Source organism: Tachyglossus aculeatus, assembly GCF_015852505.1.
Source record: "Tachyglossus aculeatus isolate mTacAcu1 chromosome 12 unlocalized genomic scaffold, mTacAcu1.pri SUPER_6_unloc_1, whole genome shotgun sequence".
In the NCBI taxonomy this organism is placed as follows: domain Eukaryota; kingdom Metazoa; phylum Chordata; class Mammalia; order Monotremata; family Tachyglossidae; genus Tachyglossus; species Tachyglossus aculeatus.
Genome location: NW_024044828.1, coordinates 1,324,122 through 1,395,104, shown reverse-complemented (window position 1 = coordinate 1,395,104; position 70,983 = coordinate 1,324,122). Strand labels below are relative to the sequence as shown.

Genomic DNA, 70,983 nt, shown 5'->3' with positions numbered 1-70,983 from the left:
TCTCTTATTCCACATCTACTCTCACTCCCTCGGAGAACTCGGTCGCTCGCTTGGCTTCAATTTACCGTCTCTGCGTGGTTGTCCGCTGTACTTCCCACTCCGACCCTGGCCTCTCTCCTTCTCTGCAGTCTTCCATTTCCTCCTGCCTTCAGGACGCCGCCATTTGGCCGCCCTGCCGACACCTCAGACTACACGCGTGTGAAACAAGAACTCTTAACCCTCCCACCCGGCCCCCGCCCCGCCCCTAATTGTAGACATCACCGCAGTCGTCCCACAAGCCCGTAAATTTGGCATCATCCGCTACTCCTCTCTCTTGTTCAACCCACACATCCAGTCTGTCACAGAACCTTCAGTCCGTACTTCGCTTGGCTGCCTGAATCATTTTTCTGAAAAAACAAAACAAAAAAACCCAACAAAAACCCACAGTCAGTCCATATATCCCCCCCGGGCCTCAGAAACCTCCAAGGGTTGGTTGCCCCTTCATTCGCCACATCAAATTAGGACATTCAATTAGCTCTCTCCTACTTATGCTGATTTACTACAACCCAACCTGCATATTCTGCTCCTCTAACCTCTACTCTCCGTACCTCGAAGTCGTCATCTATCCCACCACCAGCCCCTTTCCCTTGTTCTCCCTTTGGCCTTTTACCCCTCCTTCGTATCCGAACGGCCCACCGCTCTCCCCCACCTTCAAACCCTTTCTAAAATCACACCTCTTCCAAGATCCCTTCATTTAGCTGTGAACGAGTCCGTCCTGAGCGACATTCAAGAACACTTGTTCCTCAAGGGCCTGGCACACTTTTTGAACTCCTTGGGAAAAGCTACTAGACGACCTGAGTATATAAGGCCTTCATTCAAATTTATTTTGCTTTGGATTACTTTCAGCAACTCACTGGGTGGGGAAAAAAAAATCTGACCTGTTTTTGGGTACAGAATCTATCAAGCCATTGGCTCATCAAGATGCATTATTTCAGGGAAAAATGGTCGATTTTTCTGGTATGTTTGCTGTAACGTACTTACGTTTCTGTCCACAGATACCGTGCAAACATGTCTTCTGCTATGACTGTGCTATTTTGCATGAAAAAAAAGGCGACAAGATGTGTCCAGGGTAAGGTTTTGAAATTCTCGGCTCGAAGAGCTTGTGATTGCTATTTTTAACCAGTTAAAGTCGGTAGTGTGGCTGAAAGAACGGTTTTTCTTTTTCTACTATCCTGGAGTCCTTGGGGGAAGACAGTGTGGCGAGAGGAAGGGCCTAGGTCCTGATCCTAGCTCTGCCACCTGCCTGTATGTGACCTAGGGCAAGACGCTGAACTTCTCCAGGCCTCAGTTTCCCCATCTGTAAAATGGGATTCAATGCCTGTTCCCCTCCTATTTCGATAGCGAGCCCCGTGTGGGCCAGGGACTACGTCCTGTCTGCGTATCCTTTATCCCATCACTTAAAGTAGCGCTTGTCACAGAGTAAACGCTGAACGGATACCACAGTTAATGGAATTGTTCTTGGCTTTTCCGGCGGTCATTCTGATTGCAATCTCCGTGACGTGGTGAAGGATGCCTAGAAGCCATCTAGCTTCTCTTAGAATTTAGATTCAATCAATGGTATTCTACCCCAGCGCTCTTGGCACATAGTAAGCGCTTAATAAGTACCATCATCATTATTATTATTATTATTATTAATATTATTATTATTATTATTATTGAGTGTTTACTCTGGGCAAAGTACTGTACTAAGCACCTTGGAGAGTGTTAAGTGGCATGGTTCCTGTTGTAAGAGCTTACAGTCGATCAGGGGAGAGAGACATCAAAATAAATTATAAGTCGTGGATGTAACCCAGTGTCAAGATAGAGAAGCAGCGGGCCTCCGTGGAAAGAGCCCGGGCTCGGGGGTCAGAGGTCAATTGGTTCTAATCCCGGCTCCTCAATTGAGCTGTGTGACTTTGGGCAAGTCACTTGACCTCTCTGGGCCTCAGTTCCCTCATCTGTAAAATGGGGATTAAAACTGTGAGCCCCACGCGGGCCAACCCGATTACCTTGTATCCCCCCCAGCGCTTGGCACATAGTAAGCGCTTAACAAATGCCATCATTATTACTATATGTTCCAGTGCTCCAGGGGAAAGGCAGCATATCCAAGTGCCTAGGGGCGAGGGCTTGTGTCCGTAACTGACACCGAAGTGATGAAGTGGCAGGGTTTGGGGGAACAGTTTGGAAATTAAAAGTTCACTCTTCACAGGTACTTATATTTTTAAGAGGTTTTTCGTTCCCAACTCGGAGCTCCTAAACTTCACCCTTAAATGGTCTGGCCAGATTTGAGTGGGTCGGGAAGATTCCATTTTGCACGTGGGAAAACTTTTATGAGGAGAGGGAAGGGAGGGAGGAATTGTTTTAAAAAGGAGCTTTAGACTTTCTAAAGTGATTGTTCAGATTTGAACCATTCAAGACAGATAAGGAGTCCCCGCCCACAGTGGCGATTCCCAACACTCGGACTCGCCAGGTAGCTGGCTACAAAAAGATGTACGCGCTAGGAGGACGGCTCTGTCAGATTTGCAGGGGATGAGGGCGGGAGGAAGAGAGAAAGAGAGTGAGTGTTGGCTGTCTACACAGCAGTGTTAAGTGTTTTGGACCTCCACTCCTGGAGGTGGGCAGGTCTGGGCCCTGCCGCTTAGAGAAGCAGCGTGGCTCAGTGGAAAGAGCCCGGGCTTTGGAGTCAGGGGTCATGAGTTCAAATCGCAGCTCCTCCGATTGTCAGCTCTGTGACTTTGGGCAAGTCACTTAACTTCTCTGGGCCTCAGTTACCTCATCTGTAAACTGGGGATTAAAACTGTGAGCCCAGCCTGACAACCTGATCACCCTGTATCCCCCCAATGCTTAGAACCGTGCTTTGCACATAGTAAGCGCTTAACAAATACCATTATTATACTTTTAGACTGTGAGCCCACTGTTGGGTAGGGACCGTCTCTATATGTTGCCAACTTGTACTTCCCAAGCGCTTAGTACAGTGCTCTGCACATAGTAAGCGCTCAATAAATACGATTGATGATGATGATGGGCCCCCAGACTCTCCCACCCCCCGTATTCCAGTGGGGACCGTCCACAAAGACACGAAGACTGCAAAAATCTAGATTTTCAGTTTCAAGTGAAAGTCTGGAAACCGTCTGGCTGGAAACATCAGGGATTCAGTGAAAGAACGAAGTCTCCTTGGTTAAATCAACCAGTCAATCAATCAATCGTATTTATTGAGCGCTTACTGTGTGCAAAGCACTGTACTAAGCGCTTGGGAAGTACAAGTTGGCAACATATAGAGACAGTCCCTACCCAAGGGAATCAAGACTTAGCCGCCAGTCGTAATTTTAAGAGTCTCAACTACCAACCCAATGGATAATAATGATGGTATTTAAGCGCTTACTATGTGCAAAGCACTGTTCTAAGTGCTGGGGAGGTTACAAGGTGATCAGGTTATCCCACGGGGGGCTCACAGTCTTAATCCCCATTTTACAGATGAGGGCACTGAGGCCCGGAGAAGTTAAGTGACTTGCCCAAAGTCACACAGCTGACAGTTGGCAGGGCCGGGATTTGAACCCATGACCTCTGACCGCAAAGCCCGTGCTCTTTCCAGTGAGCCACGCTGCTTGTCCACGCTGCAGGATCAAGGGCGCCTGCCTTGGTCAGATCGCTGTACTCATTCATTCATTCATCAATCGTATTTATTGAGCGCTTACTGTGTGCAGAGCGCTGTACTGAGCGCTTGGGAAGTCTCGGCGCTCACCAGAGCGCAAAGGTTAGAATCCGTGATCCCCACCCTCGAAGCGTTTACAGTCAATCAGGGGAGACGGGCACATGAATCAATTCCAGGTAGGGGAAGTAACAGAGAATACGGGATATGTATGTGAGTGTCCCGGGAATTGTGGTCACCGCCCTAGTCCGCATTTATTCATTCACGGCTCTGTGGAGGAGCGGGGTTGGACCTGCCTCTAACGTGCCTGGACTCGGAAAGCCGGTACTTTGCAGGTGAAATTGAAAATGATAATTCGGTGACCTAGAGCGGGGCTCTGGCTCCCCTCAGCCACGTTCGAGGCACGAGAGCGCTGAGCCGGAGGGCCGGCAGACGACGACTCGGGTTCGGAGCGGCAGAGTGGCCGGGGAGGAGGGCGCGGGAACGAGGCCGAGACGGATGGAGTGGGGCGGAGACCCGGGATCCCGGGAGCGCTGCGTCTCCCTCCCCGCGGCGATCCTCCGGTCGGTCGGCGGGCGCTCCTCCCCCGTGACGGTTGAGCCCGTAGGGTCCCGTGCGGCCGGCCGGATGACCCGCCCGCCCGCTTCCTTCCGCTCCAGCTGCAGCGACCCGGTCCAGCGAATCGAGCAGTGCGCGCGAGGGTCCCTGTTCATGTGCAGCATCGTCCAGGGGTGCAAGAGGACGTACCTGTCTCAGAGAGACTTGCAGGCGCACATCAACCACCGCCACCTGAGGGCCGGGAAGCCGGCGGCCCGCCCCCCGGCCGAGCCCGTCCACGCGCCCGCGGCCCCGCCGCCGCCGGCGGAGATCCCCGACCGCTTCGTCGTGCCGCCGGAGAAGCACCACCTGAGCCACCTGCCGCCGAAGCAGCAGCACATCCTGATGCCGCCGCCGCCGCCGCCCCCCTTGCAGCACGTGCCCCACGAGCACTACAACCCGCCCCACGAGGACCTCCGGCCGCCCCCGGCCGAGATGGCCATGGCCCCGCCCCCGCCGCGCCCGGTCGGCCAGGAGACCTTTCGCATCTCCACGAGGAAACACAGCAATCTGATCACGGTCCCCATCCAGGACGACTCCGGGCCCGGGGCCCGGGAGCCGCCGCCCCCGGCCCCGGCGCCCCCGCACCATCACCCCGAGTACCCGGGCCAGCCCGTGGTGGCCCACCCTCACCACCTGATGCCCCCCCAGCAGCGCTACGCCCCGCCCCCGCCGCCCCCGCCCCCGCCGCCGCCCCCGCCGCCCCTCAGCCACCCGATGCAGCCCCCTCCCCAGGCCGCGGGGACCCCCCACCTGGTCTACGGCCAAGCGCCGCCGCCTCCCCCGATGACCTCCGCCCCGCCGCCCATCACCCCGCCCCCCGGACACATGATGGCCCAGATGCCCCCCTACCTGAACCACCCTCCCCCGGGACCGCCCCCTCCCCAGCACGGCGGGCCGCCGGTCAGCGCTCCCCCGCCGCACCATTACAACCCCGGCTCGCTGCCTCAGTTCCCCGAAGACCAAGGGACGCTCAGCCCCCCGTTCGCCCAGCCCGGGGGGATGAGCCCCGGGATCTGGCCGGCGCCCAGGGGCCCGCCTCCTCCCCCCCGGATGCAGGGGCCGCCCACCCCGGCCCCGCTCCCCGGGCCGCACCACCCGGATCAGACGCGCTACAGGCCCTATTACCAGTGATGGCGGGAGGCCGGCCCGGGGGGGAACCGAGGACCCGGCCGGAGCTGCCCCGGGGTCGAGCCCCGACCCTCCGGAGAGGGGAGGCGGATGAGGGACGCCTAAGAGTGTGGTTATGTTTGAACAAACTCCGGGCCCCCCGTGGGGTGATCGTCTGTAACGTCACTTCCCGAAGAACCCAACCCGTATGGTACCGCTCTAGCCGAAATCTCGTTTTCGTTCCAGGTCGAGTTCCTCCCGCCTAGACCTTTTTGGTCACCTCCGGTTGTAAAGTTCCCGTTCTCTTACGTGAACCCGGACACGGCCGCACGGTCTCCCCCAAAAAACCACGTTGGGCCGCTGACGTCCGCCCGCGGGTCACGATGAAAGGCCAAAGGTGGTTTTCGCCGGTTTGCTTGGTTTTTTTTTCTTTTCGTTTCCGTCTAAATCCTCCAACAGAAAAATCCAGCCCCTTTTAGGACTCAGCGACGCATCCAGCCTGGAAGGCGGCCGCGGGACCGCGGCGGGCTCCCGGACCCGGAGGTCGGAAGCGGAGTGTGTTGAGTTCGCATAGATGCCTTTGATTTCAAGGCAACCTCAGGAACGCACCTCTCTCGGCGTCACCGAACCACAGGAGCGTGAGTTGGGGTCGCGACCCGGAGAGTAGGCTGACGGAGGGGAGCTCTCACGGGCCGCCCCCCGAGTGGGGGCCACGGTGGCGGGCCTGCTAAGGGCTAGGGCTTGCTGAGGCCCACCCCGTCCCCGCCTTTCCTCTGTCTCGCTAGAGAGCCGGAGGGATCACCGCGTTTTTACCAAAAATGCCTCGCCTGGCGTTGCTCGACATCCTTCCCCAGCCGGAGCGGGTTCTCGTTCACAAGGCTCTCCACCGTAAACTTTGAAAATGCAGCCTATGGGAGCACCTGGTCCTCGAGGGTGGCTTCGGGGACCTTGGAAGGAGCTCGGGTTCTCCCCGATCCGGAGGGCGGGTGGGCTCCGACAGCCCACCAGACTGGGGAGGGGGCTCCCGGAAGGTCATCGACTAGACCCGAACCGTCGGCGGCGTTGGCCCTCTACCCCCAAGTAATCCCACGGAGCCGAATTTACAGGCCCTTAACAGCTAGAGCGAACTACGAGAGTAGAGTAGTGTTTTGTTTTCCCGATTACCGACTCTTAGGGGTTGGCAGGGCCCTCCCAGATTCACGGCTGTACGTGTGAAAGTCGGATCGGGCTAGAGAAGAAGTCCCGTATCCGCTTCCGACTCGAGGGAGGACAGGAAGCGATGGGTTGAATTGGGGAAAGTTCAGCCCCCGCTAAGGTGCCGTTGGTTTCCGTTCCCGGTACTGGGTTTCTCGTTCGCTGTTGACCATTCACCGGTTGCACATAGCCCGTATGTGCAACTTGACGTGTATGTGAATGTCCACTAAATAAACTTGACGTGAGGATTTCTTCGACGAAGTACCGTGTTGTGATAATTGCGTATTTAAGTGCTCTCCGGGTGCCGAGCCCTGGTAGGTTGGATGCAGTCTCTGCCCCAACTGGGGCTCAGAGTCTAAAGTGAGGGGAGGAAGGGTCCAAAGCCACACGGGAGGAATTCGAACCCGGGCCCTCTGGCTCCCGAGCCTGTGCCCACGTTGCTTTGTGTGGATCGGACCAGAGAGATCTCTGCCCCAAGAATTGAGTTCGGCTGAGATGTGGAGACGTTTCTGAGGTTGGGCTGGGCCCAAGTAAGCTTTTTAACATTTTGTTTTGTTTTGTTTTGGGAAATTTTTTCATGGTATTTAAGAGCTTACCGTGTACCAGGCACCGAGCTAAGTGCCGAGGTACATCGGTGGAAAGAGCCCGGGCTTTTGGAGTCAGAGGCCGTGGGTTCAAATCCCGGCTCCGCCAATTGTCAGCCGTGTGACTTTGGGCAGGTCACTTCACTTCCCTGGGCCTCAGTTACCTCATCTGTAAAATGGGGATTAAGACTGTGAGCCCCCTGTGGGCCAACCTGATCACCTTGTAACCTCCCCAGCGCTTAGAACAGTGCTTTGCACATAGTAAGCGCTTAATAGATGCCATTATTATTATTATTATCAAAACTAATGAGGTTGGACACAGTCCGTGTCCCACGTGGGACTCACGGTATTAATCCCCATTTTACGGATGGGGTAACTGAAGAGCAGAGAAGTGAAGTGACTTACCCGAGGTCACACAGCAGACAAGGCGGAGCTGGGATGAAAACCCATCCACTAAGTCATGCCGTATCTTTAAGGCTTTGCACATAGTAAGCGCTTAATAAATGCCATCATTACAAGGGATTCATTCATTCATTCGATCGTATTTATTGAGCGCTTACTGTGCAACAATCTTGAAACTGCTAGGAAAGAAGATGGGCTCCAAATTGGCAGCGTCTATCGGTTAGTTCCCCGGGAGCTGAACATCAAAGGGGTGGTGAGAAATTCTTGCCGGGGGTGAAACCTCTACATCACGAATCAATAAACCCTTTAGCCGCCCGAGGAGCCTCCCCTTCATTCATTCAATCATACTTATCGAGCGCTTACTGCGTGCAGAGCACTGTACTAAGCGCTTGGGAAGTACAAGTTGGCAACAACTTTACCTTCTCCGCCTAGGGAGAAGCCGTCCAAGTGTAAATCCCCTCAGCCCTGTCTCGGAAGGCCGGTTTTGCTCGGAGACTTCTGCTCCCGTAGGCTGGGTCTCGGTTGAATCACGGTGGATTCAGTCAGCTGCTGTTCAGCCCATTACGGAGAAGAAAACCCAGGGAATGTGACGCTTCGTCTTTATCAACGAGCCTCAACGCCCTGTTTACCGCGTAGGGTCTTGCCTGGAAGCGCTTGCGGCGTGTAGGTTCGTGAAATGGGTTTCCTCGAGGCCTCAAAGCTGCTGGCGATCCATCTGAAAGCCACGTTTTTCCCCCGGAGACGCCCATTTTCACAGTCTGGGATGGGTAGATTGAAGTTCAAGTTGTTCGAAAAGGGAAACGGAAACAAGAAAATTCCTCTTTCCCCACCCAAACGTCTTTGGAGGCACGGGGCCCGTCAGCCTGACGGGAATAATCAATCAATCAGTCGTATTTATTGAGCGCTTACTGTGTGCAGAGCACTGTACTTAGCGCTTGGGAAGTCCAAGTTGGCAACATATAGAGACGGTCCCTACCCAACAGTGGGCTCACAGTCTAAAAAGGAAAGTTTAATTTATATTGCTCCTACAACTTACCAGATAGCAACATAAGCATTTAGACTTTTTTGTTTCTGAGTGACTCCTTCCTATAAAGAGGGATCAGAGACCAGGTCAGTGTTATGGGACCAGCGCGGCTCAGTGGGAAGAGCCCGGGCTTTGGAGTCGGAGGTCATGGGTTCAAATCCCACCTCCGCCGATTGTCAGCTGTGGGACTTTGGGCGAGCCACTTCACTTTTCTGGGCCTCAGTACCTCATTTGTCAAGTGGGGATGAAGACTGTGAGCCCACCGTGGGACAACCTGAACACTCTGTAGTCTCCCCAGCACTTAAAACAGTGCTTTGCACATAGTAAGCGCTTAATAAATGCCATCATTATTATTATTATTTGAATTCAGTGGCTCTCCGGTTACGTTTCTCTAGTTAAGTGATGTGACTAGCCCAAGGTCACACAGCAGACAAGTGGTAGAACTGGGATTAGAACCCAGGTCCTCCTGACTGCCAGGGCTGGACTCTATCCAGCGTGGCTCAGTGGAAAGAGCCCGGGCTTTGGAGTCAGAGGTCATGGGTTCAAATTCCAGCTCCACTGCTTGTCAGCTGTGGGGCTTTGGGCAAGTCTCTTCTCTGGGCCTCAGTTTCCTCATCTGTAAAATGGGGATGAAGACTGTGAGCCCCCCGTGGGACAACTTGATCACCTTGTAACCTCTCCAGCATTTAGAACAGTGCTTTGCACATAGCACTTAATAAGTGCCATAATCATCATCATCATCATCATTATTATTATTATTATCCAGTAGGCCACGCGGCTTCTCATGCAGAACACTGTACTAAGTGCTTGGGAAAGACCCCTCACCCCAGCAGGAACAGGACCAACAGGGAGGAGAGCCTGTGAGTAACCCTCCGCAATCCACTTGCCAGAGAATAAATTCCTCCAAGCAGGTTCTCGTCCCTGGATTTTTGGTACCTTGCTCCAGGCTCTTGGTTATTTACGATGGGAGACTTCCTCGTCCCTGGATTTTTGGTACCTTGCTCCAGGCTCTTGGTTATCTACGATGGGAGACTTCCTCGTCCCTGGATTTTTGGTACCTTGCTCCAGGCTCTTGGTTATCTATGATGGGAGACTTCCTCGTCCCTGGATTTTTGGTACCTTGCCCCAGGCTCTTGGTTATTTACGATGGGAGACGTCCTCGTCCCTGGATTTTTGGTACCTTGCTCCAGGCTCTTGGTTATCTATGATGGGAGACTTCCTCGTCTCTGGATTTTTGGTACCTTGCTCCAGGCTCTTGGTTATCTACGATGGGAGACTTCCTCGTCCCTGGATTTTTGGTACCTTGCTCCAGGCTCTTGGTTATTTACGATGGGAGATGTCCTTGTCCCTGGATTTTTGATACCTTGCTCCAGGCTCTTGGTTATTTATGATGGGAGACTTCCTCATCTCTGGATTTTTGGTACCTTGCTCCAGGCTCTTGGTTATCTACAATGGGAGACTTCCTCGTCCCTGGATTTTTGGTACCTTGCTCCAGGCTCTTGGTTATTTACGATGGGAGACGTCCTTGTCCCTGGATTTTTGATACCTTGCTCCAGGCTCTTGGTTATTTACGATGGGAGACGTCCTCGTCCCTGGGTTTTTGGTAACTGGCTCCAGGCTCTTGGTTATGTACGATGGGAGACTTCCTCGTCCCTGGATTTTTGGTACCTTGTCCCAGGCTCTTGGTTATTTACGATGGGAGACGTCCTCGTCCCTGGATTTTTGGTACCTTGCTCCAGGCTCTTGGTTATCTACGATGGGAGACTTCCTCGTCCCTGGATTTTTGGTACCTTGCTCCAGGCTCTTGGTTATCTACGATGGGAGACTTCCTCGTCCCTGGATTTTTGGTACCTTGCTCCAGGCTCTTGGTTATCTACGATGGGAGACTTCCTCGTCTCTGGATTTTTGGTATCTTGCTCCAGGCTCTTGGTTATCTACGATGGGAGACTTCCTCGTCTCTGGATTTTTGGTATCTTGCTCCAGGCTCTTGGTTATCTACGATGGGAGACTTCCTCGTCTCTGAATTTTTGGTATCTTGCTCCAGGCTCTTGGTTATCTACGATGGGAGACTTCCTCATCCCTGGATTTTTGGTACCTTGCTCCAGGCTCTTGGTTATCTACGATGGGAGACTTCCTCGTCCCTGGATTTTTGGTACCTTGCCCCAGGCTCTTGGTTATTTACGATGGGAGACGTCCTCGTCCCTGGATTTTTGGTACCTTGCTCCAGGCTCTTGGTTATTTACGATGGGAGACATCCTCCTCACGGTTCCCATTGCCGGGCTGAACGCCTGGGACGGAATCCGATCTGCCCAGACACGCTCATCGCTGGCAAACAAAAGAATGGGCAAACACACTGGCACCGTGGATGATGCGTCACTCACTGCCCTTGGTCCAGCCGGACTGCCAATACACACCCCACCACTGGACAATGGGCAGGGAACTGTAGACAACTCAGTTCTGCTAAATCCTCCCCTCTCATCAGAAGAGCCAGACCGATTCTTCCTCCTTCCCCACTCTAAGCTCGTTGTGGGCAGGAAATGCGTCTGTTTATTGTGATATTCTACTCTCCCAAGCGCTTAGTACAGTACTTAAGTGTCCAATAAATGCGATCAGATGAATGAATTAGGACCTTCGGCCCAGGAGAGTCAGCGAGGCCCAAACCGAGACCATGGATTAGACGTTGGCGGGGTTGACCCTGACCGTTCCCGCGTGTGGAAATGGGTAGTTGGGTGGAGGGAGAGCAACAAGAGGGTAGGGTGGGTGGGTGGTTGGGGGTCCAGCGAGGAGTATCCCAGAAGGGAAGCAGCGTGGCTCAGTGGAAAGAGCCCGGGCTTTGGAGTCAGAGGCCATCGGTTCAAATCCCGGCTCCGCCACTTGTCAGCTGTGTGACCTTGGGCAAGTCACTCAACTTCTCTGGGCCTCAGTCCCCTCATCTGTAAAATGAGGATGAAGACTGTGAGCCCCCCGTGGGACAATCTGATCACCTTGTAACCTCCCCAGCGCTTAGAACAGTGCTTTGCACATAGTAAGCGCTTAATAAATGCCATTATTATTATTATCATTATCTAGATTATTATTATATAATATTATTATTATTATTATCCCCTCCTCCTCCTTCCCCTCCCCTCAGCACCTGTATATGTTTGTATGTATTTATTACTCTTTATTTTATTTGTACATATTTAGTCTATTTTATCTTGTTAATATGTTTTGTTTTGTTGTCTGTCTCCCCCTTCTAGACTGTGAGCCCACTGTTGGGTAGGGCCTGTCTCTATATGTTGCCAACTTGGACTTTCCAAGCGCTTAGTACAGTGCTCTGCACACAGTAAGCGCTCAATAAATACGATTGAATGAATGAGCCCGCTGTTGGGTAGGGACCGTCTCTATATGTTCCCAATTTGTACTTCCCAAGCGCTTAGCCCAGTGCTCTGCACACAGTAAGCGCTCAATAAATACGATTGAATGAATGAGCCCGCTGTTGGGTAGGGCCCGTCTCTATATGTTGCCAACTTGTACTTCCCAAGCGCTTAGTACAGTGCTCTGCCCACAGTAAGTGCTCAATAAATACGATTGAATGAGTGAATCTAGAACGTTTCTCCAGTCTGAAGGAAGCAGCATTGACCTATTTGGGGCAGGAGATCGTGGTAATAATAATAATAATAATAATAATAATGGCATTTATGAAGCGCTTACTATGTGCAAAGCACTGTTCTAAGCGCTGGGGAGGTTACAAGGTGATCAGTTTGTCCCACGGGGGGCTCCCAGTTTTAATCCCCATTTTCCAGACGAGGTAACTGAGGCCCAGAGAAGTTAAGTGACTCGCCCAAAGTCACACAGCTGACAATTGGCAGAGCCGGGATTTGAACCCACGACCCCTGACTCCAAAGCCCGGGCTCTTTAGAGGCGAGACCCATTTTAGGGGTTCCCCCCCAAGGATTTCCATCTCAAAGAACATGGGCTTCCGAGATAATCCAGTAAATCACCACAGCACCGGGCTGTTTCAACCATTGTTAGACTTCCGGGGTGCAGCTGGGGAAATTCTACCGGCTCTCTTATATCGTATTCTCCCAAAGTGCTTGGTACAGTGCTTTGCACGCAGGACGTGCTCAAGAAACACGATTCATTCATTCATTCAATCGTATTTATTGAGCACTTACTGTGTGCACAGCACTGTACTAAGCGCTTGGGAAGTCCAAGTTGGCAGCATATAGAGACGGTCCCTACCCGACAACGGGCTCACAGTCTGGAAGGTGGAGACAGACAATGAAACAAGACATATTAACCAAATAAAATCAATAGAATAAATATGTACAAGTAAAATAGAGTAATAAATATGTACAAACATATATATATATTGAATGAATGAATGTATATATTCCTTCATATATATTGAATGAATATATGTATTCATTCATTCAATTGTATGTTTTACTTAGGCTCTATGAAGTATTTAAAAAGCCTCCAGGCCTCTCGTGTCTAACTTGGTTTTATAACCGCTCCTTTCAAATATTGTTTCTAACTAAGGTTCACCCTTTTTCTGAGTTCCAGTTTTTACCACCAAATATCCCCCGTCAGCCACTTCAGCCTCCCACCCAGCACCAACAAGACCGTCGGCGGAAAGGGCCCGGGCTTTGGAGTCCGAGGTCATGGGTTCAAATTCCGGCTCTGCCAATCGTCAGCTGGGTGACTTTGGGCGAGTCACTTCACTTCTCTGGGCCTCAGTTCCCTCATCTGCAAAATGGGGATGAAGACTGGGAGCCCCCACCACGGGACAACCTGCTCACACGATTGTTTGGTTGATTTGGAAGAAGCAGGGTAGGACGGTCCAGTGATTCCCGCTCCAACCTCCCGCTCTCGGAGTTGTTCAGGTTTCCTTCCTCCTCCTCTCCGTTCCCCTCCAGGTTGGCTGGGGGGGATTGTGAGGGGGATGGAGGGGGGATTGTGGAGTCGACACCTGCCCAGGCGGGAGGAGTTGAGTGTGGCAGGGCCGCAGGCCTGGGGAAGGATCCTGATTTTGATTTTTCAGAAACATTCTGTCTCTTTGAGTCTCTGTGTCCCGATCTGATCCCACTATTACCTGGGAGTGGGAGGATATTTTAATAAACTTTCTGCAGATGCAAACTGGCAAGCAGCGTGGCTCAGTGGAAAGAGCCCGGGCTTTGGAGGCAGAGGTCATGGGTTCAAATCCCGGCTCCGCCCATCGTCAGCTGTGTGACTTTGGGCACTTCTCTGGGCCTCAGTTATCTCATCTGTAAAATGGGGGTTGAGGCTGTGAGCCCCCCCCCGCCCCCCCGGGACAACCTGATCACCTCGTAACCTCCCCAGTGCTTAGAATGGTGCTTTGCACATAGGAAGCGCTTCATAAATTGCCAACTTGTACTTCCCAAGCGCTTAGTACAGTGCTCTGCACACAGTAAGCACTCAATAAATACGATTGAATGACTGAATGAATGAATAAATGCCATCATTATTATTACTATTAAATCTATACCTGTCTCCCTCTCTCTCTCTGTACCCTGGTCTCTGTATCTCTCTGTGTCTCTGTCTCTGGGTCTCTCTGTCCCTGCCTCTGTGTACGTGTATCTCCCCAGCTCTCTATTTTCCTTGCTATCTGTGACTCTCTGTCTCTCTATCTCTGTGTCTCTGTCCACGTCTCTGTGTCTGAGCCTCTCCGTTTCTCTGTGTGTCTCTCTGATCTTGTCTGTGTCGCTCTCTCACTGTGTCTTATTTCTCTCTCATCAGGACTCCTGGGTTCTTCACAAGGCACAGACAAATCTGCCTGTCACTTCTTTCCCCTCCTTATTCATCTCCTACACCCCACTCCTTCCTCAAACACCAACCTACTCACTGTTTCACCATCTTTCCAGCCAGGCCCTAAACCACACTTTCCCTCCAGCCTGGAATTCCCTTTTGCTTTTTATCTGAATTCCCACCTCCCTCCGCATCTTCCAAGCCCTCCTAAAATCTCATCTCCTGCAGGAAACCTTCCCTGACTAACTTCTCATCTCCCCACCCTATTCTGTGTCCCCTAAGCACTTCGGTTCATACTCCCTCCTGGCTCTTTGATTTTTAATCCACCCGTATCCTTGGAACACTTAGGTACACATCCCTATGTTCTTCTTCCCCGACTAATCGTAAGCTCCCTCCTCTACCAATTGGATTGTCCTTTCCCAAACTCTCAGTGCAATACTCTGCACAAAGTAAGTGCTCAGTAAATACCACTGATTGATCTGATTTATTTTATTTTGTTAGTATGTTTGGTTTTGTTCTCTGTCTCCCCCTTTTAGACTGTGAGCCCACTATTGGGTAGGGACTGTCTCTATTTGTTGCCAATTTGTACTTCCCAAGCGCTTAGTACAGTGCTCTGCACATAGTAAGTGCTCAATAAATACGATTGATGATGATGATGATGATGTCATCTTACAAGTTAGAGGGGAATTTTCAGCAGGTTGGTGTTTGCAGGGGATGCCAGACCAGGGGGAAGGAGAGGGATGGCTTTTCCCCCTCCTCTTCAGCCCCTCTCCCTCCACTCCAGAAACTCACCCCCAAGTTTGCCCACCCCTTCCCACTGACTCATTCAATCAGTCGTACTTACCAAGCGCTTACTGTGTGGAGAGCACTGTACTAAGCACTTGGGAGAGTACGCTATAACAATAAACTGTCACATTCCCTGCCCACAGTCAGCTTACAGTCTAGGGACTGTAGTTTTGGGTGAGACCCTCTCTGGGACAATTGGAATGATAATAATAACAATAACAATAAATATTTAAGCCCTTGCTATGCTTTTGTATGTTATGTCTGTTGTGTTTATATTATGTATTTGTTAAGCCCTTGAGAAGCAGCATGGCTCAATGGAAAGAGCACGGGCTTGGGAGTCAGAGGTCATGGGTTCAAATCCCGCCTCTGCCAACTGTCAGCTGTGTGACTTTGGGCAAGTCACTTCACTTCTCTGGGCCTCAGTTACCTCATCTGTAAAATGGGGGTGAAGGCTGTGAGCCCCACGTGGGACAACCTGATCACTTGGTATCCCCCTCAGTGCTTAGAACAGTGCTTTGCACATAGTAAGTGCTTAACAAATGCCATTATTTTTATTATTATGTGCCAAGCACTGTTCTATGTGCTGGGGTAGAGAAAAGATCATCAGGCCTGACACAGTCCCTGTCCCCCATGGGGTTTACCGTCAAAGGGATTATATCCCTCCACTGTCATTGCTTAGATGGGAAAGACACTCAAAAAAACAATTTGTGAATTCTGATTGAGGGCAGAAGAAGTACTAAATGGAGGGAAGTAGGATAGAGGGACAGAGAAAAAAGAAGGGGACCTATTCTCTGGCAAGCTCCATCGTGACAGTCTGCCCTGCCACAAATACCCATTCCCGAGGGTCCTTATCTGCACCCCAGAAATTCTCAACCCAGCAAAACCCCCTCAAAATCGATTTTCAAAAATTACTTCTATGTTTAAGACTATCTGAGCATACTTTCAAATAGCTACCTTTCTGTCTTGCCAGGGGATAAGAGGTGATTGTTTGAGTTTCCTCATTCAGGGGAGTTTTCCTCCTGGCACGTTAAGCACGCCCATAAACACTTATATTTGACATTTATTGACAATTGATATGACTTGTTTGGAGCTCAGACTTTCGTCCACTCCAGAAAAATTTCTTTAAGGATGAAACCGGAGTCAAAGACCTTTTCCAACTCCACAGTGAGAGGGGATATGCATATATTAATCATGGAAATTGGCCGAAGGAAGAGTTCCCTAGATTTGAGACACCCAGAATGTTCTAAATCTCTACTGATCCTTACCAGATCTCTACTGATTTGCAAAGGTCCTTGGTGTTATGTATATGGTCTAGAAAAATCTGAGCATAATTTCCCACCCAGTGGGCCTTCTCATCTTCTCAGGTGACGCAAGGTGAGAGTTTGCGTTTCAGATTTTCCGCTGCGGGAGAATTTTTCTTTTGGTGCAGTGAGGTTATCCTGCATCAGGCTCAGGAGAATCTGGAGTTGGATGTCCATGGTGGAGCTGTGTTTCCAGGGCATTTAGGGTCTGGAGATGTGTTTTCGAGGCAGGGAGGGTCTGGACACAGTAAGCACACAGTACTGCACACAGTAAGCGCTCAATAAATACGATTGATGATTGATTGATTGGAGCTGTGGGGGTCAGGGCGGTGAGGGTCTGCAGATGGCCTTGGATCCCCCTCCGTCCACCTGTCTAGCCACCAAATACAGGCCTTGGAGCCCCCTCTCTCCGGGGATGGGGGGGGGGGGCCCAATCTGTGTCTGATTGAGTCAGATAATTGGCCATTGTTGCAAACCATAGAGCTTGCTCCATCAAAAATACGAAAAAAAACACACGATAAAAGCTAAAGTCTCTGCCGTTGGATAAACTCGATCGTCCACCTTCGGCTCTTTCCCACTCGGCTGCTGCCCAGAATTAGGTGGATCGACTCTGATGCTTCGGCCTTTCCCTTATTGGTAACCCTGACGAGAGAACATCTTTCTTAGCTCTAGGCTTCACCGGTGTACACAGACTCTCGCCCCGATAAGGCATTGGTTCATAGGAGAATCAGTCCGTTTTAGGAACGTTGAAAAAATATGTGAGCATATGTGTGAGTGAATGTGTATCTGGGTGGGAGAGCTTTCAAGGAACAATAAATCTGTCTCAGGGGTCTCGGAGAGCTATAACAAATGCCAAAGATTTACCTTCCAGGCAAAGAATTTGAAAATGTGCAGGAATCTCAGCAGAGCTTTATAAATTAAACACATCAAAGGGGTATTCTGGATGTAGCTGCAGCCCCCTCCCTTTGTCCTCCCCTTATCCTCCCTCGCGCCCCCAATGCTCCTAGCAAGAGACTTGGGGAGTGTCAGCCCTACATAAATACATATATACATGGCACTGTTTCCTCTCTGCCGCACGTCTGCAGAGTGTGGAATCAGAAGCGTCTGCGTCCATTTGTTCTGTGTTCGTGAAAACTCCTCCGCGCCGGGACGGTCTCGTCCCAAAGCTCGAAACGTGATTCCCCCAAAGGAAAATATTCCTTCCGGAGTCCCCCCACCCCGAGCCAGAAGCTGCCATCTCCGGGCCCGGGGAGGTCCTGGGTGTCTGCGGGAGGCCGCGGCGGCACGATCGGGCTAGAATTTGGTTTCGATCGGCACCTGGAGAAGGGAAAGGCAAGAGAATAGAGTATCCTGAGCAGGGCCTGGCTGTCAGGTGCCCCCTTCGGACCCTCTGCCTGAGGATTGGCTTTCTGGAGCAGACGTACCTGCAGGGCAGAGCCCGGCCGAGAATAGGGAAGCTCACGGGGAAAACAGCTTGGTGGAGTGGATAGAACCCCGGCCTGGGACTCAGAATAATCATGATGGCCTTTGTTAAGCGCTTACTATGTGCCAAGCACTGTTCTAACCGCTGGAGTAGATACAAGATCATCAGGTTGTCCCACGGGGGGCTCACAGTCTTCATCCCCATTTTCCAGATGAGGAACAGAGAAGTGAAGTGATTGCCCAAAGTCCCACAGCTGATATGCGGCGGAGCCGGGACTAGAACCCACGACTTCTGACTCTTTCCGCTAAGCCACGCTGCTTCTCTCAGAAGGTCATGGGTTCTAATCCCGGCTCCACCACCTGTCTGCTGGGTGACCTTGGACGAATCACTTCACTTCTTTGGGCCTCAGTTGCCTCATCTGCAAAACGGGGATTGACTGTGAGCCCCACGTGGGGCAGGGACTGCGTCCAACCCAATTTGCTCGTATCCACCCCAGCGCTTAGTACAGTGGCTGGCACATAGTAAGTGCTTAACAAATACCACAATTATTGTTATTATTATTATTATTATTATTAATGAGGTGCTCCCTCCACTCAGGAGATCCCGGGGACTCCACTTCTCCTGCCACTTCTCTGCTGTCACCTTGGTGACCTATGTCACAAAACCCCTCTGTGCCTCAGTTCCCTCATCTGTCAAATGGGAATTAGGACTGTGAGCCCCATGTGGGCTATATATGTTTGTACGTATTTATTACTCTATTTATTTATTTTGCTTGTACATATATATTCTATTTATTTTATTTTGTTAGTATGTTTGGTTTTGTTCTCTGGCTCCCCCTTTTAGACTGTGAGCCCACTGTTGGGTAGGGACTGTCTCTATATGTTGCCAATTTGTACTTCCCAAGCGCTTAGTACAGTGCTCTGCACATAGTAAGCGCTCAATAAATACGATTGATGATGATGATGATGTGGGATACGGACTGCATGCAATCTGATTACAGTGCTTGATGCATAGTAAGTGCTTAACAAATACCAGTTTTTTTAAAAAAAAGGTGGAGGGAGGTCAGAGGGGGCAGTTATATAATAATAATAATGATGGCGTTTATTAAGTGCTTACTATGTGCAAAGCACTGTTCTAAGTGCTGGGGGAATACAAGGTGATCAGGTTGTCCCACGTGGGGCTCACAGTCTTAATCCCGATTTTACAGATGAGGGAACAGACCCAAAGAAGCAGCATGGCTCAGTGGAAAGAGCACAGGCTTTAGAGTCAGAGGTCAAGGGTTCAAATCCTGGCTCCGTCAATCGTCAGCTGGGTGACTTTGGGCAAGTCACTTCACTTCTCTGTGCCTCAGTGACCTCATCTGGAAAATGGGGATGAAGACTGTGAGCCCCCCGTGGGACAACCTGATCACCTTGTAACCTCCCCACGCTTACAGCAGTGCTTTGCACATAGTAAGTGCTTAATAAATGCCATCATTATTAAGTGACTCGCTCAAAGTCACCCAGCTGACGAGTGGCGGAGCTGGGATTTGAACCCATGACCTCGGACTCCAAAGCCCGGGCTCTTTCCACTGAGCCACGCTGCTTCTCTGAATGTCTGTCATTATATGAATGTCTGTCTCCCGCTCTTTATGAGCGGGGAATGTGCCCGTTTGTTGTTATACTGAACTCTTCCACATGCTTAATACAGTGCACAGTAAGTGCTCAATAAATACGACTGACTGAATGAATGAATGAACGAATGACAGCCTCACCAGGCATTCTCGACTGCGCAAACCTCCGTTTCGGCTCACGGTAAAATCCGGGGTGCAGACTTTCTCCTGCGCAGACAGAGAAGGGCCGGTTAGCGAGGTCGCAGAGCCCGGGGCCCGCCGGGGTGGCCCTTTGGGGACGGGGGACGGGGCCTGCAGGACTCCTACCTGGATGGGGGGCAGTTTGGAAACGCCGCCGTCCCGTTTCATCAGGGCGTACAGCACGGCGTCGTGAATCGTCAGGAAAAATATCGAGGCTTTGACTTCCTCGTCGAAGAAGTCACATCGTTCAAGCTTTTCTATAAAGTCGCCTGCAGCCGATGTAAATTCAAATGAGGACGTTAAGGTTTATCCCGGCTTTCATTTTCTCTAGAAGTTGTCCCAGAATCCCAAGAATCATAGATTCGCGGAAATGGCAGAGGCTTGGAGGTCATCTCATCCAACCCCCTGCCTTTGGGCAGCTGAAGACTTACCCACTCACCGGTACAGGCGGCGTCTGTTCCTTACAATTTACAATGATAGTTGAGGCATTTATTAAACCCTTACAATTCCCTAAGTCCTAGAGTCCTAAGGGTCCTTACAATTCCCCAAGTCCCTGAAAGTCCAGAAGAAAAAACAGAGGCCTGGAGCGTTTAAGTGATTTGTCCAAGGTCACGCGGAATGCCAGTGAGGAGCTGGGACTCAAATCCAGGTTTGGGGACCCCCAAGCCTGTGCTCTTTCCGCTGCCCAGTCCCGGAGTTTATCCGGACTCTGGAAACTCTTTCTCATTACCCCACTGCTTTACGGTCAGCATGATTCATGTCTGTTCACTTGCTGGTGAAATTCCCACCAATGTCAGCCCCACCCGGGCCTGCGGGCTGAAGGAGCCTAAGGAGATCATGGGAACCAAAGTGACGTCGGTTGCCCATGAAAAGCAAGGAATTAACCTCATCTTGCCTTCTCCTTCCTTTGACCGCAGAGGATCGCTCCGGCCTTGGCTTCGAGGTTCAGAAAGGAGCAAAAAAGCGCCAAGCCGGCCACCCCTCGTTGGCCAAGGTGGCCACACTCGGGGCAACCGGTTCCCAGCCAGGGCCAGCTGAATGGGCGAAAGATTTGCCTCCTGGCCCTCCCTCATTATTTATGTATGACCCAATGGAAAGGGCCTGCGACTGGGCGTCAGAGATCCCGGGCTCTAATCCCAGCTATGCCCCTTGACTGCTGTATGACCTTGGAGAAGTCACTTACCTTCTCTGGGCCTCATTTAATTCATATGTGAAATGGAGATTCAATTCCGTTGCTGGGTAGGGACCGTCTCTATATGTTGCCAACTTGTACTTCCCAAGCGTTTAGTAATAATAATAATAATAATAATGATGGCATTTGTTAAGCACGTACTATGTGCAAAGCACTGTTCTAAGTGCTGGGGGGATGCAAGGTGATCAGGTTGTCCCACGTGGGGCTCACAGTCTTAATCCTCATTTTACAGATGAGGGAACTGAGGCTCAGAGAAGTTAAGTGACTTGCCCAAGATCACACAGAAGACATGTGGCAGAGCTGGGATTCGAACCCATGACAGTGCTCTGCACACAGTACAGTACAGTGCTCTGCACACAGTAAGCGCTCAGTAAATACGATTGAAGAGTGAATATCTGTTCTCCCTCTCCATTACACTGTAAGCTCCACAGAGGACAGAGATGGTGCTGTGATTATACTGTATTTACCACAGTATCTACAGTGCTTGGCACAGAGTAAGATTGTAAATGCCACAATGATTATTACTGTTAATACAGAGTGAAATGGAGTCCTTAATAATAATAATAATAATGGCATTTATTAAGCGCTTACTATGTGCAAAGCACTGTTCTAAGTGCCTTCCACCCGAAGTATTTCCCAGGGGGAAGGAGGCCGTGACCTCTGACCTAAGACCCCCGGCCCTGAAGCTCTGGTGTTCCCCTGCCATTCATTCAATCAATCAATCAATCAATCGTGTTTATTGAGCGCTTACTGTGTGCAGAGCACTGTATTAAGCACTTGGGAAGGACAAGTTGGCATTCATTCATTCAGTTGTATTTATTGAGCGCTTATTGTGTGCAGAGCACTGGACTAAGCGCTTGGGAAGTCCAAGTTGGCAACATATAGTTAGTACTTACAGTTAGCACTTATAGCGCTTATACTATGCATATAGTTAGCGCTTAGAACAGTGCTCTGCACACAGTAAGCGCTCAATAAGTACGATTGATTGATTGATATAGAGATGGTCCCTACCCAACAGCGGGCTCACAGTCTAGAAGACACAGTCTAGAAGAAGTTTAAGAGGACTCTGTTAGCCGGACTGCTGCTTACGACTCCGGCTGGACACCACCTGTCCCTCGAGATCGCGCTCCGGGGGGTTGGCCTTAAATATTTATTGTCCAGCCCCTGTCCGGCTCCGGCCTTGGCCTCCATCCCTTCCCAGAAATGCCCCCCCTTTAAGTCCTGGGATGCGTCGGACTCCCGGGTTGAGTTTAGTTCTGTCTTTGGCCCCCCTGGCTCTGTCTGACACACCTTCATTTCCTCAAAAGCTCTCCACTTCTGGCTCTCCTTGTCCATCCCATCCCTACTGCACCCCCTCGCATCCCACCCTGATGGAAACACGATGGCTCTGGGGTGGGACCCTCCACTGGGGGTTCATTTGAAATTCCCGGGTTCATGGTCAAAGAGCAGTTCCCTGCTCCGGGATCCTTCCTCCCACTGCTAGGCCGGACCCAAGCTCAGTCGACATGCCGTCTGGGCCCGAGGGGAGGGGGCTTGGAAGGCGTGGGGCCTAGACTATTAGCCAAACCCGCTGGCTTATAGCCAGGCACATATTATTATTTATTATGTTTATCATTATTAATAAGCATCACTTATTGTCAGTAATAGTAAGTGATATTTGTTACGTGTCGAGCACCGTATTAAATGCTATATACAAGATAATCAGGCCAGACACAGTCTCTGTCCCACATGGGGATCACCGTCCCCCTTCTAGACTGTGAGCCCACTGTTGGGTGGGGACCGTCTCTATATGTTGCCAACTTGTACTTCCCAAGCGCTTAGTACAGTGCTCTGCACACAGTAAGTGCTCAATAAATACGACTGATTGACTGATTAAATAGGAGGGAGAACAGACATTTGATCCGCATTTTACAGATGAAGAAACCGAGGCACCGAAACACCGAGTGACTCTCCCAAGGTCACACACAGCAGGCAGCGGTGGAGGCAGGATTCGAACCCAAGTCCTCGGACTCCCAGGGCCATGCTCTTCCTCTAGGCTGGGGGCAGGGAGAGCTTACCTTGGGCAAGTCACTTAACTTCTCTGAGTCTCAGGTCCCTCGGCTGTAAAATGGGGATTAAGGCTTAGAACAGTGCTTTGCACATAGTAAGCCCTTAACAAATACCATTATTATTATTATTATTATTATTATTATTATTATTATTATTATTATTATTATTATTATAATTTAAAAGGCTTTGCTGCTGAGCAGTTTTAGACTAGTCCCTCCCACGGCATTTTAAGGAAGTTGGGAAGGACCTAGAGACTCCAGAAGGCAGAGTGAATAGAGGAAGCCTGCCATTCCCTGCTGCCACTGGCCAGCTGAAATGCTTGTTCTTCCGTAATTGAATGTCTGGGACCAGAGAAGCATATGATCTAACGGAGAGACAAAAGGCCCTGGGAGTTGGGAGGATCTGGGTTCTAATCCTGACTCTGTCAATTACTTGCTGTGCGACCTTGGGCAAATCACTTAACTGCTCTGTACCTCAGTTTCTTCAACTGTAAAATGGGGATACCTGTTCTCCCTGCTACTTAGAAAGGAGCCCCATGTGGGACAGGGACTCTTTGACCTAATTTTTACCTGCCTCAGCGCTTAGAACAGTGTTTGACACACAGAAAGCACTTAACAAGTACATATTTATTACTCTATATTTTACTTGTAAGACTGAGCTCTCTGAGCCCCAGACTGAGCCCCCTCCTTCCTCTCCTCCTCCCCACCCCCCCGCCTTACCTCCTTCCCCTCCCCACACCACCTGTATATATGTATATATGTTTGTACGTGTTTATTACTTTAATTATTTATGTATTTTATTTGTACATATTTATTCTATTTATTTTATTTTGTTAATATGTTTTGTTTTGTTGTCTGTCTCCCCCTTCTAGACTGAGAGCCTGCTGTTGGGTAGGGACCGTCTCTATATGTTGCCAACTTGTACTTCCCAAGCGCTTAGTACAGTGCTCTGCACGCAGTAAGCGCTCAATAAATATGATTGAATGAATGAATGAATACTTGTATATATTTACTATTCTATTTATTTTATTTTGTTAATATGTTTTGTTTTGTTTTCTGTCTCCCCCTTCTAGACTGTGAGCCCGTTGTTGGGTAGGGACTGTCTCTATATGTTGCCAACTTGTACTTCCCAAGCGCTTAGTACAGTGCTCTGCACACAGTAAGCACTCAATAAATACGATTGAATGAATGGATGAATGAATACTTGTACATATTTACTGTTCTATTTATTTTATTTTGTTAATATGTTTTGTTTTGTTTTCTGTCTCCCCCTTCTAGACTGTGAGCCCGCTGTTGGGTAGGGACCGTCTCTATATGTTGCCAACTTGGACTTCCCAAGCGCTTAGTACAGTGCTCTGCACACAGTAAGCACTCAATAAATATGATTGAATGAATGGATGAATGAATACTTGTACATATTTACTATTCTATTTATTTTATTTTGTTAATATGTTTTGTTTTCTGTCGCCCCCTTCTAGACCGTGAGCCCGCTGTTGGGTAGGGACCGTCTCTATATGTTGCCAACTTGGACTTCCCAAGCGCTTAGTACAGTGCTCTGCACACAGTAAGCGCTCAATAAATATGACTGACTGACTGAATGAATGAATACTTGTACATATTTACTATTCCATTTATTTTATTTTGTTAATATGTTTTGTTTTGTTGTCTGTTTCCCCCTTCTAGCCTGTGAGCCTGTTGTTGGGTAGGAACCGTCTCTATATGTTGCCAAGTTGTACTTCCCAAGCGCTTACTACAGTGCTCTGCACACAGTAAGTGCTCAATCAATACGATTGAATGAATGAATGAATGAACAGGTATCATTAAAGAAAGGAGCCGGCCCCGGGAGCGACCCTTAGACGGAAATGACCAAAAGTGACACCTTACCGTCCGCGCCAGCGATGTGGACCTCCACGTTGACCCTGATGAACGCTTGTAAAATCTGTGAACATAAAGCACACCCCAAGATGATCACTGGACTCGCCGGCCTTGGCAGCCCGGGGCTCGCGGCTCTCAGGTGCCTTGGGCGCCGAGGCCGTGCCGGGGTGCCGGGCGATGGGTGAAAATCCCCGGGCTGGAAATGGTAACCGCGGCCGGGAGCCAGGACGGAGATTTGGCCCCGTTCTCTCCGTCACGGCAAGTTCCTCGCTCCTCGTGCCGGAGAGCGGAGCTTGGCCTTCTGACACAATCAGTCAATCAATCAATCGTATTTATTGAGCGCTTACTATGTGCAGAGCACTGTACTAAGCGCTTGGGAAGTACAAATTGGCAACATATAGAGACGGTCCCTACCCAACAGTGGGCTCACAGTCTAAAAGACACCCACAGAAGGTCACAGAATTGACGGCACCGTGACTTGGTCCCCCCGCCGGGCTCCGATCCGCCGTCTCTTCCCACCTGCCTCCCTCTGCCGCTCTCTCTATCCCGGCCCAGGAGTGGGAGCGTCTATCTCAGGCCGGAATCCGGGCCCAGTGGCCCACCCAAGCCCAAAGCCGGGCTGAAAACAACTGCTCCTTGCCTTCCATCTGGTTGGCAGTTAACAGTCCGAGGGTGGCACCGGGAAGCGCTAAATTCAGGCCCGGTTAATTCAGACACTTCCCGATGGCCCTGCTCCGGCCCAGGAAGGGGCTGTGGGTTCTGGCAGCCGTGCTCTTCTCCCCTCAATCCCATCCTTTCCCCCGGCATCCTGGACTAGGAATTGGGAGGAAAAGAGCCGGGTGAAGGGACACGACTGAGCTGATGACTGTACGGGCCATCCTTCTTTCCCTTGGAAAGCGCTTAGTACAGTGCTCTGCACACAGTAAGCGCTCAATCAATATGATTGATCGATTGATTGGAAGCCCAGAGCCCCTGGGGACCCTGCACAAAGGAAACAGACGAAACTACCCCCCTTCTTTCACTCCTGTAGCCACAGCGTGGCTTAGCGGAAAGAGCCCGGGCTTGGGAGTCAGAGGTCGTGGGTTCTAATCCTGACTTCCCAGACTGAGCCTCGTCCCCTCCTTCCCCTCCCCATCTCCCCGCCCTACCTCCTTCCCCTCCCCACAGCACCTGTATATATGTTTGTACGTATTTATTACTCTATTTTATTTGTACATATTTATTCTATTTATTTTATTTTGCTAATGTGTGTTGTTTTGTTGTCTGTCTCCCCCTTCTAGACTGTGAGCCCACTGTTGGGTAGGGACTGTCTCTATATGTTGCCGACTTGTACTTCCCAAGCGCTTAGTACAGTGCTCTGCACACAGTAAGTGCTCAATAAATATGATTGAATGAATGAATGAATGACTGCCGCTAGTCAGCTGTGTGACTTTGGGCAAGTCACTTTATTCTATTTATTTTATTAGGTTTATGTGTTTTGTTTTGTTGTCTGTCTCCCCCTTCTAGACTGTGAGCCCGCTGTTGGGTAGGGACCGTCCCTAGATGTTGCCAACTTGGACTTCCCAAGCGCTTAGTACAGTGTTCTGCACACAGTAAGCGCTCAATAAATACGATTGAATGAATGAACTTCACTTCTCTGGGCCTCAGTTACCTCATCTGTAAAATGGGGATGAAGACTGTGAGCTGTGGGACGACCTGATTGCTTTGTATCTACCCCAGCGCTTAGAACAGTGCTTGGCGTATAGTAAGCACTTAACAAATACCATAATAATAATAATAATGATAATTTCTTCGGGGGACAGTGGGATCGTGGAGAACAAAGCCCAGTCCAATTCCCACTGCCATCAACCAGGATCTGGTCTGGAAAGCAAGTTGGAGGCAGTCAATTATATGAGACTCGTGGCTTAGCGGAAAGAGCCCGGGCTTGGGAGTCAGAGGACGTGGGTTCTAATCCCAGCCCCACCACTCGTCTGCTGTGTGACCTTGGGCAAACCGCTTAACTTCTCTGTGCCTCAGTCACCTCATCTGTAAAATGGGGTTTAAGACAGTGATCCCCACGTGGGACAACCTGATTACCTTGTATCTATCCAGCGCTTAGAACTGGGCTTGGCACATAGTAAGCGCTTAAGAAAGACCATAATTATGATTATTATTATTATTATGGTGTCATAGTGATCACAAAACAGAGAAACTCCTGGGGATGGACGTGGCTTTCCCAGGATCCCTCCTCACCTCCCCCGTCTTGTTGAGATCGTGAGCATTTACTTACAAATGGGAGTGGGAGAAAATGGGAAGATCAGAGAACTGCTGGATAAAATAAGCGCAGGCCTGGAATTTCAGTCAATTGTATTTATCTGGAATTTCTCCCGGATGTCAAATTATAACCTAATACAGGAAATTCCTTAGAAATGTAGCCCCACCCCCGGAATAATACTGCAGCTTAGTTCAGTGCTCATGCTCCCAAGTCAGTGCTCACCTCCCAGACAAATACTCCAGCAGACTGTCCTATGCTGGGCTATCAGAGGCCTCTTTTTAGTAATATCCGTCTCTGCCCCACTGTGGGTGGGGAATGTGCGGTATTCTCCCAAGCGCTTAGTACAGTGCTCTGCACCCACGAAGCCCTGAATAAACACAATTGATTGATTGTTTAATTGATTACCTACTGGAGATTTTCCCAAGGCAACCTCCCATCTTTTCCTTGACAGACATAATCCTCTGCCGGCCTCCCTGCCTTGTTCATGATTTTTTCCAGTGGGAATCATTTCCTCGGCCTCCACCCACCCCGCGCCCTCGGTTTTCCCGACGGCTGAGTTACCGATTTGAGGCCCCTCATCGAAGAGACGTCAAGAAACGACACGGCCGCGAAGTCAAGGACGAGGCTGTGGATGTCAATTCTGGGAACCACGAGGTTGGCGGGGAGATCCGCGTTCCAGTCTATGTCAGCGGGCAAGTCGGAGGTGCTGATCGGCTGATCCAGTTCTTCCACCTCGTTGACGTCCAGTTCGTCGTCCGAATCTCTCAAGTTGTCCGAGGCACAGAGGAAGCCTTTCTGTGGGGAAGAGCAGCCGGCCAGGTGAAGTCCTCCACCCAATTGTAGGGGTGATGGGGGGACCAAGACTTTGGGGCCAGGGACGACGGGGCCAGCGGCTACAGGGCCGGGGCTACGAGGCCGGTGGCTAGCGATGGGAAGTCCGGAGTTATGGCATCAGGGCTGCTCAGGCTGGCTAGCCACCCTGGGTTGCAATAGGATGCCGCTGGTGATGGTAGCTAGAGGAGATTGCGGCTGTGTGATGAAAGGTGACCACGGAGGCTTCGAGAAAACAGCCCCAAAGCCGCCTGTCACATATGGGGAGGTCACTATAGTCCAACAGAGGCCTTTTCTGTCCCAGGGACCCCACTAATGTCTGGGGGAGCCCACTCGTGTCCCAGAGAGCTCTGGCTCCGGCTAACAAACTCACCGGGGTGAATTGCAGCTGTCCCTTCTTCAGCAGCTTTTTGATTTTCTTCAGCGCTTTATTCCGCTTCCGCAAAACTCGAACCGGATTGAATCCGACCTGCAAAATTCGCCCGGGTTGCGGTGCGGGAGAACGGCTAGTCACGCAATCGGCTCAAGCCCAGACCACCGGGGCTTAGGGGGAGGGGGGAGGGGGGGTCTGCTGTCTGGATTGTTTTTCTAAAAAAAAAACAGTCCCGTGCGTAAAGAAGCAACGTGGCTCAGTGGAAAGAGCGCGGGCTTTGGAGTCAGAGGCTATGGGTTCAAATCCCAGCTCCGCCACTTGTCAGCTGTGTGACTTTGGGCAAGTCACTTCACTTCTCTGGGCCTCAGTGACCTCATCTGTAAAATGGGGATTAAGACCGTGAGCCCCCCGTGGGACAACCTGTTCACCTTCTAACCTCCCCAGGGCTTAGAACAGTGCTTGGCACATATAAGTGCTTAATAAATGCTATTATTATTATCATTATTATCTCTCCCCTCCTCAAAAACACTGGATGGTTGCCCATCCACCTCCACAGCAAGGAGAAACTCATGATTTTCATGACTTCCAGCTTTAGGCATTCAATCAGCTCTCTCCCTGTTGTGTATCCTTGCTCCCTTCCCACTTAACCTCAGCTCAAAAGGGCAGTCTGGGGACTGACTGGAGTCTTCTGGCTTGGGAGCCCATTGCCGGGAAAATACCCGCCGGCTTGAGGGTATGGCTTGGATTCGTAATGGGTGTTCACTCTTCCTTTGTTTGGGTTCCCTGTTAGTCTGGGGTATTGATCTCCCTTCTCCCCCCCTCACACCCACATGGTTCTGCAATGGCCCTCTCACCCCTGACATGGGGGTGAAAGCCAACAACAGACACCCCACCTGACTCTAGAATGGAGTAGAGCAGGGGTGGTAGGTGTCCCTGAGATGGTAGGGGGTCTTCAGAGCTTGGGGGACTCCCTCTACCAAGAGTTGAAGGTTTTCTTGGAATGGGGGAATAATAATAATGATAATAATGATGATGATGATGATATTTGTTAAGCACTTACTACGTGCCAGTCACTGTACTAAGCACTAAGCCCAAGTTATACACAGTCCATGCGCCTTGTGGGGCTCACAGTCTTCATTTCCACTTCATGGATGAGGTAACTGAGGCACAGAGAAGTGAAGTGACTTGCCCAAGGTCACACAGCAGACAGGTGACAGAGCTGGGATTAGAACCCGCAATCAATCAGTCGTATTTATTGAGTACTTACTGTGTGCAGAGCACTGTATAGTATAGCACAACAATATAACAGACACATTCCCTGCTCACTATGAACTTATGGTCTAGAGGGGAGACAGACATTAATATAAATATATAAATTATGGATATATATATATATAAGTGCTGTGGGGCTGGGAGTGGGGATGAATTCAAGGAGAGAGTCAGGGTGATGGAGAAGTGAGTGGGAAAAGAGGAAATGAGGGCTTAGTCACTCTTGGAGGAGATGGGCCTTCAATGAGGCTTTGATGGTGGGGAGAGTAATTGTCTGTCGGATGTGAAAAGGGAGGGCATTCCAGTCCAGAGGCAGGACGTGGGTGAGAGGTTGGCAGGGAGCTACATAAGATATCTATCGTCGAGTAGGTTGGCATTAGAGGGGTGAAGTGTGCGGCCTAGGTTGTAGTGGAAGGTTAGATGAGGTGGGAGAGGGCAAGATGATCGGCTTTAACGCCGATGGTAAGGAGTTTCTGTTTGGTGCAGAGGTGGTTGGGCAACCACTGGAGGTTCTTGAAGAGTGGGGAAACACGAACTGAACATTTTTGTAGAAAAATGATCTGGTTTGGCAGAAGGAAGTATGGACTGGAGTGGGGAGAGACAGGAGGCAGGAGGTTGATACAGTAATCAAATAATAATAATAATGGTATTTGTTAAGTGTTTACTATATGCAAAGCACTATTCTAAGCTCTGGGGAGGTTACAAGGTGATCAGGTTGTCCCACGGGGGGCTCACGGTTTTAATCCCCATTTTACAGATGAGGGAACTGAGGCCCAGAGGAGTGAAGTGACTTGCCGAAAGTCACACAGCTCACAGTTGGCAGAGCTGGAATTTGAACCCATGACCTCCGACTCCAAAGACTGTGCTATTTCCACTGAGCCACGCTGCTTCTCTGAATAGGATAAGTGTTTGGATTAATGTGGTAGCAGTTTGGAGGGAGAGGAAAGGGTGAGTTTTTGTGAAGTTGTGAAGTTGTGATTGAATCATTTCATATGTATTGAGTGCTTACTATGGGCAGGACACTGTACTAAGCACTTGGGAGAGTACAACATAACGAACAACAGAAACATTCCCTGCCCACAACGAGCTTACAGTCCTGATGGGGAGACAGACAATATAAATAAATAAATTATGGATATGTACATAAATGTTGTGGGAGTGGTGGGATGTGTGGTGATGAATTAAGGGAGCAAGTCAGGGCAATACAGAAGGGGGTGAGAAAAAAGGAAGCGAGGGCTGAGTCAGGGAAGGCATCTTGGAGGAGATGTGTCTTCAGTAAGGCTTTGAGGGTGCGGAGAGTAATTGTCTTTCAGATATGGAAAGGGCCCGACAGGATTTAGTGGGTGGATCGAATATGGGGGTTAAATGAGAGAGAGGAATCGAGATAATGCTGAGGTTAAGGGCTTGTGAAACTGGAGGGATGGTGGTGCCGTCTACAGTGATGGGAAAGTCAGGGGGAGGACAGGGTTTGGGTGGGAAGAGAAGTTCTGTTTTGGACATGTTAAGCTTGACGTGGTGGCAGGAAATCCAAGTAGAGATGTCTTGAAGGCAGGAGGAAATATGAGACGACACAGAGGGAGAGAGATCAGGGCTGGAGACGGAGATTTGGGAATCATCCGCGTAGGGTGGCAGTTGAAGCCGTGGGAGCGAATGAATTCTCCAAGGATGAGGGTGTAGATGGAGAATAGAAGGGGACACAGAACTGAACCTTGAGGGACTTCCACAGAGGAGACCAGATCCCCTGCTTCTCTTGGGCTGCTGGGTGCTCCCGGAGAGCCTCCCTCTCTTACCGCATCTATAAGCTTCTTTTTAAAGAAGTCGATGTTGGCGAAGTAGATGGGGGACGGGCACCGAAAGATCCTTACTCCCGCTGGCTCGTAGATCTGCGGAACAAGAGCGACGTTGGCATGACTGTGGTCCCCCTGAGTGCCAGCAACCGGCATCCAGGCAGACCCACGTGGCCGCCGTCCGGCGAGGGCCTTACCTCAGGATAGTCCTTCCGGTTCTTGTAGACGTTGCTCCGTCCGACGTTGGCCAGGAGGCTGCATTTGGGGCTGCGTCCCGGGAGGACCGAAGAAGAGGGATGGTTTGTCATAGCCGGGCTCTCCGGGTGCCTGCCACCCCGGAGCCAACCGTTCGCCACTTCCCCCTCATCTGCATCCCCGCGCCGCATTTAGGAGTGAAATGCCCGAAAAGGCAGGCGTGCGGGGGACGCTCCAGGATGGGGGTGACCCTCCAAGAATCACCCTGTCCAAAGGTCTGCAGGGCCAGAAGGGACTCAAGGGGTCATCCGGTCCGTTCCCCTGCTTCCAAACCCATCGCAGTGGGGAGGGCCCCAAAGCAGGAAGACTCTAGCCCTCCCCTAGCCACCTACCCACACTGACCAGGTGGTTTCTTCATGCCGGTGGAGCCCAGGGCATTCTGAAATCACGGAGGCAGAAACGAACTGGAGAGCCAGACCCGGGCTTTAGCTAGGAGCCGATAGCCACAGCAACTCTTTCTGCCTCCCACCAGAAGCAGACCCCCTGCCCAGGGACAACTGAGGCAGTCCAGCAGGGACAAGCAGCCCAGGACAGCGTGATGGCAGCCGGGCTGAGAGCCCAAGTCCTGCCCAATCCTACCCACCCCCCCAGCCTATCCACCCCCTCGTGAATCGTGGCTCAGAAGAGCCCCAGCCCTGGGCCCAGGCGGCTACTGTTGGGCAGGCTAGTTGGGGGACAGGGGAGTAAGAAGGAGTGGAGATGTTCCTGCTTATTCTCCTGGCCTGCACGGCGGCCGTTCTCTGGGTTTCTGTTGGCTGGAGTGGGGGTCCTGAAAATGGGTGTCCCGTGGTGACTATCCCCTCATATCTTCCCCCAGGGCGTCCCCTCCCCAGCAGCCTCGCTCCATCCCTGCATCCGTGAGCCCCCAACTCCTTAGACCAAGCCCGCCAACTCACAACTGGGTCCGGAACACGATCGTGAGGAGCTGAAACGCCACCCCGGCCGCCAGGCCCAAGCCCAGCCCCAGGATGATGGCTGCCAGGAAGGTCACGACCCAGATTAGCTGGAAGACACAAAGCCGTGGGGAAGTTTGGGTCTCGGCTCAGCCCCAGCGCTGGGCGGCTGAGGAGGCCAGCGGGAGACGCAAGCTCGGGGGCAGTCTGGGATGGAGAGGAGAGAGTCACTGGAGTGGGCAGGGCTGGGCCGGGCGGGCTGGCTTGGGTGGGCACGGTTGGACAGGCTAGGCCGAATGACCCAACTGGATGGCTCTACTCACGCAGTCGTACTTGTCCCGTCGCCACAAGTTACGAATCTCTGCAAACTGCATCAGCATCCCCTTCAGATTGCCCAGGGCCAACGCTGCCAGGACTGACTGGAAACCACAACAGGGACCAGCTTGGTTTGAGAACCGAGGATTGTCGGGGAGAGAGAAAGGCCTTTTCCAGGCCCCAGACCTAGAAGTCCTTCCCCGCTCTCAGTCCGAGCCCGAGTCTGCCTTCTGCCTCATTCCAGGACAGTAACTTGTCCTCCCTGACTAGGGATAATCTGGGCCCTGCTTCCCTACGCAGATCCCAAAGCCCTACTGGGCCTGGGCCATTTTCCTGCTCCTCCAGAGGAATTTTGGTCTGTTTCCCTTCCCCACTCCCTCTCTCCTGTCCTGTTCCAGCCTCGGGCTTGAAGGGGGAAACCCATGGGTTAGTTGAGGAGGCTGGGCAGTCCGGAGGGCCATTACTGCACCAGGGAATTGCTCTGAGAAGGGAGGATCAGGATTGGGATTTGTCTCCCTGCTTTTAGTGCTGCCGCTATTTGTTAACTGCCTTCTAAATGCTTTGCATATAGTAAGCACTTAACTAATCCCATCATTATTATAAATGCCAAGTATGGACAATCTAGTTTGGGGTGGAGCATGCCTTACTTTGAAGCTCCCAGGGGGTAGATCTAGTAAGTGCCCCTCAGGGTGGGAGAAGCAGGGAGCCAGGGGTGAGCAAGGAGGGGGAATTTGGGGACTGGACAGAAGAAAACTCGCCCTCAGCTCCTGGAAACATCCTACTAACAGGCCCACTGAAGAAGAATGCTGCCAATGTTCACAACACAAAGCTGGTGAGCCGGACAACTGTCCCACAGCACCGGTGTATAGATCTGTAATTATATTTATTTATATAGATGTCTGTTTATAATACTACTAATAATAACGGCATTTGTTAAGCGCTTACTCTGTGCAAAACACTGTTCCAAGTGCTGAGTTAGTACAAGGTAATCAGGGTGTCCCATGTAGGGCTCACAGATTTCATCCCCGCTTTACAGATGAGGGAACTGAGGCCCAGAGAAGTGAAGTGATGTGCCCAAAGTCACATAGTTGACAAGCGGGATTAGAACCCATGACCTCTGACTCCCAAGCTGGGGCTCTTTCCACTGAGCCATGCTGCTTCCCTTATATGTATTGATATCTGTCTCCCCGCCTCCCCAAGCCCAGGCTGTGAGTTCACTGTGGGCAGAGATCGTCTCTCTTTATTGCTGTATACTTTCCCAAGCGCTTAGCACACGGTAAGTGCTCAATAAATACGACTGAGTGAGGGAATGAACCGTCACACAAACTGAAGGCTGGGTCATTGAGGTTTAAAATTCACCTTTTCAGATTTCCATCACTGTCCCATTCCAGTATCTGGGGAGACTTCTCATGCTCTCCCCTGGCACCTCCCACAGTACGGTGCTCTGGCCCCTGGGGTGGCCACGAGGGAGTATGTGCCACAAAGGCAGGGGGGAACTTACCTTCTGGAGGGGCTGTAGAAGGAAACTGATGGCCAGAGTCACAATCAGGACAATGACGGCAGACAGGAGCCCCGCAACCTAGGGCGGGAGAGAATTTTCCCGTTATTCCCTCCCCGGGCCGGATGTGGTCTCGCGGTGTCCAGCAGTGGTTCCACGGCACGCGGTCAATCTGCGATCACTCAGTGCCCGACCGTGGTCCCTCAGGACGCGGCCCATCAGTAGTCCCAGAGTGCCCACCCCACTGTAGCCCGGGCGGTGGAGATCTCCGTACCTGTGTTTTGCCTCCTGTGCTCTCCTGCACACCCGAGCGGGAGAGCGAAGTGCTGGCGGCGAAGCCCTTGAACGACCCCCCGAAGATGTTGCTCAACCCAAAGGCGATGAGTTCCTGCAGGGGAGAACGGCCCCCGCTCAGCAGGGAGCCCGGCCCGGGGCCCGCAACAAGCAATTCCTAAGCCCCGGGTTGGAGCCGGCCCGCGCCGCGGGGCTCACCTGGTTGCCGTCAATGGGATAGTCGTACTTGAGGGAATACACGCTGGCCACCGAGAAGGCCACTGCAAAGCCAACTATCGCGATGGAGAAAGCGTCTCCTATGGTTTCTTGGAAGATGTTCACGTCAGGCGCCGTTGGGGCTTGGAATCTGCAGCACAGAGGGAGTGTCAGTGGGCCCCCCGACCCATGGGGCCCATTTCACCAGCCCATGGGATTTGTCCTTCACTTTGGGGGGCAGCCATGGCAGGGCTGCACAACTGAGCCCCAGGATGGGTAGGAACTTTGGTAAAATGGAGCCAACCCTGGTGAACATATTCCATGCTCTCCCGCGTTTTCTCTCCTGGGCCCCTCTGGACATTATGGGGAGCAGGACACCATCCGCAGGCTGGCCCCCTCCCCGCCGCCAAATTACCGATTGACCGCAGGTGTCTTTGAGGAAAAGAAGGCCAAACCGTCCTTCCTGAGCCTGCTCTCCCCTCCCTTCCCTTAAATCCATTTTGGGAAACAGGGTGGCCTTGGACTCTCCCCTGAAGACCAGCTGGATATGACCAACGGTCCCAAGAGGATGGTCCCTGAAGGATGAATTCACTCGGGGCGAAGTCTTGTTCTCTCAGGTCAGGTTACTGTCCCATGAGAATTTGGGGTGCTACTGTGACGTGGTTATGATGATAATCACGCCCCCAAATTCGCAAAAACTCCAAGGTCTTACCCACCTACGCTCAGGATCATTGTTCCTGATGGGGTAGATCCCCAACTAGTTCTCCCTGATCTTCAGAAAATGCCACTTCCTTTGGAAAATGGCAGCACTTTCCCCTGCCCTGGAAGACCTGGGAAGAAGGGACGTGGCTGGAAATTCTGAAGCAACATTGTTTACAGCTAAGCCCTAACAAACTCAGCTGTGGCTTAAACTAGAAGTGGAACTTGGTAGGTTTCTGGACAGATTGAGTCCAAGCATCATGTTCATTTAATCGGCCTACCTTCTGTACTTTATCTATCCATCCATCCATCCATCCATCCATCCATCCATCCATCCATCCATCCTTCCATCCATCCATGGTATTTATTGAGCACAGGCTTTGTGCAGGCTGCAAACTTGGGCTGCCCTAATCTCAGGGTCATAAGAGCCCACTATTAATCCTTTGGATGCCTACATCGAAGCAGGAGAACCCCCTGGGGAACTCGGGAGGAGCTCTTAGCAGGTAAAGTGAGTCAAATCGGCTTGCAGAGACTGTGGAGACTGTGCAAACCCTGCTACGTAGGCTGATAGGGGACGGGTGAGGTGGGAGCCCTGCCTTCATTCTTTCTCAGTGAGGTGAAGGGTTTTGATTAGCTGGGGCGGATCACTCGCTGAATCCTCCAAACTCAGCTCGCTCCCGGGGCCCCGCAGTCGATGTGAGCGGAGGTCACGGAAGGGCCTGTTTTTTGCTCAAGGGCTCCTTTCTTCCCACCATGGCTTCAGGGGCTTGACCCAAACCCCACACTTCAATCATTTCCTAACCATGGGGTGGAATCTATTCTTCTGGGAAAGCTGCCTTGGGTGATTCCCTGAGGGCGGGGATTGTGCCTACCACCTATCCCAAACCCTCGACATAGTGTTCTGCACAGAGTGAGCGCTCGTAAATTCCAACTGATTGATGGCTCCTTTCTCAACCGCTTGTTTGCAATGGTCTATCCAGCGTCTGCACCCAGGGGCCAATTGATGAGGGGTAGAATAGGCCTGGAGTCCCCAGGGCCAGGCCTGTCAGCTAAGCCTTCCCAATGTCGAACGCTTTTTTCTCAGGATTTCTCAAACGCCCCATGTCTGAGTCCCACCCTTGGGGTGCCAGCAGAAATCTGCAGGCGGGAAGGCCCGGGTTCTCTGAGACGTTCCTGTCCCGGCCTGCCGTCGCCCGCTTCCCACCGAAGGGAATTCCCAGCAGCCAAGAGGCCCTGGAAGTGGATGGGTCCATTGGGGTGGACGGCGATTCTGCCCAACCTGTACCCGTCCGGGGAAAGGGGAAAGGTCAAGAGACGCTCACCCAGTCGGCATCTTCCCCACCACCGCCACGTTGAACCGGTCCTGGAAGTTAAAGCCGTAGGACACTCCCGCCGCTATGACTGTCTGTAGGGAGCCAATGCCCAGATTAATAATCATCATAATAATAATAATACTTGTATTTGTTAAGCACTTACCATGTGCCAGGCACCGTACTAAGTGCTAGAGTAGATACAAGGTAATTGGGCAGGACACAGTCCCTATCCCACATAGGCCTTACAGTCTTAATCCCCGTGAGGTAACTAAGGCACAGAGAAGTGAAGTGACTTCCCTAAGATCCCACAGCAGATGAGTGGCCAGCCTGAATGGCACGTAGTCCGCTCCTTCCCCGCGATACCCGTCCTTCCCTCTGAAAAGTGAGGGCTACCAACGGGTTTTCCTGGACCTCACTAGTTAAGTAGGAGGTTAGCAGGCGGACCGCGCCGGAGCTGGGCTTCGTCTCTGGGCTCGGCCGAAAGGGGAGTTTAGGGAGGAAACGACCAGCTGAAATCTGCAGGAAAAATTCTGCACCTTAATTCTTCCCATTGGTACTTGTTCCAAGCGCTGTATTAAGTGCTGGGGCAAGATAACTAGGTCAGACATAGTCCTTGATCCACAGGGAGTTTACAGTCGAAGCAGGGAGGAGAACATGTACGGAGGAGGAAATGGAGGCCCGGAGAAATGGAGTGACTTGCCTGAGTTCATGCACCAGGTAAGTGTCAGAATCAGAACTCAGGTCCTCTTATTCCCAATCAAGGGCTTCTTCCACAGGTCACATTACACCACCCCTGTCTCCCATGTTGAAGAGTTCCACCTCTCACTTGGGGAGGGCAGGGGCCTTGGAGGTGGAGAAGGAGGCTGGAATTGATCCTCAGCTCATCTCTGGGTGAGAGGAATGGGGGCTGGAGGAATAGTGCTGACGAAGGCCAGAAGACAGGGGAAGGATAGCGCCTGCCATCCATCCAACCATCCATTTATCTGTCCTTCCAGGTATTTATTAAACTCTATGCAGAGCACTGTATTAAGAAAACCCTTGGGAGATTACTTCCCCTGCCCTCTCCCCCTCTAGACTGTAAGCTCATAATGGACAGGGAACATGTCTGCTGATTCCTTTGTACTCTCCCAATAGTGTAGTGCTCTGCACGTAGTTAGTGCTCAATAAATACCACTGACTGATGGAAGGAATTTACAGTCCAATCGGGGAGGAAGATATTAAAATGCATTACAGATAGGGCAAGGTACCTACTTATAAGGTATGTGTATGTACTTGATGGGGGTGAGAGTACCTATGTGATTATGGAGGAAGGACTCAAGTGCAGAGGTGAATCAGGAGGGAGGGAAAATAGAGTGGAGAGATGAGATTAGACTTTTAATAATAATAATAATAATGATGATGGCATTTGTTAAGCGCTTACTATGTGCAGAGCACAGTTTTAGACTGTGAGCCCACTGTTGGGTAGGGACTGTCTCTATATGTTGCCAACTTGTACTTCCCAAGCGCTTAGTACAGTGCTCTGCACACAGTAAGCATTCAATAAATACGACTGATTGATTGATTGATTAGTCAGGGAAGGCTTCCTGGTGAAGGCACAGTGTGTCTGCTGGACCCTGCGGGAGCCATAGGACTCCGTCAGGGCTCACGAAGTACTTTTAAATGGGGCCCGGGCCCCACAGTGAACCCCAATGGAATTCACCATTTTTAAATTTTATGGTATTTGTCAATTGCTGTTCTAAATGCGGGGATACAGGTACAATTTAAGTAGATCAGACACAGTCCCTGTCCCTCATGGGGCCCGCGGTCTAAGTAGGAGCAAGTCAAGGAAACGGAGACACAGAGAAGATAAGTGACTTGCCCGAGGTCACACAGCAAGCAGCTGACAGAGCGGGGATTAGAACCCAGGTCCTTCTGATTCCCAGGCCCGTGCTCTCTCCACTAGGCCATGCTGCTTCTCCGAACAGTCGGAACAGAAACCCCAGCCTTGGCCAGAGACACTCTCACCCCTGCAGAGACCCCTCTGATTGAAGAGAGGGATCCCTTTAGGATAAAGAGTCTCCCTTTAGAAACCTAAAACTGCATTTGGAAAGAGAAAGAAAGGAGAACTAACTTCATTGCCACCACACAAACCTTCCGGAGAGCTATTCGCAAGTGGAGAAATGAGCAATTTGGGTATACAGCAGTGGATTTTCCCAGTCCTTAGAGGATCCCACCTTCCAAGCTCTATCTAATTCTAGTTAGATCATGCCTAATTTCCACCTGTTTTTTTCTTTCCCAGGGCTTTGTACAGTGCTCCTGTCCTTCCAGGTATTTATTAAACTCTTACTCTATGCGGGGCACTGTATTAAGGAAACACTTGGGAGTTAAGCGCTTAAGCATTAAGCATCATTAAGCACAGTAAGCACTTAATAATAATAATAATAATAATAATTATGGCATTTGTTAAGCGCTTACTACGTGAGAAGCACTGTTCTAAGTGCTGGGGGGGGGGGGAAATACAAGGTGAATAGTCTTCATCCCCATTTTCCAGATGAGGGAACTGAGGCCCAGAGAAGTGAAGTGACTCGTCCAAGGTCACACAGCTGACAAGTGGTGGAGCTGGGATTTGAACCCATGACCTCTGACTCCAAAGCCCAGGCTCTTTCTGCTGAGCCATGCTGCTGTTTCAATTACTTCTGCTATTATTATTCATTCATTCAATCATATTTATTGAGCGCTTACTGTGTGCAGAGTGCTGTACTAAGCACTTACTACTATTTCTGCTTCTACTACTGCCACAGCTCTTACTGCTGTTACTACTATTAATAATAATTATGACATTTGTTAAGCGCTTACTATGTGTCAGGCACTGTATTAAGCGCTGGTGGGGGCCCAAGCAAATCGGGTCAGACACAGTCCCTGTCCCATGCGGGACTCACAGTGTCAATCCCCATTTTACAGATGAGGTAACTGAGGCACAGAGAAGTTAAGTGACTTGTTCAAGATCACACAGCAGATGAGTGGCAGAACCGGGATTAGAACCCACGACCTTCTGACTCCCATTCGTTCATTCTTTCATTCAGTCGTATTTATTGAGCGCTTACCGTGTGCAGAGCACTGTACTAAGTGCTTGGAAAGTACGATTCATTCATTCAATCGTATTTATAGAGCGCTTACTGTGTGCAGAGCACTGTACTAAGCGCTTGGGAAGTACAAGTTGGCAACATGTAGAGACGGTCCCTACCCGACAGTGGGCTCACAGTCTAGAAGGGGGGAGACAGGCATCGAGACAAGTAAACAGGCATCAGTAGCATCAGTATAAATTAATAGAATTAGAGATAAATACACATCATTAATATAAATAAATAGAATTATAAATATGTACATATATGCACAAGTACATGTGGGGGTTGAGGGGGGTAGGGTAGAGGGAGCGAGTCGAGGCGATGGGAAGGGGAGGAGGAGCAGAGAAAAAGGGGGGCTCAGTTTGGGAAGGCCTCGTGGAGGAGGTGAGCCTTCAGTAGGGCTTGGAAGGGAGGAAGAGAGATAGTTTGGTGGATGTGCGGAGGGAGGGAATTCCGGGCCAGGGGGAGGACGTGGGCCGGGGGTCGACGGCGGGACAGGCGAGAACGAGGCCTAACGGTGAGGAGATTAGCGGCAGAGGAGCGGAGGGTGCGGGCTGGGCTGGAGAAGGAGAGAAAGGAGGTGAGGTAAGAAGGGGTGAGGTGATGGAGAGCTTTGAAGCCGAGAGTGAGGAGTTTTCGCTAGATACGGAGGTCGATAGGCAACCACTGGAGATTTTTGAGGATGGGGAGGCGACTTGGCCGGAACGTTTCTGTAGAAAGATAATCCGGGCAGCAGGGAGTGGGGAGAGACAGGAGGACGGGAGGTCCATGCTCTAACCACTAAGCCGTGCTGCTAGACTATAGCTCCTCCTGGAGCAGATGCCCCCTCTTACCATGATGAGCTCAATGGGAATGGGCACGGGCAGCTTGGCTTTGAACCGTTGGTTGACTTCCTTGACCAAGAACACAATCACCAGGATAATCACCGAAGTCACAAGATCGGCCACGTTAGTCTTCTCTATCTGGGTAAATATCGATTTCAGAACCTACCGTGTTCAAAGACAACAACAAAAACAAGCGATCAATTTCAGAACCTACCGTGTTCAAAGACAACAACAACAACACGCGGTCCAGGTTTGTATCTGTAAAACACCCTTCCTCCAACCCCGCCACCGCCCCCCGGCCCCCGGACGACGTTTAGCCAGCCACAAAAGAATGATGATGATAATGGGTATGATATTTATGAAGTTCTCACTCTGTGCTCTGCACTGGGATAGATCCAAGATAGATTTGTCCCAGTCCCTTGCCACTCGGAGTGCATCATTGCCAGGATCTGTCCTTTTCCTCTCTTCCGCTCAGGGTGGGAATGGAACCCGGGGGGCCGAGGTGTCGCCTGGCATCATTTCCCCCGGGAGAGGCCCGGAAGGTCTCTCAGGGAAGGGGAATTCCCCAAGAGTGGCGACTGGATTTGGAGGAACCTCTTGGAGCTTGGAAAGGTCAGGGCTGGAAGGACAACGGGTGAGTATGGCTCAGTTGGTGTGGGCCTGTGCTCTCTGGGTCCAGACCGGTATTCGACCAACTTCCAGTTCCTCCGGGAAGAGCTGAATGCGGAGTCTGGAAAGACCACGGCAGTGTAGGAGGAACAGCGTTTTACTTTATTAGCCGGGCGCTCCAATCGTTTCAAGAGAGCACTGAGAATTCCTCTCCGGCTCAGGGGCCGATGAGAACATTTCCAAGAGACGGGCTGGCTCTCAGTCGAAAGGGGCAGCTTTGATAATAATGATAATAGTGATGGCATTTATTAATCGCTTACTACGTGCAAAGCACTGTTCTAAGCGCTGGGGGGATACAAGGTGATCAGGTTGTCCCACGTGGGGCTCACAGTCTTCATCCCCATTTTACATATGAGGTCACTGAGGCCCAGAGAAGTTAAGTGACTTGCCCAAGGTCACACAGCTGACATTTGGCGGAGCTGGGATTTGAACCCATGACCTCTGACTCCCAAGCCTGGGCCCTTTCCACTGAGCCATGCTGCTTCTGCTTGATGATGATGTGTCTGTCATCCCTGGCCCTGTAACCTCCCTGCTCCCCTCTTGTCCCCTCTGGTCCCCTTAGTCTGGAGTCCCTGTGGCTTAGAGAATAATAATAATAATAACAATAATAATAATAATAATAATAATAACGGCATTCATTAAGCACTTACTACGAGCAAAGCACTGTTCTAAGCGCTGGGGAGGTTACAAGGTGATCAGGTTGTCCCATGTGGGGCTCACAGTCTTAATCCCCATTTTACAGATGAGGTAACTGAGGCCCAGAGAAGTGAAGTGACCTGCCCAAAGTCACACAGCTGACAATTGGCGGAGCCAGGATTTGAACCCGTGACCTCTGACTCCAAAGCCCGGGCTCTTTCTACTGAGCCATGCTGATTCTCAGAGAACTAATAGGAAAGATAATAATTAAGTGTTTACTGTGTGCCAAGCACTACTGTCCTAAGCACTGGGGTAGACATGGGATAATCGGGTCTCAAAGAACACTCACGGACTAAAGAGGAAGGAGAGCAGGTATTGAATCCCCGTTATGCACCACTGTCCTAAGCACTGGGGTAGATAATCAGGTCTCACAGCACACTCACGTGCTAAAGAGGAAGGAGAGCAGGTATTGAATCCCCAAAATTATGCACTACTGTCCTAAACACTGGGGTAGACATGAGATAATCGGGTTTCACAGGACACTCACGGACTAAAGAGGAAGGAGAGCAGGTATTGAATCTCCATTATGCACCCCTGTCCTAAGCACTGGGGTAGACATGAGATAATCGGGTCTCACAGGACACTCACAGGCTAAAGAGGAAGGAGAGCAGGTATTGAATCCCCATTATGAGCTACTGTCCTAAGCACTGGGGTAGACATTAGATGATCGGGTCTCACAGGACACTCACAGGCTAAAGAGGAAGGAGAGCAGGTATTGAATCCCCAAAATTATGCACTACTGTCCTAAGCACTGGGGTAGACATGAGATAATCGGGTCTCACAGGACACTCACGTGCTAAAGAGGAAGGAGAGCAGGTATTGAATCCCCCAAATTATGCACTACTGTCCTAAGCACTGGGGTAGACATGAGATAATCAGGTCTCACAGGACACTCACGGACTAAAGAGGAAGGAGAGCAGGTATTGAATCTCCATTATGCACCACTGTCCTAAGCACTGGGGTAGACATGAGATAATCGGGTCTCACAGGACATTCACAGGCTAAAGAGGAAGGAGAGCAGGTATTGAATCCCCATTATGAGCTACTGTCCTAAGCACTGGGGTAGACATGAGATAATCGGGTCTCACAGGACATTCACAGGCTAAAGAGGAAGGAGAGCAGGTATTGAATCCCCATTATGCACTACTGTCCTAAGCACTGGGGTAGACATGAGATGATCGGGTCTCACAGCACACTCACAGGCTAAAGAGGAAGGAGAGCAGGTATTGAATCCCCATTATGCACTACTATCCTAAGCACTGGGGTAGACATGAGATGATCGGGTCTCACAGGGCACTCACAGGCTAAAGAGGAAGGAGAGCAGGTATTGAATCCCCAAAATTATGCACCACTGTCCTAAGCACTGGGGTAGACATGAGATAATCGGGTCTCACAGGACACTCACAGGTTAAAGAGGTAGGAGAGCAGGTATTGAATCCCCATTATGCACTACTATCCTAAGCACTGGGGTAGACATGAGATAATCGGGTCTCACAGGACAATCACAGGCTAAAGAGGAAGGAGAGCAGGTGTTGAATCCCCATTATGCAGTCGAGGGAACTGAGGCCCAATTAAGTCAAGTGAATTGCCCAAGGAAACACAGGAGACAAGTGGCAGGATTAGAAACCACTCGACTCCCAGGCTTGGGCTCTTTCCACCGGGCCACGCTGCTTCTCAGCATTTCGGGACCTCCGACTTGTACAGGACCAGGGAAGACAAGGGACTGGGGCTATGGCCTCCCCCGGTGCCACCGCGGACGCTTACTTTGAAAATCGAGAACGGGTCGGCGTGGGCGGGCACCTTCAGCTGAAGTATGAACTTCAGCTGGGACACCACCACGTGGATGGCTGCCGCCGTCGTGAAGCCGCTGATCAGGGACTGAGACAGGTAGATGACGATGAAACCCACCTGCAGGGCTCCCAGGGCCAGCTAGAACAACCAACGGGATGTCGGTTAAACTCTTAGTAGGAGTTGAGCACTGTACTAAGCACTGGGGTGGATGCAAGATTATCAGGTTTGCACCCCCTTGGAGCTCTCAGTCTAAGAAGGAGGGCGAACAGCTAGCCTCCGCAATAGTTCCTTTATGGCTGTGTCTTATCATTCCTCAGTAGCCCCCATCCCCACCCATCCACCCCCACGCTCTTAGGAACGATTGACCTTCTGGGAGCCGGTTGGGCTTCCCGCCCGCTCTGCCCGCTGATCGCCCAGCCGGGCCCAGCCCACCTGCCTCTGAGCCCACCGTTGGGTAGGGACCGTCTCTATATGTTGCCAACTTGTACTTCCCAAGCGCTTAGTACAGTGCTGTGCACACTGTAAGCGCTCAATAAATACGATTGAATGAATGAATGAATGAATGGAAGGCCTGCCAAAGGCAGTTCCGTCATCGGTCGGTACGCTCACCCCCGCTGGCTCCCTGCTCTGGCTCCCTCCACCCCAACGTCTCTTCCCTGGCTCTCCTGGGCTTGGGCAGAGAGTTGCGGTATCTGTTAAATGCTTAGTACAGTGCTTGCACTAAGTGGTGGGGGAGTTAGAAGATAATCCGGTCCCACTTGGGGCTCATAGTCTAAATAGGAGGGAAAACAGGTATTAAATCCCATCGACCCCCAGCCCTTGTCCTTCCTCTGTCCCGGAATGCCCTCCCTCCACACATCGGCCTCTTCCTCCCTTCAAAGCCCCGCTGAGAGCTCACCTCCTCCAGGAGGCCTTCTCAGACTGACCCCCCTTTATCCTCTCCTCCTCCCCATCCCCCCTGCCCTACCTCCTTCCCCTCCCCGCAGCACCTGTATATATATTTGTACAGGTTTATTACTCTATTTTACTTGTACAAATTTACCATTTATTTTGTTAATGATGTGCATATAGCCTTAATTCTATTTGTTCTGATGATTTTGACACCCGTCTACATGTTTCGTTTTGTCGTCTGTCTCCCCCCTCTAGACCGTGAGCCCGTTGTTGGGTAGGGACCATCTCTATATGTTGCCGACTTGTACTTCCCAAGCGCTTAGTACAGTGCTCTGCACACAGTAAGCGCTCGAGGAGTACAACTGATTGAATGAATGAATAAATGAAATCCCCATTTTGCAGATGAGAGGACTGAGGCGCAGAGAAGTGAAATGATTTGCCCAAGGTCACACAGCAGCTAAGTGGCAGAGGCAGGGTTAGAAGCCAGGACCACTGACTCCCAAACTCCTGCTCTTTCCACCAGGCCAAGGGGGAAAATTTCTGCAGGAAGTTGGACCAGCCCTCCTCCCCGCTGCCAGAATCTGGACTGAAAGAATTGATGGGAAGGAGCAGAGTCATTAATTGGCTCACTTTCTTCTTCCTTCCCATCCCCAGCCCCAGCTCCTCACCATTCATTCATTCATTCAATTGTATTTATTGAGCACTTACTGTGTGCAGAGCACTGTACTAAGCGCTTGGGAAGTAAAGTTGGCAACATCTAAGCCACTGGCATCTGGATGCCAGCCTGGGCATCAAAGTCCTAGCCCTTGAAGGTGCCAGGGCAGTGGTCCTTTCCCAGCCCCTCCCAACTTCCCCCGCCGCAAATCCCCCTCACTGCTGGCCTCCGGTGCAGAAGAAGTTGAGGACACTAAGAGCAAAGTTCACTTGACCTTCTCTGGTCCTTCCACCCCTCTCCTGCCAAATGTCCAGGGCCTCAGCTCCGCCCAAGTTGCCCTGGCCCTGCTCTCTCCTGCTCAACCCTTGGTGTGCCTCTTGACAACCAATCCTTCACCCCTGGCCTTTAACCTGCTGCTTCATGTCCAACTTGTACTTCCCAAGTGCTTAGTACAGTGCTCTGCACACAGTAAGTGCTCAATAAATACGATTATATGAATGAATGAATGAATTTCTCCTGGTCATCTTTTAGCCTCATCCTCCTGCTCCCTGCCAGACTCCGTGGCCCTCCGCGTCCCCCCACGCTGACCCCTCCTTCCATGGCCGCTTCTGCTACCTCAGGGCCAGAAATTTCCTCTATGTGGTAGGGGCCCAGGAAGATTGTTGTCATTGCTTTCTCCTTCCCTCCAGCAGGCCCAAGGGAGAAGTCCTTCCCGCAGGATTGGTCCGGCTCTGCCTTTCATTCAGCAGTATTTATTGAGCGCTTACTCTGGGCAGAGCACTGGACTAAGCGCTTGGAAAGTACAAGTTGGCAACATATGCCCGACAATGGGCTCACAGTCTAGAGGGGAGAGACAGACGGCAAAACCAAACACGTAGACGGGTGTCAAAATCGTCGGAACAAATAGAATTAAAGCTAGATGCACATCATTAACAAAATAAATAGTACATATGTACAAGTAAAATAAATAGAATAATAAATCTGCACAGATATACATATACAGGTGCTGTGGGGAGGGGAAGGAGGTAGGGTGGAGGGGATGGGGAGGAGGAAAGGAGAAATGGGGCTCCGTCTGGGGCTCCTTCCCTCTCTCTTTTCCTCCCTCCTTCCCTGCCACTTCTTGTAGTTGGGACAGGGACTGTCTGGCCAGATGGGCCAGAAAGGAGAAGGCTGTGGCCAAATCAGGGCAGCCCTGGCCCTGGCCTTGGTCACCAGCCTCGGGGACCCAGGGACCGGCCCACAGGATCCCGTTCCCGCCTTCCAGGACTCCACACCCCAAAACCTCAGGGCCCCCCAGGAGCACTGACCTGAATGATGCCGGCCAGCACCGTGACCGTGGAGGCCACCATCACCTTCTGTGAGTCAAGCGATGTCGTGTTGTCCATTGCCGCCGCCGTCCCCAGGATGGTTTCTGGGTCAGGGACCAGTCTGGACACCACCGAGCCCACCATCATGCTCAGAACTGGGAACGGGCCTAGTGAGATGGGGGACGGAGGATATTCCAACGGCCAATAGGGCCCCAATTCTCTGGAATACGGGGGGCGGGAGGGTGTCCGTCTGGGCCATGTCTGGCTCTGTGACTCTGAGGCTCCACTTGCGTGACACCAAGCCACTCTGGGCACAAGTTCCACTGGGACAGGAAATGCCGCTAGAGCAGTCAGGAGGCAAAGCCATCCACCCCCTTCCCTCCCTCCCACTGTGGAGGAAGAGGGGTCCTGCGGGAGGGGGATACCGGGAAGACAAGAGGGAGTTCCACACCCTCCACGCTGCCAAAGCGAGGGTCAAGACTGGTCTCGGGCCTCCGGGGACGACTCACCCACGGATATGTGTCGGGACGTGCCGAAGAAGAAGTAGGCGATGATCGGGAAAAAGGCCGCGTACAAGCCATACTCCGGGGGGATGTTGACCAGGAGGGAGAAAGCCAGGCCTGCAAGGACAGGCCACGGGGGACATCAGCCTCTCCGAGAGGAAGCCGAGAAGGCGGGGTGGGAGGAGGGCGGGCTGGGAGGGGCGGGGGGCTCCCGAGGGGCAGACCAGAAGAGTTACCTTGCAGGACGGCCACGAGCCCAGTGCTGATCCCGGACACTATGTCGCTGAGAAGCCACTCTTTGAGACGGTAGGCAGGTAACCAGGAGGCGATGGGGAGCAGCGAGAGGCAGATGGCCTTGACCTTTTTGGAGGAGCAGCTGAAAATACGCCAAGAGCCACTGTCTGTCCCCGAGTATCTTATCTCAAGCTGAGCCTTCAATAGCTAAACCGAATCGGAGCAGGAAGAAACGAAGGACGAGCACGCTAACAAAGATTACAATATGCCCAAGATTACGCGCTCCGCCCCCGGCCCCTGCCCCGGCTGAAAGGCGGGCATGAAAAATGCTCCTTTCTTGGCTGGAGGTGGGGCTTCCAAAGGGAGGAGGTTGAGAGCGGGTGGAACCTCTCCAGGTTCTCCTGAACCCTGGCACCTGGGCGGGATGGGCATCGGAGCCAGAGCGGGAGGAGTCCCTCGGTTTCAGTGGCTCTGCCCGCCTCCAGCCGGATTCTGAGAAAAAGGGGTTCTGGGGCAGAGGCCGGGCCGAAGAGAGATCACAGAGAGCACAGAGAGAGCTCTGGAGGTACCCGCACACCCCCAGGACGCCCCCCAAACCCTCTCACCGACAGCACAGCCTCAGGTGGTCCAGGACAGTAGTGTGGCGTCGGTCCACCTTCCTGTGGTCCGCGCTGAAGGTACTCTCCGTGTACACGGGCCGGGCCACGATGTATTGATTTCCCAAGGGTTCGATCATCTTCCCCGGGCGGCCGTTCCCAGTGGCGGGCTGGATTTGGAACACCTGGCCCGCTCGCCTGTGCCTTTCCCTGGTTAAACCCCTGAAAATAAACAACAGAAGTTGCTTCTTAAATCACTCAGAGATAATGTGATGCAATTTACAGATGACTGAACTCCGAACTGAATGTTACCACCTTTTGAGATCAAAAGAGGGCGGATTAAGAAGCTGAGATTGCTCTCTGCCTCGGCACCGGCCCCTCCGTCCTCCCGGGGGCTTGGGGGCTGCTTCTCTGGGGGCAAGCAAACAAGTCCTTTTGAAAAACGCTCCAAAAAGCACAGACCCTGGATTCGGTGGGGTCACCCCAGAGTCAATTTTTTACAAGGGAAACGAGCCCGCCGCTGCCGGGGCCTGGGAAACGAGGACGTTAGCGGTTCCGGGAAGGGAGGAAACACCGAGTCGGTCTCGGCCGGGGAGGGGACCTCGCTCCTTGGGACGCTCCCGGGACAATACTTTGCACCCGGGGGTCACTGGATATTTTAAAAACTGGCCCACCTCATCTTCCCAGACCCTTTCCCCGACTCCCTGTGTCCGGCCGAGGTGGACAGAGGGACCTCATGAGCCCCTCCGGATGGAAACGCAGAGGCATCCGATTTCTGAGCAATGCTGCTGCTTTGCTGCTGAGCATGCTGGAACTCCGGGCCCGCTGTCCTAAAGGTGACCTTCCTCCAGACAATATCCCAGTTGCATTTCAGTGGTGGACTGGGCAGGCCTTGGGGGCCATGAGGAGAGTAGAGGGGGACTCTCCCTTCGTGACCCCAGTGAACATTTGGAAAATTCCCTGGTTCCGTTCCGAAACCACCCTTCTCCCGAGACAGAGAGGGCCCATGCCAGCATTCCAGGTTGGCCTCCCCAGTGTCAGGACTGGCTCCCGATCCCCTTCCCAGGCTCTCCTTCTGCTTCCTTAGCCTGTCCAGTTCTGTCCCTTTGGACTAGGGCCAGGGTTGTTATCCTGTATCGCTCTGGAGGTCTGGTGCTGTTGCCTTTAGTAATGATAATAATGGCAGTTATTGTGGTATTGGTTAAGCGCTTAGTATATGCCAAGTGTTGGGTTAGATTCCAATCAACCAGATCGGCGGCCCGGTCCCACAAGGGGCTCACAGTCTTTGGCGAAAGAGAACTGGCATCTGATCTCATTTTACAGGTGAGGAAACTGAGGCCCACAGAAGTTAAGTCATACGGCAGGCGAGTGTGAACCTAGGTCCCCTGAGTCCCAGCCCTGTACTCTATCCATTCTTCCCAGGCGACCTCCTTCTCCCGAGGGAGATGAGTCTGGCAGAGCTGACGGGGGCTACCATGGGGAGACTGCTTGGTTCGCCCCTACTCTCATGATGGCTTTCTCCCGGCCAGTGACTCTGCACACCAAACTCGGGCCACTCAGAGGCTTTTGGCGAAGGATGGAGTAGACTCCGTCTGTCTTTTGCTGGGCTCCCAGCTTTGGCAACCTGAAGGAAATACCTCTGCAACGAATCCACAAAGAACGGCTTTGAGGGCTCGGTTGTACGGGGTTCTGATTTCAGAGATGCTGGGGATGGGAGAGGTGGGACCCCCTAGGAAACCTCTCTGGGTCCCTCTGGGCGTCACTCTCCAGCCCTCCGATCCGTCCTCTGACACCGCAGACAGCATCACCCGGAGTTTCACTTCGGAGGGCGATTGATACGGAGAGGGACTCTGAGCTACGGAGCGCGGTCCGGTGGGAGAGCCGATATCCTCGCTACAAGGGAGTGTAGCAGTAATAGTATTTACCAAGCAAAGCACTGAACTCAGAGCTGGGAAGGAACAGCAGGGTGAGCAAACACCCCGGAGATGGGAAGCTCTGCCCCTGATCACTTCCCAGGCCTCGGAGAAACACTGTTGCTACTGCTACTCACTTCCCAGGCCTCTGAGAAATGCTGCTGCTACTGCTACTGAATTCAGCAGTCCTAACTGCTCCTTGGAACATATTCACAGTGATGACTATTTGAAATCAAATCCTTTGTATACCGGGGGGGGGGGGGGAAATAAATGTTAAATATGCCCCATGGTAACATATTCTTTGCTGTATATTCAGAATTTATTCCAGCCGCACCTACTGCAGCTTGGAATTCATATGAGACTTGACTTCTCCTGCCGAAACGTGTTGCCCTGGGAAGTGTTCTGAGACACTCCTGGTTGGGAGAGGATGTTAGAAGACACAGCCCCCTGTTGCAGGGGGCTCCTCTCCTCCACGTTCCTCTCCTGTAACTCAAGGAGACACATCCCCTCCGCGTCCTTCTCTCACTCAGGTTTCCACCCAAAGACCACCTATAGAGGTGCTTATTTCTGGCTTTTCCAGGAAAGCTGGGTAGGGAGGGGGTATTCAGGCGGCAGGGGAGGCATCGAAGTGGCTGCAACATGCTTCCCACCCAGCCAAGCCGGGAGGGGTCATGAGGAATTTTACCCTAGCAGAAGCCGGGCGTCCTGGCCCCCAGGGCCAGAGAGTTTGTCGAGAGAGGTCCCGGGGGCTTGCGCTATCGACCACTGGGGTCTGCGTCCCAGAAAGGGGTGTCCCGTCCTGCCACTCAGACTGCAGCAGTTTAGGGGGCAAGGTGGTTGGGGGAAAGGCTGAGTCAGAGAAGAGCCCTGGTGACAAAATTCAGGGGGTGGAGGGGGCTCACCCGGGCCAGGATGGGGGAAAGCTCTCGGGCAGAGAACCGTTCCGAGAAGCCAGGGAGACGAGCGGCTGATGCTTCTGAAACCGAAGCGACTGCTGGGAAACTAGGGAGGACAGGCTCATTGATTTCTTTGTCAGAACCTCCCTTATAGGCCAAAGGGAGTTGGGCATTATTATGATATTATGATCATGGTATTTGTTAAGCGTCTACTATATGTCAAGCACTGCTCTAAGTTCTGGGGTAGAACCAAGTTAAGTAGGTCAAACATAGTCCCTGTCCCACATGGGCCTCACCGTCTAAGTAGGAGGGAGAATAGGTCTGAGTCGCAGTTTGCCAGCTGAGGAAACTGAGGCACTGAAAGTTTAGTGATTCGCCCAGGGTCGTAGAACGGGCGAGCGACTTCAAAGCTCCTTCTAGTTTTTTTTCACATGACATCCATGTGGCTTTGCTGAATCTCAGACATGCACATCTGACTCCACTGGAGTGTGGGTCAGATCCCTAAGCTGGCTCCTCTCTCCGGACTGGAATCATGGGACGGTGCCTGCCCTCTTCCTCCTTCAAACCTATTCCCAGCACCCCTGTAGCAATCCCTAAGTGCTGGCTGGGAAGTAAGAACATTCCCAAGGGCCTCTCCTTGGTCATCTCCTTCCTTCTGCTTATCCCAGCCTCACCTACTGCAGCTTGGAATTCATAGGAGATTTGACTTCTCCCGCCGAAACATGTTGCCCTGGAAACTGTTCCGAGATGCTCCCGGTCGGGAGAGGATGTTAGAAGACACCAGCCCCTGATTCTGCTTTGTATTTCTTTCCCTGGGAGTTTCACCTCCGGGAGGATCCTGGAGATTCAGGGGTTTTTCTGTTTTCTGTCTCTCTCCTGGGAGGTTGAAGTTCCCTTCTGTCAGTCAGTCAATCAATCAATCGCATTTATTGAGGACCCATTGTATGTAAAGCACTTGGAAGACAACAGTAGGATTAAGATTCATCCCCGATCTAGTGGGGAAGACAGATTCTTAGATAAAATACGGGTAGGAGAAAGTAATAGACTATATAAGATATACTTAGGTGCTTTTTTTTGGTACTTGTTAAAGTAATAGACTATATAAGATATACTTAAGTGCTTTTTTTTGGTACTTGTTAAGTGCTTACTATGTGCTGAGCACTGTACTAAGCCCTGGGGAAATACAAAAGGCTCACAGTCTACGTAGGAGGAAGTAGGATTTAATCCCCATTTTACAGATGAGGAAACTGAGGCAGAGAGAAGTGAAGTGACTTGCCCAGGGAGCGGTGGAGCCTGGATTAGAATCCAGGTAATACGGTTCCCAGGCCCCTGTTCTTTCCGCTAGACCAGTTGCTTCTCAAGTGCTATAGGAGTTATGAGGACTGTGTCCAACTTGATTATCTTGCTTCTACCCCAGCGCTTAGTACAGTGCCAGGCATATAGTAAGTGCTAAACGATTACCACAGTTATTATTACTTAAGTACCTAGGGGCCCAGATTCAATGGTATTTATCCATCAGTGGCATTTATGGCCACTGATCTGGCCATATGGCCACTTCTAGACTGTGAGCCCACTGTTGGGTAGGGACCGTCTCTATATGTTGCCAACCTGTACTTCCCAAGCGCTTAGTACAGTGCTCTGCACACAGTAAGCGCTCAATAAGTACGATTGATTGATTGATTGATTGATTTGAGCACTTACGGTGTGAAGAGCTGTACTAAACACCTGGACAGAAGGATTTAAGTGGCAACTAGGGGAAGGATGTGAGAGGTTAGTGAGACAAGACCCCCTGGAGAGGTGATTTTGCAAGGGCTTTGAAAATTGGTAGAGATTGGGTCAGTCACGTACAAAGGTAGAGAAGCAGCGTGGCTCAGTGGAAAGAGCCCGGGCTTTGGAGTCAGAGATCATGGGTTCAAATCCCAGCTCCACCACTTGTCAGCTGTGTGACTTTGGGCAAGTCACTTCACTTCTCCGGGCCTCAGTTCCCTCATCTGGAAAATGGAGATGAAGACTGTGAGCCCTACGTGGGACAACCTGATCACCTTGTAACCTCCCCAGCGCTCAGTGGATAGAGCACGGGCTTGGGAGTCAGAGGTCATGGGTTCAAATCCCTGCTCCGCCAATTGTCAACTGTGTGACTTTGGGCAAGTCACTTCACTTCTCTGTGCCTCAATTACCTCATCTGGAAAATGGGGATAAAGACTGTGAGCCTCACGTGAGACAACCTGATGACCTTGTATCTACCCCAGTGCTTAGAACAGTGCTTGGCACATAGTAGGTGTTCGACAAATGCTATTATTATTATTATTTTATTATTATTTGACAAGAGCCAGGACTACCATGGTGGCCAATTGGATGGAGAGGAAGGGGCAGATTCCGGAAATGTTGCGAAGGAAGAACTGGCAGGGTTTGGTGACAGACCCAAATGGAAGTTTGGAGAGGGAAAGGAATAAAGGATAATTCTAAGGTTATGGGCTTGAGAGATGGGGAGTAAGGTGGTGATGGTATTGACTCGGATGGGAAAGTTACGGGGAGGAAAGGATTTGGGAGGGGAGATGTGGACTTCAGCTTTAACCGTTCAACTTGAGGTGTTGGTGAGTCAGTCATGTAGAGATGTCCTGGAGGGCGAGAAAGATGCAAGATGGAAGAGAAGGACAGAGGTCAAGGCCAGCCGTGTAGATTTGGGAGTCATCCACATTGAGATGGTAGTTGAAGCCATGGGAGAGGATGAGGTCCCCACGGGAGTCGGGTGGAGTAGGTGGAGAATGGACTCTTGAAGAACATCCCCAAGTTAGGGAGCAGGCGGCAGAGGAAGAAACCAGAGAAAGGGGCTGAGGAGTGGCCACAGACGTGAAAGGAGAGTCAGGAGAGAACAGTGTCAGAAGAGCTGGTGTTTCCAAAAGGACGGAGCGGGCCACGGTGATGAACGCCTGCTTCCTGGGGTTCTCCCTGCCCTCTTGGTCTGCCCTCCCTCAGCGGCCGGTGTGGGCTGCCTCGTCTCTGCGCTGACTTTTTCCTTGTAATCTCTTCCTCGGACATGATCCGCTCACTGCACCGCCTCGGTTTTTGTACCGTCCTCGGGCGAGCACGTCCGTCTTATCGTCTCGTCTCTGAGTGGAACATTAATTTTATGGGCAGGTTTCCGAGAACAGGCAGTACAGTGTGGTTTGGGGCTCCTCACCCCCTCAGCTCAACTCTTCCGGTCGATCCTTCGCAAGGATACGGGCCCTGGGTGTGTGTTTCCTCTCGCGGGGGAAGGCTTCTCCTCATGGCTTTCTCCCAGGAGACCCGGGCCCCGCCGACTTCCCTGGGCGTGGGCAGAACTCAGCCCAGTCAGAGTGCAGGGATCCGGCAGGCCCTCCTGAGATTTGAATCTATGAACGTTTGTTTCCCGACCGACTCCAGGAGTGTGATTTCTTCATGAACGAAGAGCTAAAGCCGAGCTGATCGGACTGGCGGGAGCCCGCTTACGGATGGGCTTCTTTCCCCGGGAGCCGTGGGTCACATGTGTAGCAGCCTTTCAGAGAAGCTGAGTTGGGGAAGTTCTTTCGCTATCTGGGGATCATGATCTGGATCGATCAGTGGTGTTTATTGAGTGCTTACTTATGTGCAGAGCACTGTACTAAGCGCTTGGGAGGGGATGATACTACAGAATTGGTAGACACATTCCTTGAGCACAAGGAGCTTAGATTTCGATGCCGAGTCCTTTCCCTTCCATTGCAGACTTTTCCTCCAAACCTATTCCCAGTGGGGTAATAATAATTGTAGCATTCATTAAGAACGTACTACGTGCCAAGTTCTGGGGTAGATATTCGTTAATTCGTTCTATCGCATTTATTGAGTGCTTTCTGAGTGCAGAGACAGTACTAAGTGCTTTGATGACAAAACTGAAACCCTTAGGCCTGAGGTCTCCAGTCTCTCCTTCCCCTCACCAACTCCAACCCAGCCTGATATCCCCAATTGTCAGCTGTGACTTTGGGCAAGTCACTTCACTTCTCTGGGCCTCAGTTCCCTCATCTGTAAAATGGGGATTAAGACTGTGAGCCCCACGTGGAACAATCTGATCACCTTGTATCTCCCCAGTGCTTAGAACAGTGCTTTGCACATAGTAAAAGCTTAACAAATGCCATTATTATTACTATATAACAATAAACAGATTCCCTGCCTACAAGAAGCTTATAGCCTAGATCCTGATACAAGGTAATCAGGTTAAACACAGTCCCTGCTCACTGTCTAAGTAGGTGGGAGACCAGCTATTTGATCCCCACGTTATAAATGAGGAAACAGAGGCACTGAGAAGTTGAGTGACTTGCCAAAGGTTACACAGCTGTCTGAGTGGTGGATGTGGGATTAGAACCCAGGTCCTCTAATTCCCAGACCTGTGCTGTCTTCCATCGGGAAACATTATTTCTCCATCCTTATTGACTCCTGTGCCCGTTACCCACGTCAGCTGGTTCAGATGTTTAATTCCCTCCACAAACCCCCTGTCCCCTCACTCCCTTGTCCCTAGAGACCTGGCCACGTACTTTATTGATGAAATTGAAACCGTCGGGCACGATCGCCTTAAAATCTTCCCTGCTTCTCTTCAGCCTGTCCCTTCTACAACTCTCCCAACTTTCCCAGCAGTATCTCAAGAGGAGATCTCCCGCCTCTTCCCAAATACCTACCGAGCCCTGGTCTGGCTTCCCGAAGGTGCCAGTGGTCAGTGATTAAGCCACTGGAATGTTTTCAATCCAGTCTATCACTCCTAGTCCTGAAACCAAGACCCCTCAAATTCAAACTCCCGGCACAGTCACGAAGGCATTGGAAAGGGATTGCGTTTGATCTGATTATTTCTCCATCAAGGCCGTGAACTCGTGATGGGCAGGGAACGTGTCTGTTGTATTGTACTCTCCTATGGGCTTAGTACAGTGCTCTGCACACAATAAGCACTCCATAAATGCGATTGATTGATCTAATAATAATAATTGTGGCTTTTGTTAAGCGCTTAATATGTGCCAACCACAGTAATAAGCGATATATAGATATATAGATATATAGATATATATACATACATAGAGAGAGAGAGAGAGAGAGAGAGAGAGAGAGAGAGAGAGAGAGAGAGAGAGAAGCAGCGTGGCTCAGTGGAAAGAGCCCGGGCTTGGGAGTCAGAGGTCATGGGTTCAAATCCCGGCTCCGTCACCTGTCATCTGAATGACTTTAGGCAAGTCACTTCACTTCTCTGTGCCTCAGTTATCGCATCTATAAAATAGGGATTAAGACTGTGAGCCCCACGTGGGACGACCTGATCACCCTGTATCCTCCCCAACGCTTAGAACAGTGCTTTGCACGTAGTAAGCACTTAACAAATACCACCATTATTATACAAAATCATCAGGTCCCACATGAGGCTCACAGTTTAAGTAGGAGGGAGAACAGGTATTAAATCCCTATTTTGCAGATGAAGGAACTGAGGCAGAGAGAAGCTAAGTGACTTACTCAAAACCACACAGCAGACAAGTGGCGGAGCCAGGATTAGAAATCAGGTCCTTCAATATTAATAATAATGATGGCATTTATTAAGCACTTACTATGTGCCAAGCACTGTTCTAAGCGCTGGAGAGGTTATAAGGTGATCAGGTTGTCCCTCGGGGAGCTCACAGTCTTAACCCCCATTTTACAGATGAGGGAACTGAGGCCCAGAGAAGTGAAGTGACTTGTCCAAAGTCACACAGCTGACATGTGGCGGAGCCGGAGTTGGAACCCATGACCTCCCACTCCAAAGCCCGGGCTCTTTCGGGCTTCCCCCAGGCCCGTGATCTTTCCGCTAGGCCAGGCTGCTACTCTTGTACTGACTTCAGCACTTAAGCTCTGAGCTGTGAGCTTTCAATAAATACCATCAGTATTATTATTATTTACACACACACAAACACATACACACCATCCTCGAGACCACTGTGGCAAAGATCTTTCTTACCCCACCCTAGCTGCAGCGTGTTTCCTCACTCCTCAAGAACCCACCGTGGCTGCCCATCCACCTCTGCATCAAACGGAAATTCCTCACCACTCCTTCACCTTACACCCTCCTTCCTCACCTCACTACTCGCCTATTACAACCCAACCCATGCACTTCGCTCCTCTGACACCGACCTTCTCACTGTACCTCGATCTCTCACCCGCGTCCTGCCTCTGGCTTGGAACGCCCTCTCTCCTCGTATCTGATAGACAGTGACTCTCTCCATTCGTTCATTTGTGTTCGTTCCTTCAATCGTATTTACTGAGTGCTTACCGTGTGCAAAGCACTGTACTAAGCGCTTGAAGAGTACAATATAACAACAAACAGACACAGTCCTGCCCGCAGTGAGCTCAAAGAGTACAATATAACAACAGACAGATACAGTCCTGCCCACAATGAGCTCACAATCTAGAGGGGAAGACCAACATTAATATAAATAAATATACAAATAAATTACAGCTATAATAATAATGGTATTTATTAAGCGCTTACTATGTGCAAAGCATTGTTCTAAGCGCTGGGGAGCTTACAAGGTGATCAGGCTGTCCCACGGGGGGCTCACAGTCTTCATCCCCATTTTCCAGATGAGGGAACTGAGGCCCAGAGAAGTGAAGCGACTTGCCCAAAGTCACACAGCTGACAATTGGTGGAGCTGGGATTTGAACCCATGACCTCTGACTCCAAAGCCCAGGCTCTTTTCCACTGAGCCGCGCTACTTCTCTATATGCAGATATAGCTATATATAGATATGTACATTATATATATATATATATATATATATATATATATATATATACAATACATACATACAATAAGGCTTTGAAGGATAATATATATAAATATATGTATAGCTATATCTGTGTGTGTATGTGTATATATATATATATATATATATATATATATATATATATATATATTCTCCTTCAAAGCCTTATTTAAGGCCCATCTCCCCCAAGAAGCCTTCCCTGACTTCCACAGAGAAGTTAAGTGACTTGCCCAAAGTTGGCAAGGAGTTGTGCCTTCAATAAGGCTTTGAAGGGCGGGGAGAATAATTGTCTGTCCAACAGGACGAAGAAGAGATAAGAGGGGAGAGGCTACAAGTAGCCAGGGCTCTCACCGAGAGCGCGGCCGGGAGCCGGCTTGGGGATTGGGCCCTGCGCTTGCTCTGGAACCAAAGATAGAGGCCCGAAAATTCCCACTGATCATACCCAACTACCCCTCTGGAGGTCAGGAAGAAGAAATCCCCTGGAATCCGGGCCCCCCTTGGCAGGGAGAGTGCAGGCAGGCCTGGGGCCAGTATCCACAGGGTTTGCAAAGTCTCAGCCGCCACCTCCCTCCTTATCCGGAGGTTGACCTCAACATCGCACCTTACACCCCAGCCCGGGCACCGGAGCCCCATGGACACGGAAAGCCTGGGGGCTCTGGACCACCCATTCAGGCCTCGCCCCAAGTCCGAGGGCCCAGAAACTGTGGCAATGTTTCTGTTGGGGTTCCCCACCGCCCAGGCCCGACCCAATTCCAGAATCTTGCCGGGACACGATATCCCTCGGGGACGGCGGAAGAAAACGCTGAGGATTTGAGTCCTACCTGATGCAGCCACAAAGGAGTCTTTCAAACCACAAGCCAGAATGTCACGTCACGCAGCAGGAGGCGATGCCCAAGACAAATTACATCCATCCTCCGGATTCTCTCTCATACATGTAGGGAATTTCTATATAGCGTTTATATAGACTAGGGGACGGGATCTAACTGTCAGCTGTAATAATTAACTTTCATAAACTTTTACAACAATGGAAAGACTTCCCTGTGGTCTTGACCTTTGAGACTCCGGTCAATAGGGATGATGATGACAGAGGTTTCCTCAAGTCCCCTGTAAGATTTCACAACTAGGTGTGCTTTTCCTCGTGAGAATGTGTTTCTCGGTCTACAGAGTATAATATCCCGAAGGGACATCCCAGTGTGACAAACTTGCCCCACGCCCATTTGGATCCCAGAATCCTTTGGGTGCCTGACCTAACTGACAGAAGTCATTGGAGAGAGATGTCGAGATTTGGAGGGGGACCACTGAGGCACCAAAAAGTCCACCCTTCCCTCCCCAGATGAGTTTTGGGGGTCTTTTCTGATGTCTTCAGCCCTGGGGCATTTCCCATCCTCTCTGCTAGCCGACCGACTCACACAAGCCCTGCCGCTGGGTGGGCCGCCGGCCCCATTTTAATGAGAATAAAACAGGAAGGGTCTTCTCGTAGCTTGCTCCAGATAATGCCTTGTCACAGACCTAAACCCACTCAGGACCACCGACCCCCCGCCCCACGAGCCAGCCCCCAACCCAAGGCTACTCTTCTTTTCTAATAGGAGAAAAGTGCTGTTTTCAGGAGAAACAAAATTCCAGTTGAGGAACTCACAGTCCTCCCACACCAAACCTGGGATTTGGGATGACCAACAACTCTTCCACTTCTGTGACCTCCACCTGTGAGTCGCAGAAGATGCGATTGTCAGGCCCCCTCCAGGACTGACTCCTCCTCCCCCGTGCCCAGGGCAGGATGCTTGGGGGTCTCTCTCAGGAGCTTGGGGGTCTGTCGGAAATGGGTTTGGACAAACTCTGGGTGTCTCAGGCACAGTTTGGATGAGTTAAAGACCAGCAAAGAATAAGGCTCTGATGCTTGAAAAGACCACTTAGGTCACCAGAAAGCCACTTAACGTGGGCTCTCCTTGATTCCCCACGGCTAAAAGTCATCTGGGCCAAACAATTGGGTTTCTCCTCTAGACTGAGGACTTGCGGGCATCTTCTCGTGGGGTCATTCAGACTGAATTAGTTGTTGAAAGGATACTCCCTTCACCGTCAGAGTTTCGCGTCTTAGCATTCATCTTCTCAGCATACCACGGATTCTAGAGTCTTTAGTCAAATGAAAAAGCAGTCATCCATTTTTCTCCTTTTGATCCCATATCCCCAAGCCTTAATTTTTCCATTCCCCTCTATTCCATTTCATTTCGTTTGCTCTACTCTGTTCAAGTTGGTTCAATTCCACCTCATCCCTTTCCATTGTTGTATCCCATTCCATTCTAGGACAATTGGGTAATTGTCTATAGAAGGAACAACACCATAATAGACACACTATATTGCCAGGGGTGGGGGCGGGGTTTTTGTTTCATTAACACTAGACTAATGATAATAATGCGTATAATAATGATAATTGTTAGGTGAGAGGCAGCATGGCCTAGTGGATAGATCATGAGCCCGGGAGTCAGAAGGATCTGGATTCTGATCCCGGCTCTGTCACTTGTCTGTTGCGTGACCTTGGCAAGTCATTTGACTTCTCTGTGCCTCAGTTACCGCATCTGTAAAAATGGGGATTTAGACTGTGAGTCCCGTGCGAGATATGGACTGTCTTCAACCTGATTAGCTTGTATCTACCCCAGGGCTCAGTACAGTGCCTAGCATGTAGTAAGTGCTTAACAAATACCTAAAGAAATGCTTACTATATGCCAAGCATTGTACTAAATGGTGGAGGAGATGCACAACAATCAGATCAGACTCAGTCCTTGTCCCACATGGGTAGCGTAGTCTAGGAGGAAAGGAGAACCATATCGAATCCCCATTTTAGAGATGAGGAAACTGAGACACCAAGAAGCAGAGTGACTTGCCTAAGGTCACACGGCAGGCAAGTGACAGAGCCGGCATTTCGATCCAGAGTCCGGATTTTCTCCGGAGCATGCCAGCATTTTCCTTCGGTAAAGTCATTCTTGGTTACAGCGTTAAGTGGGAATAAATATGGTGGTCTTCAGCAGGGTCCTGGTTCTGTTTAGAGGGGCAAATGGACCTCCATAGGGTGGTAGCCTTTCACAATCTCTTTCTGTTTCCTTGGGGGTGATCCGATAGGGACTATGGGTGGCATTGTTTATAGTTTTGGGCTTGCAGAGGACAGCTGCAGTAATTAACTCAGCGAACAGCCAAAGACGCAAAGACTGGTTCATCCGTTGAGAGAAAGCAGTTGGATCTTTCGAGAGTTGAAGAATATTAACAGCCTTAGTAAGTTTTCCATCACCCATTGTCTATTGGAGACCTTGGATTGTACCGGGAACATCGCGATTGATTCAGTAATAATATCCAGAAGATTGAATAACTGATTAACTTCAAACTCAAGACCTTTTGTAACTTGGAGAGAGTAATATCGATTCCAAGAAAAAGAAAATAATAAATCCTGAGGAAGCCAAGGTTGAGGTCCAGCAGTTTCAAAGTTTCATGGGTCCTGAGTATTGTTTTGGGCCCCAAACAATACTTGAGGTCAAAGATGGGGGGATAGCTGATCAAAGAAATGACCACTGGACATTCTGGACATTCTGAAAGTGATTGTGAGCCCGTTGTTGGGTAGGGACCGTCTCTATCTGTTGCTGACTTGTACTTCCCAAGCGCTTAGTACAGTGCTCTGCACACAGTAAGTGCTCAATAAATACGATTGAATGAATTTATCTATTTTGATGGTATTGACCCTGTCTACTTGTTTTGTTGTCTGTCTCCCCGCTTCTAGACTGTGTAGGGACCGTCTCTATATGTTGCCGACTTATATTTCCCAAGCACTTAGTACAGTGCTCTGCACACAGTAAGAGCTCAATAAATACGATTGAATGAATGAACGACATTCTGAAAGGTCTCTTCATCACATCTCTGTCAACGTTGATGATCAGTCTGACTCCTCCAGGAGGCCTTCCCGACTGAGTTCTCATTTCCCCTTCTCCCTCTCCCTTCCGCATCACCCTTGCACCTGGATTTATGCCCTCTATTCACCCCGTCCTCAGCCTCATAGCACCTGTGTACATATCAGTAATATATTTTCATGTCTGTCTCCACCTCTAGACCATAAGCTCCTTGTGGGCAGGGGATATTTATTCATTCATTTCATTCAGTCATATTTATTGAGCGCTTAGAGCACTGCACTAAGCGCTTGGGAAGTACAAGTCGGCAACATATAGAGACGATCCCTACTCAACAACGGGCTCACAGTCTAGAAGGGGGAGACAGACCAACTCTGTTGTATTATACTCTCCCAAGCCCTTAGTACAGTGCTCTGCACACAGTAAGCACTCAATAAATACCATTGATTTGTTTATTTATCGATTGCTTAATTGATAGGTACACTTTCAGAGACAACCTCCGTCAACAGCCAACCCGCCTGCGTGAGGCGGAGAGAAGCAGCGTGGCTCAGTGGAAAGAGCCCGGGCTTTGGAGTCAGAGATCAAGGGTTCGAATCCCGGCTCCGCCAATTGTCAGCTGTTTGACTTTGGACAAGTCACTTAACTTCTCTGTGCCTCAGTTACCTCATCTGTAAAATGAGGATGAAGACTGTGAGCCCCAGGAGGGACAACCTGATCACCTTGTAACCTCCCCAGTGCTTAGAACAGTGCTTTGCACATAGTAAGCACTTAATAAATGCCATTCTTCTTCTTATTATTATTATCTAATGAGTGGATGAAGAACGACAAGCACTTGGAGCTGATGGAACCTTGGCCCAATCTAAAGAAGGGGAAAAGCTGACATCCTAAAACCTGCCCCTAAAGATCAGGGCTGGCATGATGACGTTTCTGATATTCCAGGAGGGACCTACAAAGGCATAGTCTGGCTTCCTGCCCCAGGAAGGATCAATCAATCAATCAATCAGTCATATTTATTGAGTGCTAAAAGTGTGCAGAGCACTGTACTAAAGCACTTAGGATGGTATAATATAACGGAGTTCCCTCTCCACAATGAGCTTATGGTCTAGAGGGGGGAAACAGATTCCAATATAAATAAATCAACTGTGGATATATACAGAATTGCTGTGGGGCTGAGGCAAGGGTGAAAGAAGGGTGTAAAGATGATCCCGGCTCCATTCCCTGGCTTACTGAAGAATTCCCAGAATCTCCTGATGAGTTCAGAGCCCCTTCAAGACGAATGCCTGGGTCGCAAACCTCTTTCCACATCCTCTTCAACAGCAGCGGGGGCTTAGATTCAGATGAACGGTAAAGGTTACGTCGACTCCCTGTGGACAGGGAACCCGTCTTCCAATTCTTTTATAGGTACTCTCCCAAGTATTTAGTACAGTGTTTTGCTCACGGTCAGCGCTCAATAAATAGCACTGATTGATGGATGGATTGATTCACTGATCCTTCTGAAGAACAAATACCCATCAAATTTTAGTCCCTTTCCCGTCTTGCAATAAGGCACTGAGGCAATTCATGTGTGAGCAATGGCTGCCAGTACTGGTGAGACACACACACCCTGCCCCCCATCCCCAGCGTGTAAAATGAAATTACCAAAAGGCTGGAAATCCGCTCACCGCGGCTGACTTTGGGTTAACTTTGGAGAAAATTGGCTCCTCCCTTTCAGTAACTTGGTAACCCCACTCTGTGGTTTGTTTTTTTAACCCAAACTCTGGGTAAACTGGCACTGTTGCTTAACATCGATTGATTGGCTGAGTAGCAACCCGAAGTCAAGACCCTTCGCACCCATTGATCTCCTTCTCGGTAGTCTAATTCTCTGCACTATGTACTAAAGCACTTAGGATGGTATAATATAACGGAGTTGGTAGATACATTCCCTCTCCACAATGAGCTTACGGTCTAGAGGGGGGAAACAGATATCAATATAAATAAATCAACTGTGGATAGATACAGAATTGCAGATACAGATACAGACAAGGAGAATGCAGTCTATTTTTCGGGCTCAAGGAACCACCCTGATCAGAAAGCCTACATGGATGAAGAAATTGGGCATCACTGCACCTAAAGAAATGGGTATGTAAGGACTGTTTCGTTGGATTTGTCATCAGCCGGTCAGTAGTATTTATTAAGTGCTTACCATGTGCAGAGCACTGTATTAGGCTCTTGGGAAGTACAATACAACAATAAACAGACACATTCCCTGCCCACAGCGAGCTTGCAGACTGGAGTGGGGGGCCAACATTAATAGAAATAAATGAATAACGGATATCTCCACAAGTGCTGTGTGGCTGGGAGGGGGATGAATACAGGGAGCAAGTCAGGGTGATGCAGAAGGAAATGGGAGAAGAGGAGAGGAGGGATTAGGGAAGGTATCTTGGAGGAGATGTGCCTTCCTAAAACCCAACTCATGATTTTCTTGGAAGCTGAGATCCCACCTCATGGTACTGGTTGCATATTTGGACAACAGCTGGGAGACTCCTGAAGGAGCTGGAAAATCCCCACCTGGCTCCTCCAGAAGATTCTCTGACTCACTTAGAAGACAGTCATTGCATTGAGAAGGAAGGGCGGGGGTGTAGCAGTGCTTCGTGCAATTTTCAACTACTTTATAAGGGATACGAAGGGCTCGAGGCGGAAAACTGCTGTATCCCATAACTCACGATCCAGCCACGGCTGGAATTTCTTTACCACATGATTGAGGGTGTGATTGTTTCTTATAGCAATACTAAAATGAATGATTAATGTTTATATGCCTAAATATAGCAAAATGGTAGCAAAAGTTCAGCTCCGAGTTTGAACCTTCTATTCCTTTTTCTTCTGTTTGGGAACCCAGTAAAGGCTTGGAAATTCACTGCCTCGGCATCTCACTTGGAATTTCATTGCTCTGACTTCTCCAGGCCTGATGGTTCTCGGGCCCAGCATCTATGGACTTGGCATTTCATAATGCCAGCGTCGCTGGACCTGGTTGCTCAGAGCTCTGCCACTTCCAGGCTTGATCATTCATGGCCCCAGGATCTCGGGCCTTGACAATTCATAGCCCTGGCGCCTCTAGGCTTGTTAATTCACTTCTAGGTTTTGCTGCTTGCGTGATTCGTGGCTCGATGGAAAGAGCCCGGGCTCGGGAGTCAGAGGTCATGGGTTCAAATCCCGGCTCTGCCAATTGTCAGCTGCGTGACATTGGGCAAGTCTCTGTGCCTCAGTGACCTCATCTGTAAAATGGGGATGAAGACTGTGAGCCCCCCATGGGACAACCTGATCACCTTGGATCCTCCTCAGCGCTTAGAACAGTGCTTGACACATAGTAAGCCCTTAAGAAATGCCATCCTCATTATGATTATTACAGATTAAATCTTGGGCCAAATTTCCTGGAAAGCGGCGAGAATTCTGGGAGTCCATTCTAGGTTTCTTCCGTTTGGAAAACAGACCCTTCAAATTTCCCTTTCAGGTGAAAGTGTGGATGTTTCCTGACCAGAAATGTAGGAATTCCTGGCCAGGTCGGAATTCCTGCTTGAAGCTACCAGTTCCACACGGATCCATTTAGTAAGAGATCTGTTTCCTCTAGACAACTCTTGGGGCCCATGGAGAGCATAAGAGCATTATATATAGTGCTACTATATATACTGAATAGTGAATATATACTGAATATATAATTCATGCTACTAAACACGAGAAAATTAGAGCTTCTTTGAAAAAAAAGTACTTTAGAATGGAGCAAGTCTCCAGGAATCAAATCTAGATGAAGTAGATGGACTTCAAGGCCCTGCTGAGAGCTCACCTCCTCCAGGAGGCCTTCCCAGACTGAGCCCCTTCCTTCCTCTCCCTCGTCCCCCTCTCCATCCCCCCATCTTACCTCCTTCCCTTCCCCACAGCACCTGTATATATGTATATATGGTTGTACATATTTATTACTCTATTTATTTATTTATTTATTTATTTTACTTGTATATTTCTATCCTATTTATTTTATTTTGTTGGTATGTTTGGTTCTGTTCTCTGTCTCCCCCTTTTAGACTGTGAGCCCACTGTTGGGTAGGGACTGTCTCTATGTGTTGCCAATTTGTACTTCCCAAGCGCTTAGTACAGTGCTCTGCACATAGTAAGCGCTCAATTAATAGGATTGATTGATTGATTGATTGACCTGCCTAAATACCAAATTAAATTGTCTTTGCATTCACATCAAGAAAATATCCGGCGGGGACGTGGTCAGGAAGAGATGTATCTAGCAGGTGGAAGGTAGAGGCCCCAGAAATGCAAACCCAGAGGCCCCCACTTGGCCCGGGTCATTGGGGCAACCTAGCTACCATAGCCCCCTGCCATGGGACAATTGTTGAAGTTCGATAGAGGAGTGGGGCTTCGGTTTTTGGGAGAAGGAGGTGGGGGACGAGAAGGGGGAGATGGAAGAGCAGCAGATCTGAGCGGGAGGGGAAGACCAGGGGTAGGCATGGTCAGCTGGCCCAAAACTCTGGTCCAGTCTTGGTATGGAGAGAGAGGAGAATGGGTCAGTCGGGTCTAGTCTTGGTATGGAGAGAGAGGAGAACGGGTCAGTCTGGTCCAGTCTTGGTATGGAGAGAGAGGAGAATGGGTCAGTCTGGTCCAGTCTTGGTATGGAGAGAGAGGAGAATGGGTCAGCCGGGTCCAGTCTTGGTATGGAGAGAGAGGAGAATGGGTTAGTCGGGTCCAGTCTTGGTATGGAGAGAGAGGAGAATGGTCCAGTCAGGTCCAGTCTTGGTATGGAGAGAGGGGAGAACGGGTTTGCTGTAGGCCTGTGGTGCAGGAGAGTCTCTGGGGGCCTATAAGTAGCAGAGAAGTTTGCTTTCTTATAGTCCCCCGAAACCAACTAACACCGTTTCTTTATCGTGCCTGTAGAAACTAGTACTGACTGAGCCTCTCTGCTCCAGACCTGCCTTGCCAGAGGTCATGGGGAAGACTGAAGCAGGGCCAATCAAACAATCGAGCACTTATTATGTGCAGAGCACTGTACTAAGCGCTTGGGAGAGTGTGATACAACAGAGTTAGTGGACCTGTTCCCTGACCATAATAAGCTTACAGTCTAGAGGGGGAGACAGACATTAATATGAACATAAATATATTTTAAATATTTTTAAAATATTCATTCATTCATTCAATCATATTTATTGAGCACTTACTGTGTGCAGAGCACTGTACTAAGAGCTTGGGAAGTACAAGTTGGGAACATATAGAGACGGTCCCTACCCGACAATGGTCTCACAGTCTAGAAGACTGGAGGAGAAGGAGCAACAACTCGATACCTCCAATGGCTGATGTTCGGAGAGTGTTAATTGGGAAACAGCAAACATTCATTCATTCAATCGTTCATTCAATCATGCTTATTGAGCGCTTACTGTGTGCAGAGCACTGTACTAAGCGCTTGGGAAGTACAAATTGGCAACATATAGAGACGGTCCCTACCCGACAACGAGCTCACAGTCTAGAAGACTGGAGGAGAAGGAGCAACGACTCGATACCCCCAACGGCTGATGTTATACATTATGTATGTATATGCATATACACATATAAAGTATATGTGGCCTCATCATGGTTTAGAAGATTGAGAAGGGTGGGACTGGGGTTGTGGTGGTTACTGAACTTTGTTGGATTTTGGACAGCCCTGCCTGGGCAGTGCAAAACCTCTAGCAGTGATGTCTTCCACTGAAAGGGTTTGGTGCTCCAATTGTGTTTATCATTGTCGTTGAGTTAGTGTGTTTTTGTATCTTTATGTCTTCATCTTTTCTTGCACGTCTGTTGCCAACCTCCCAGACCTTTTTGACTGGAACTGTCTAAGGGCCAGGGGCCAAATCTTATTTACCCCCTCATTGTTTTCATTCCCCAGCCTTTACTACAGTGCTTTGCACAAAATAACAGAGTGGATGGATGGATGGATGGATGGATGGATGGATGGATGGATGATAATAATACTGGCATTTATTAAGTGATTACTATGTGCAAAGCACTGTTCTAAGCGCTGGGGAGGTTACAAGGTGATCAGGTTGTCCCACGGGGGGCTCATGGTCTTAATCCCCATTTTACAGATGAGGTAACTGAGGCCTGGAGAAGTGAAGTGACTTGCCCAGAGTCACCCAGCTGACAAGCGGCAGAGCCGGGATTTGAACCCATGAGCTCTGACTCCAAAGCTCGGGCTATTATTTCCACTGAGCCACGCTGCTTCTCTGGATGGATGGATGGATGGATGGATGGATGGATGGATGGATGAATAAATAAATAATTGTCTGGAATAAACTTGGAATCGCTTCATCTCCGTACCCCAGGGGACTCTGTCGTCCGATTTCCTTCTTTCTGGAGCATGCATCAGTTGGGATCTCTCAAGGTCGCAAATCTGGGTTATTTGTTTTCAGGTGAGCTATACTATGTCCCATATCAACCAGCCTGGGATTGGACCAGGGCCCCCCAAACTCTCAGTGGGGGACAGGAGGACTCAGAGCCCCAGAGCACCCCCATGTCATCCTCAGCGGCAGGCCACGTTTAGGACCTACAGGGTCACCACATTCGTGGGGAGTCCGGCCCGTCCGCCTGAACTTCCAGGTGCCATTCATTCATTCATTCATTCAATCGTATTTATTGAGCGCTTACTGTGTGCAGAACACCATACTAAGCGCTAGGCTCAGAGGCTCAGGTGCTCAGGGAGTCAAGGTTGCCTAGTGGAGAGCGCATGGGCCCAAGAGTCAGAAGAGTCATCCTGTCTCTGCCTCTGGCCTGCTACGCAGCTTTAGTCAAGCCACTAAACTTCTCTGGGCCTCAGTTTCCTCATCAGTCAAGCAATAATAATAATAATAATAATAACGTGCATTTATTAAGTGATTACTATGAGCAAAGCACCGTTCTAAGTGCTAGGAAGGTTACAAGGTGATCAGGTTGTCCCCTGGGGGGGCTCCCAGTCTTCATCCCCATTTTACAGATGAGAGAACTGAGGCCCAGAGAAGTGAAGTGACTTGCCCAAAGTCACACAGCTGACACTTGGCGGAGCCGGGACTTGAACCCACGACCTCTGACTCCAAAGCCCCTGCTCTTTTCCACTGAGCCAATGGCAATTATTAAGTGCTTACTGTGTGCAAGAGTGCGGTACTAAGCACCTGGGAAACTACAATCCAACAGAGTTGATCGACACACTCCCTGCCCACAAGGAGCTCACGGTCTAGAGGAGCGCCCTGAAAGTCTCGGACCAAATCTTCAATAAAATGGAGACAAACTAGATTTTGAGTTCTGTGGGGGACAGGGATTGTGTCCAATCTGATAATCTTGCAACTACCCCGGGGCCTGGCCCGGAATATGCGCTCGATAAATTTTATAATTATAACACTCTCCCTTATCTCCTTACTGGTGAGCCTGGAAATGTGTCTGTTGTGATTATCGGTGTCCATCCCAGTACCGACGTCAGTGCTTGGCACCTTGTAAGTACTTAATAAATAGTGCAATTACCTTGATCTGGATTTGGTTTGGGTTTTTCCAGGGCACCATGGCTGTATCAAGGTCTTGGACTGTAATAAGGCTGTTTTGTGCTACTGGCGGGAGGCCCTTGAAGCCAGATTGGGAGGACGGAGGGTGTGTGTGTGTTTGTGTGTGTCTTTGTGTGTCTGTGTCTGTGGGCAGTAGGAGGGTGGGAGGAACTGGAGGTGCAGGAAGGGTTGGGGGAAGGAGATCCCCAGGTGGAGGGGGTTTTCTGGTATTTTTTAAGCACTAACTATATGCCAGGCACTTTACAAAACCCCGGGGTAGATGCAACGGAATCGGGTTGGACACATTCCTTGTCCCGCATGGAGTTCACTGTCTTAACCCCCATTTTACAGATGAGGTAAGTGAGGCACAGAGAAGTTAAGTGACTTGCCCAAGGTCACACAACAGACAAGCGGTGGGGCCGGATTTGGAACCCAGACGAGAGGGTTGCAGCAGCATTTCAGGGGGAGCAGATCAGAGATCATCCCAGTGGGCTCTGCTTCAAAGGGGCAACCTTCTGCGGTCCCTGCCATCCTGCTGAGCCCCATTTTCCACAATGTTTTTGTGGTTAGGTTCTTTCCCTTTCCTTTTGTGCCCTCGCCCCGCCCTTCTTTTTAGACTTTGAGCCCTGAAGAGTTCAGGTCTTGTCTAATTCTTACAAGTAGCTAGACCGTGAGCCCGTTGTTGGGTAGGGACCGTCTCTGTATGTTGCCAACTTGGACTTCCCAAGCGCTTAGTACAGTGCTCTGCACACAGTAAGCGCTCGAGAAATACGATTGAATGAAGTACCTTCTCCCCATTGCCTAGTCAGTGTTTTGCAGACAGGAGGGACTTGATAAATATCATTACTATTACAACTACTACTGTTACTTTAAGTACCCAACAGATCCACACTCTAAACCTGGAGTCCAACGCCGGGCCCCAAATCAACCTGGGTTAAAAACGGTAATAATGACAATGATCGTGATGTTTGCTCTGTGTTTCCACTGAGCAGCGTAGCTCAGTGGAAAGAGCCCGGGCTTCGGAGTCAGAGGTCGTGGGTTCTAATCCCGGCCCCGCCACTTGTCAGCTGGGTGACTTTGGGCAAATCGCTTTGCTTCTCTGAGCCTCAGTGACCTCATCTGAAAAATGGGGATTGAGACTGTGAGCCCCAGGTGGGACAACCTGATCACCTTGCAGCCCCCCACCAGCCCTTAGAAGAGTGCTTTGCACATAGTAAGCGCTTAACAAATGCCATTATTATTATTACTGTGTGAAGCACTGGGGTTGATGGTACGCATGGTCTAAGTTGGAGAAGCCCTCCCCTTTCAGGAGAGTCCCACTAGCCTGTCATTTCAAGTTGATTAAAATTGCAATTCTGGCAAGTTTTTTGATGTATCCTCTCGAATCGGGTTTGGATTTGGAGTGCAATGGACATTAAAAATAAATTAGATCCTCATCTCCAAGTTTCGGTAGGGAATGTTTAGGCAGAGAAGCAGCGTGGCTCAGTGGGAAGAGCCCGGGTTTCGGAGGCAGAGGTCATGGCCTGTCTCTATATGTTGCCAACTTGTGCTTCCCAAGCGCTTAGTACAGTGCTCTGCACACAGTAAGCGCTCAATAAATACGATGGAATGAATGAATGAATTTATTTTATTTTGTTAGTATGTTTGGTTCTGTTCTCTGTCTCCCCCTTTTAGACTGTGAGCCCACTGTTGGGTAGGGACTGTCTCTATATGTTTCCAATTTGTACTTCCCAAGCGCTTAGTACAGTGCTCTGCACACAGTAAGCGCTCAATAAATGCGATTGATGATGATGATGATGGCTTCAAATCCTGCTCCGCCACTTGTCAGCTGTGTCACTTCACTTCCCTGGGCCTCAGTGACCTCATCTGGAAAATGGGGATGGGGAGGACATCCAAGTAGAGATGTCTTGAAGGCAGGAGAAGATGCAAGCCTGCAGAGAGGGAGAGAGATCAGGGGAGGAGATGTAGATTTGGGTATCGTCTGCATGGAGGCGGTGACTGAAGCCACGGGAGCAAATGAGTT

General features: G+C 50.4%; 2 protein-coding genes across 4 annotated transcripts in view; one reads left to right on the top strand and one right to left on the bottom strand.

The window, feature by feature from the left end:
• The window catches only part of CBLL1 (Cbl proto-oncogene like 1), a 22,142-nt gene extending 15,317 nt beyond the window's left edge, over positions 1-6,825 (top strand). For 2 of the 3 annotated variants that reach the window (XM_038741286.1, XM_038741285.1), the window contains exons 5-6: positions 1,035-1,108; positions 4,327-6,825. In XM_038741286.1, coding sequence (XP_038597214.1) covers positions 1,035-1,108; positions 4,327-5,398 — 1,146 coding nt within the window. In that variant the 3' untranslated portion in view covers positions 5,399-6,825. The remainder of the gene's footprint in view (positions 1-1,034; positions 1,109-4,326) is intronic. The other variant, XR_005448452.1, reaches the window with a different exon arrangement.
• Positions 6,826-17,392: 10,567 nt separating this feature from the next.
• SLC26A3 (solute carrier family 26 member 3) lies at positions 17,393-50,926 on the bottom strand. The gene is made up of 23 exons (XM_038740899.1): positions 50,808-50,926; positions 50,591-50,677; positions 48,002-48,214; positions 47,659-47,811; positions 47,399-47,538; positions 47,169-47,279; positions 46,660-46,826; positions 43,780-43,944; positions 40,660-40,812; positions 36,732-36,814; positions 34,714-34,861; positions 34,496-34,609; positions 34,225-34,302; positions 32,732-32,827; positions 32,412-32,518; positions 31,458-31,527; positions 31,264-31,356; positions 28,205-28,300; positions 27,562-27,795; positions 24,756-24,810; positions 19,758-19,900; positions 19,593-19,658; positions 17,393-17,733 (listed from the first exon to the last, which is right to left on the bottom strand). The coding sequence occupies exons 1-23, from the start codon at positions 50,924-50,926 to the stop codon at positions 17,710-17,712; spliced, it is 2,715 nt and encodes a 904-aa protein (XP_038596827.1). The 3' UTR covers positions 17,393-17,709.
• Between the last annotated feature and the right edge of the window lie 20,057 nt (positions 50,927-70,983).

Coding starts and splice junctions, on each gene's coding strand:
- SLC26A3 (XM_038740899.1), bottom strand. CDS start 50,926: ATGAGCCTGTCCTCCCTAGTTTCCCAGCAGTCGCTTCGGTTTCAGAAG. Junction 34,862..36,731: donor GTGGGGAAGATGCCGACTGG/GTGAGCGTCTCT, acceptor TCTGTGCTGCAG/ATTCCAAGCCCCAACGGCGC. Junction 19,659..19,757: donor CCAAACTGCCCCCCATCCAG/GTAGGAGTCCTG, acceptor CTGTCTGCGCAG/GAGAAAGTCTGCACCCCGGA.